The sequence below is a fragment of the Oncorhynchus keta genome, chromosome 21 (assembly GCF_023373465.1).
Source record: "Oncorhynchus keta strain PuntledgeMale-10-30-2019 chromosome 21, Oket_V2, whole genome shotgun sequence".
Lineage (NCBI taxonomy): Eukaryota > Metazoa > Chordata > Actinopteri > Salmoniformes > Salmonidae > Oncorhynchus > Oncorhynchus keta.
In genome coordinates this window covers 41,195,319-41,267,407 of record NC_068441.1, presented here as the reverse complement: position 1 = coordinate 41,267,407, position 72,089 = coordinate 41,195,319, and the positions used below count along the sequence as shown (strand labels likewise).

At 42.8% G+C, this 72,089-nt stretch overlaps 1 protein-coding gene across 1 annotated transcript; it reads left to right on the top strand.

The window, feature by feature from the left end:
- Positions 1–16,595: 16,595 nt before the first annotated feature.
- LOC118400568 (V-set and transmembrane domain-containing protein 2-like protein) lies at positions 16,596–61,201 on the top strand. The gene is made up of 4 exons (XM_035797549.2): positions 16,596–16,944; positions 56,690–56,856; positions 59,352–59,393; positions 59,546–61,201. Exons 1-4 carry the CDS (start codon positions 16,827–16,829, stop codon positions 59,858–59,860), a joined length of 642 nt encoding a protein of 213 aa, XP_035653442.1. The 5' UTR covers positions 16,596–16,826; the 3' UTR covers positions 59,861–61,201.
- Positions 61,202–72,089: the final 10,888 nt, after the last annotated feature.

The following is a 72,089-nucleotide window of genomic DNA, read 5'->3' as shown; positions in this document are numbered from 1 at the left end:
TCTTGGCCTCTTTGTTGCTATGTCTTAAATTCTCCTCCATTGCATTCCTACTATCTTGAAAATTGTAATGAAGACTTTCATTAGCTTCCTCAGAATGTCTTGATGTTGCATACGCACAAGCACACACATTATCCTCTTTGGCTGACAAAACTTCCAATTTACCTCAGAAAAATAAATACATTTCTAAATACCATGGAGTGTACACTGTCTACTGTATTTTAATATTAAAACGTTGTTTTGTATTAAATGTCACAGAAGACCTACATATCAAGGGCATATTTTATAACTCCTGGTTGTGTATTGTTCTATGGGTAGAGTTTCTGCTACAATATAAATTAACCTGTAGCCTTTCCCGCATAATGGGATCAGCAACCTGCTACTTTCATACTGAAGAGAAAGCGCTTTGTCGCACAGAACCTCTGGAAGAACAATTAAATGCTCTCAGACATGCCAAGTTCCATGTTCCTGTCAGGGGCCGCAGCCAGATGTGGACAAACTGTCCCGTGTGGTGCTACAGCTGCCAACTCTATAACAGAGAGGAGCTGCATGGGATCACATATATAACAGAGTGGATCTGCATGGGATCACACAGCCAGCCAAGGAAAAGGAACTGTGTCCAATTATAAATCCCCCTCCCCCTATGTGTACAAAATGTGTCTATCGAAGCGCTACAGAATCAGAGAGTAGGACTCTGGAGGAGAAGGGCTTTGAGTGGGTGGACAGCAAAGACTCTCCGTGCTATTGGCGTCTCACGTCTCTGTGTCACCTGTTTCTGCACTCAGCCATGGTTGTGTTCATTTTCCCTGCCCACATACAGCTGACAGAAGACACTGGATTGATTACCTTTGCCACAGCCAGGCTTCATCGTTTGCTGTTTTACTGTACATAACGGAAATACAAGATAGAGAAAATCCTATAAAGCAATGGTCTTCAGTCTTCAGCATGGTAAAATAGAGAGACATTGGTCTGCCAGCACAACAAAACATATAGGTCATAATTAAATTAAATAACTACTCATAGCCTAATAAAGCATTAGAGTTGGCAGCCATGTGTGCCTGAAAAGAGAGATTGACCTTCATATAGCATTTTTCACTTTCATTATCATTGTCACGTCACCTAATTAGCAATCAGTCAAGTTTGGCCCGGGGAAAAGTTTGGCCTCTGTAAACAGGGTTGACCCTTTTTTATGATTGTTTTTTAGAAAGCTGGGCCATACTTACGGTTCTCATTTCCTCTCCAGTGATGCATTTTTACAGCTTGGCACATCACAACAGGCCCTTGTTTTTCAAAAGACACATGAATCCCCTAGGGGGTTGGCTAGGGGTGTTGGAGAGGATGCCAGTTCATTGGGCCAGGCTGGCACTGTCGAACATGAAACAGTGTAATAAAAACCCATCTGTTGGAAGACTGAAGCTGAGCCAACGGAACAGAGCCTGTGTGCTTGAGGATTTGGCTGACAGCACTTTAAAGACTCCTCTCTTAACTCCTCTCTTAACCTATCTTCTTTCCAAGGGTGGCCAACTTTCTATTATTTTGAAGGGATTTTAGGTGAGGGGTGATATTTATTTGTGTGTGTGCGCATGCGTGCGTATCAGAGTTGGGGTCAAGTTAATTTAGGAAATAAACTGAAATTCCGATTCCAGAATTGAAAATATTGCATTAACTTTCAATGAATTCTCAAAACTGAAAAGGAGAAGCTATTTATTTCAAACCTTTTTGAATTTGTTGTTCTAATCACTTCCTGAATTGAGTGACATTAATTAGAACTAACTCTGGTGTGTGTGTGTGTGTGTGTGTGTGTGTGTGTGTGTGTGTGTGTGTGTGTGTGTGTGTGTGTGTGTGTGTGTGTGTGTGTGTGTGCGTGCGTGCGTGCGTGCGTGTGTGTGTGTCAACCGCGAAACTGCATAAATTGTTTTTTTCTTCGTCAAGCTACACACAATACCCCATAATGACAAAGCAAAAACAGTTTTTTGAATTTTCAGCAAATGTATTAACATAAACAAATGGAAATATCACATTTACATAAGTGTTCATTGTCTTTGCTGTGTGCTTAGGGTCGTTGTCCTGTTCGAAGGTGAACCTTGGCCCCAGTCTGAGGGCGTGAGCACTCTGGAGCAGGTTTTCATCAAGGATCTCTCTGTACTTTGCTCTGTTCATCTTTGCCTCGATCCTGACTAGTCTTCCAGTCCCTGACACTGAAAAACATGTTTCACAGTAGAGATGGTGCCAAGTGTCCAGAAGTGACACTTGTCATTCAGGCTGAAGAGTTCAATCTTGGTTTCATCAGACCAGATAATCTAGTTTCTCTGAAAGTGTTTAGGTGCTTTTGGCAAACTCCAAACTGTCGTGCCTTTTATTGAGGAATGGCCTCCGTCTGCCCACTCTACCATAAAGGTCTGATTGGTGGAGTGCTGCAAAGATGGTTGTCCTTCTGGATGGTTCTCCCATCTCCAACGAAGAACTCTGGTGTTCTGTCAGAGTGACCATCGGGTTCTTGGTCACCTCCCTGACCAAGGCCCTTCTCTCCCAATTGCTCAGTTTGTCCAGGCGGCTAGCTTCAGGAAGAGTGTTAGTGGTTCCAAACTTCTTCTATTTAAGAATGATGGAGGCCACTGTGTTATTGGGGACCTTCAATGCTGCAATGCAATGTTTTGGTACCCTTCCCCAGATCTGTGCCTCGACAGAATGCTGTCTTGGAGATCTACGGACAATTCCTTCGACCTCATGGCTTGGTTTTTGTTCTGACATGCACTTACCACAGGTGGACTCCAATTAAGTTGTAGAAACATCTCAAGGATGATCAATGGAAACACGATGCACCTGAGCTCACCTGAGCTCTCATAGTTTTCACTTTGTCATTGTGGGGTATTTTGTGTAGATTGCTGAGATTTTTTTTTTATGTAATCAATTTTAGAATAAGGCTGTAACGTAACAAAATGTGGAAAAAGTCAAGGGGTCTGAGTATTTTCCAAAGGCACTGTATATACCATCTTTCTCTTATCCCCTCATTTCTTCCCTCATTATTCCACATTGGGCTTACACCTCATTTTGTGAGGGTCTGCTTCTCAAAGCTATTTGAATAACATCAATCTCTTGAATTTCTATGTGCATACTTGTGAAGGTATTGAATGTTGTTACACATATCTGTGTGCGTTTCACTTTGCATTGTTGGAATGAGGCCTATTCTGGATGAAAGGGACGATGGGGTGAATTAACAGGGGGATGAACAGGAGGATTAACCGGGGGTTGAACAGTGGTGTGAACAGGGGAAAGTATGTGGTAAAATATACATTCCCTTGGTTGAACCACATTATTGTGAATTTGAAGTGTTGAGTATTGCAGAGAAATTCATGTTAAAGACTGAGGCAGTCCTGGAAGATTAAATGGCATGTATAAGATGGAGGATGAGCTGATGTTTTCCTCTCATTATAAAATAGCCCCCCTCCCTCCCCGATGCTGCACACAATGTGAAGCAGATCTTTTTTGTCAACTGCCACGTTTGCCAGGAAGTGTCACTGAAGCAGTTGACTAGAGGGAGGTTGAAGAAAAGACAGAAGCAGAAGAGAGAAAGAGAGAAGGGTGAGAGACCCTGATTAAAAGTGGTTGTAGATTAAAAAGCAGTTTGCTGCAATCAGCCCCCACTGTGTGGAAATGCCACAGGCTGCTAAAAGTGGGGATGCGAATGAAATTGCATCACCTCCTGTGCAAAATGCTTACTCTAATAATGGTGTGTTAACACCGCATGTGCTAATAGAGCAAATAGACCTTTAAGTGCTGGTCGAGTTCCCCATAGACTACCCTACAAAGACAATCCACAGAGAAGAGATTTTAAATGGGTGCTTACAAAGCTTAATTGATTGCCAAGTGTAGATTAGGTGCTGTAATCAAGCACAGCAGTGTAGAAACAACTTCTTTCCTTGTGGTGCAGCCTACCATGGACCTTCATAGACCGCTACCACTGAAATGCACCTCCAGTATTAGTGCATCTGTCTTCTGCTTGTCAAATTTTGTGAGAGTCTGTGTCTGTTGACAGTTATCCATCCCTCCCACTGCCAAATGGATAGGGATATACTGCCCAAGGGATGATCTGAGGCAAGGTTTCAATAGAGCCTAAAGTGTTTGACTATTCATATATGGACAAACAAGACCATGCATGTCTCCCCAATGCAGTTGATGTGATGGAATGCCAAATGTGATTGCATAATGTTCCCCAAACAGCCAGAGACATCATGCCTGATGCGTGTCATGTGTGGTGCATTCATCACAGCCAATGGCCTCTCTCCATACCTGCATCCATATTCATTTCATTACTCTGTCAAGCCACGTTAGCCCCTGGGAGGAAGGCAGTGAATGTTAGAGCAAGTTAATGTTCAGAACCTCCAGCTGCTGGGTGGCTTCTTGACATCTCCTCTCTCCGGTGTAGCCGGGTTGGAATTGCTCTGGAAATGAACAGCGAAAGATTTACTGGAGCAGGAAGCCGTAGTCAGTGAACCAGGAAATGGTGGAGAGATTTTAGAATCATATACATTTTCCTGGACGGTCAGCCGGATGACAGGTGGAGAGAGAGGAAAGGGCTGGCCAGAGAAACACCTGACTGAAAATTGATGGGACTGTTGGGGTGTGAAAAAAACATGTATTTCTTCTGTTGAGAACTTGTGTTACAATATAACACGAGAAATGAGTTGTTACAAGTGCTATTTTAGTGCCGTCAAAACAATGTACTGACACTTTCCTAGGTTCTAAAAGACAAAAGCAGGCCTCAACCCATTTACACCTGTTTCTATTCCACTGCGTTGTACAGTCTCTCGCTGACCCCGAGAGAAACTATCCTCAAAGTGTAAATCCCTTAATGTCCTTACCTATGCAAATCTACATTTCCCTCTCCCTACATCATGACTCAAAAATGTTGTAAATAAATAACCATGTTATATACATGCTAAAAAGTCTCAGTCATCAGAGAAATAGAAGCCCATGAACTTAAACACCTCCGGAGCTAAATCCCTGCAGATCGTGTAAAGGATAGCATCAGCTTCCCAAAACAGCCTGAAAACACTGGGAACGATTGAGCATGCAAATGGCTTTGCCCACATTTAAGCTGTTACCATGTGCAGTAAAGCTTTGGTTATTTGGTTTCCCCAAGACTCTGAAGCTTGAAGCACACTTTAATATTCATGAAGGTGTTGAGATCTCTAGGCGAGAAGGAGCTAAAATATATTTTGTTCTAGCGGCATTAAAATGGAAGATGAGGTAAACAAGAGTGGTGAAAAAAGTAACTACAATCAAAAGATGGCATTTTCAAGATAAATTTCCAATTCCCTTTTTGGAATACCAACAGATGTCATAGAACTGCAAAGCCTCCCAGAAAACCCTTACTACTTACAATAATTTGCAAAGAGTCGAGCATATTGCCAGGCAATTTTTTGCCTACACATACTGACAAACTGTCTTTGAGAAAGCGGTCAATTTATTGTGACCAATGCCTCAACTTGATTGAATGCTAGAATTCTTACTTGTTAAATTAATTTTTTGGAATGATAAATTAATGATATACCCATTGATTCTTGAATAATATAAAATAAATAACTCATGAACATAGTTGCACTGTCGTACCCCATCAGAACCAAAAATATAAGCTTGTTTTACTTCAATGTTTTGTAAACAATGTACAGTTGAAGTCAGAAGTTTACATACGCCTTAGCCAAATCCATTTAAACTCAGTTTTTCACAATTCCTGACATTTAAACATTTAATTCCCTGTCTTTAGGTCAGGTAGGATCACCACTTCAATTTAAGAATGTGAAATGTCAGAATAATAGTAGGGAGAAGGATTTATTTCTGCTTTTATTTATTTCATCACAATCCCAGTGGGTCAGCAGTTCACATACACTCAATTAGTATTTGGTAGCAATGCCTTTAAATTGTTTAACTTGGGTCAAATGTTTCGGGTAGCCTTCCACAAGCTTCCCACAATAAGTTGGGTGAATTTTGGCCCATTCCTCCTAACAGAGTTGGTGTAACTGAGTCAGGTTTGTAGGCCTCCTTGCTCGCACACGCTTTTTCAGTTCTTCCCAAACATTTTCTATAGGATTGAGGTCAGAGCTTTGTGATGGCCACTCCAATACCTTGACTTTGTTGTCCTTATTAAGCCATTTTGCCACTACTTTGGAAGTATGCTTGGGGTCATTGGCCATTTGGAAGACCCATTTGCGACCAAGCTTTAACTGATGTCTTGAGATGCTGCTTCAATATATCTTCATAATTTTCCTCCCTCATGAAGCCATCTATTTTGTGAAGTGCACCAATCCCTCCTGCAGCAAAGCACCCGCACAACGGTTGGGATTGTGTTCTTTGGCTTGCAAGCCTCCCCCTTTTTCCTCCAAACATAACAATGGTCATTATGGCCAAACAGTTCTATTTTGATTCATCAGAACAGAGGACATGTCTCCAAAGAGTATGATCTTTGTCCCCATGTGCAGTTGCAAACCGTAGTCTGGCATTTTTATGGCCAGACTACGTGCTTCCATCATGTGGACTGGGATATGTTTCGTATTGCGTCAGATAACAACATTGACGAATACGCTGATTCGGTGTGCGAGTTCATTAGAACGTGCGTTGAAGATGTCGTTCCCATAGCAATGATTAAAACATTACCTAACCAGAAACCGTGGATTGATGGCAGCATTCGTGTGAAACTGAAAGCGCGAACCACTGCTTTTAATCAGGGCAAGGTGACTGGTAACATGACCGAATACAAACAGTGCAGCTATTCCCTCCGCAAGGCTATCAAACAAGCTAAGCGTCAGTATAGAGACAAAGTACAATCTCAATTCAACGGCTCAGTCACAAGAGGTATGTTGCAGGGTCTACAGTCAATCACGGACTACAAGAATAAAACCAGCCCAGTCACGGACCAGGATGTCTTGCTCCCAGGCAGACTAAATAACTTTTTTGCCCGCCTTGAGAACAATACAGTGCCACTGACACGGCCTGCAACGAAAACATGCGGACTCTCCTTCACTGCAGCCGAGGTGAGTAAAACAGTTAAACGTGTTAACCCTCGCAAGGCTGCAGGCCCAGACGGCATCCCCAGCCGCGCCCTCAGAGCATGCGCAGACCAGCTGGCCGGTGTGTTTACGGACATATTCAATCAATCCCTATACCAGTCTGCTGTTCCCACATGCTTCAAGAGGGCCACCATTGTTCCTGTTCCCAAGAAAGCTAAGGTAACTGAGCTAAACGACTACCGCCCCGTAGCACTCACTTCCGTCATCATGAAGTGCTTTGAGAGACTAGTCAAGGACCACATCACCTCCACCCTACCTGACACCCGAGACCCACTCCAATTTGCTTACCGCCCAAATAGGTCCACAGACGATGCAATCTCAACCACAATGCACACTGCCCTAACCCATCTGGACAAGAGGAATACCTATGTGAGAATGCTGTTCATCGACTACAGCTCGGCATTCAACACCATAGTGCATTCAACACCATAGTACCCTCCAAGCTCGTCATCAAGCTCGAGACCCTGGGTCTCGACCCCGCCCTGTGCAACTGGGTACTGGACTTCCTGACGGGCCGCCCCCAGGTGGTGAGGGTAGGCAACAACATCTCCACCCCGCTGATCCTCAACACTGGGGCCCCACAAGGGTGCATTCTGAGCCCTCTCCTGTACTCCCTGTTCACCCATGACTGCGTGGCCACGCACGACTCCAACTCAATCATCAAGTTTGCGGACGACACAACAGTGGTAGGCTTGATTACCAACAACGATGAGACGGCCTACAGGGAGGAGGTGAGGGCCCTCGGAGTGTGGTGTAAGGAAAATAACCTCACACTCAACGTCAACAAAACTAAGGAGATGATTGTGGACTTCAGGAAACAGCAGAGGGAACACCCCCCTATCCACATCGATGGAACAGTAGTGGAGAGGGTAGTAAGTGTTAAGTTCCTCGGCATACACATCACAGACAAACTGAATTGGTCCACTCACACAGACAGCATCGTGAAGAAGGCGCAGCAGCGCCTCTTCAACCTCAGGAGGCTGAAGAAATTTGGCTTGTCACCAAAAGCACTCACAAACTTCTACAGATGCACAATCGAGAGCATCCTGGCGGGCTGTATCACCGCCTGGTACGGCAACTGCTCCGCCCACAACCGTAAGGCTCTCCAGAGGGTAGTGAGGTCTGCACAACGCATCACTGGGGGCAAACTACCTGCCCTCCAGGACACCTACACCACCCGATGTTACAGGAAGGCCATAAAGATCATCAAGGATAACAACCACCCGAGCCACTGCCTGTTCACCCCGTTATCACCCAGAAGGCGAGGTCAGTACAGGTGCATCAAAGCTGGGACCGAGAGACTGAAAAACAGCTTCTATCTCAAGGCCATCAGACTGTTAAACAGCCACCACTAACATTGAGTGGCTGCTGCCAACACACTGACACTGACACTGACTCAACTCCAGCCACTTTAATAATGGGAATTGATGGGAAATGATGTAAAATATATCACTAGCCACTTTAAACAATTCTACCTTATATAATGTTACATACCCTACATTATTCATCTCATATGCATACGTATATACTGTACTCTATATCATCTACTGCATCCTTATGTAATACATGTATCACTAGCCACTTTAAACAATGCTACCTTATATAATGTTACATACCCTACATTATTCATCTCATATGCATACGTATATACTGTACTCTATATCATCTACTGCATCCTTATGTAATACATGTATCACTAGCCACTTTAACTATGCCACTTTGTTTACATACTCATCTTATATGTATATACTGTACTCGATACCATCTACTGTATCTTGCCTATGCGCGCTCTGTACCATCACTCATTCATATATCTTTATGTACATATTCTTTATCCCCTTACACTGTGTATAAGACAGTAGTTTTGGAATTGTTAGTTAGATTACTTGTTGGTTATTACTGCATTGTCGGAACTAGAAGCACAAGCATTTTGCTACACTCGCATTAACATCTGCTAACCATGTGTATGTGACTAATAAAATTTGATTTGATTTGAACTAGAAGCACAAGAATTTCGCTACACTCGCATTAACATCTGCTAACCATGTGTATGTGACAAATAACATTTGATTTGATTTGATGGCGGTTTTTGAGCAGTGGCTTCTTCCTAGATGAGCGGCCTTTCAGGTTATTTTTATTTATTTCACCTTTATTTAACCAGGTAGGCTAGTTGAGAAAATGTTCTCATTTGCAACTGCGACCTGGCCAAGATAAAGCATAGCAATTTGACACATACAACAACACAGAGTAAATACACACATGGAATAATGGAATAAACAAAACATAGTCAATAACACAGTAGAACAATAGAAAACAAAAAGTCTATATACAGTGAGTGCAAATGAGGTAAGATAAGGGAGTTAAGGCAATAAATAGGCCATGGTAGCGAAGTAATTACAATATAGCAATTAAAAACTGGAACGGAAGATGTGCAGAAGATGAATGTGCAAGTAGAGATACTGGGGTGCAAAGGAGCAAGATAAATAAATAAATACTGTATGGGGATGAGGTAGGTAGATATATGAGCTGTTTACAGATGGGCAATGTACAGGTGCAGTGATCTGTGAGCTGCTCTGACAGCTGGTGCTTAAAGCTAGTGAGGGAGATATGAGTCTCTAGCTTCAGAATTTTTTGCAGTTCGTTACAGTCATTGGCAGCAGAGAATTGGATGGAAAGATGACCAAAGGAGGAATTGGCTTTGGGGGTGACCAGTGAGATATACCTGCTGGAGCACGTGCTACGAGTGGGTGCTGCTATGGTGACCAGTGAGCTGAGATAAGGCGGGGCATTACCTAGCAGAGACTTGTAGATAACCTGTAGCCAGTGGGTTTGGCGACGAGTATGAAGAGAGGGCCAACCAACAAGAGCGTACAGGTCGCAATGGTGGGTAGTGTACGGGGCTTTGGTGACAAAACGGATGGCACTGTGATAGACTGCATCCAGTTTGTTGAGTAGAGTGTTGGAGGCTATTTTTTAGATGACATCACCGAAGTCAAGGATCGGTAGGATGGTCAGTTTTACGAGGGTATGTTTGGCAGCATGAGTGAAGGATGCTTTGTTGCGATATAGGAAGCCAATTCTAGATTCAATTTTGGATTGGAGATGTTTAATGTGAGTCTGGAAGGAGAGTTTACAGTCTAACCAGACACCTAGGTATTTGTAGTTGTCCACGTATTCTAAGTCAGAGCCGTCCAGAGTAGTGATGCTGGACGGGCGAGCAGGTGCCGGCAGGGATCGGTTGAAAAGCATTCACACGCGCACAACAAACTCAGTCCAAGTGAATAATGTCCATGCTGTTGGAGGGTCGTCAATATGGCTGTCGCCAAATGGCCGTACCATCTGCCGTTGGTACGTTTGTTTGTTCGTTTGTCATTAGTCGTTCGGCAGTCGGTCCTTGTTGTCCATTGTCATCAGGCGTCTATGGCACACAGCCCATGGTCTGGTCCAAGCAGATAATAGAGGGGGAGAGGATAACATGCATGAGCAGGGAACCCTTCTGAACAGAACTATTCAACCAAACTCACACGTTTGGTCCCCCTCTGGCTGTAGGCCATTGGTGGCTTGGTGTGACGTGGTGGTGGCGCCAGCAGCTGTACGGCAGTGGTGTTCTCCCTCCAGCAACAGGCCAAAGCTGGAACCTGAAAGCTCCTTTTTCATTTGTTTGGTAGCTTGATAATCACCTGGCTGACTTGACCCATGTGACTCATACTGTGGCAACAGGGAGAGCTATGACCACACTGGTCTGGAAAGGAGGTTGTTTGTTAATGCAATATTTGCTTAGAAATTAAGCAACGGGTTTGATTGGTTTTTTCAAATGTGTTTTTTTCCTCGGGAGTTGAGGCCTCTCGTTGTAATGGAAGTGGTCAGCACTGGGGGATGTGAGTGGCTGTGGGTGTTTGCTGTGCGTGTGGGTGTTTGATCGAGAAAGACACAGAGGAGAGCCAACCAGTAAAAGCACATCCCCCTTCATTAACAATGGATTTTGCTAACAACATCAAAGAGCCATTCCAGACTCTGAAGTCAGGAGGACTTCGAGAGTTAGGTGTTAGCCAGGCAATCAGGTCCAGGTTTGCAGACCTGGGCCAACTCAGTCTCCAAGGAGACCTACCAATGGGGAGGATTCTACAATAAATATGTTTGTAAATATAAAGAGGGAGAGGCACAACAAACCATAGAAAACCCTTGCATTAGCATTTGACCAAAACAGAGGCAAGGTGACACTTGGTCATTGTTTCAATTAAATACTCCAGCTTTATTGTTAAACCATTAACTAAGTTTACTATAATCATAGTTATGAAACACACACACACACACACACACACACACACACACACACACACACACACACACACACACACACACACACACACACACACACACACACACACACACACACACACACACACACACACACACACACACACACACACACACACACACACACACACACACACACACACACACACACACACACACTCCATCTCTGGATGGGCTGTCTCAAGCATTTAGCGCCGGGAGGTGTGGAGTTCAGGGCTGCCAGGCAGGTGATGTCCTTCTCAGCGACTCAAGCCTGCATACATTAGCTTCACTTTCCCCCAAAGCTCCTCGGCTGCAGCCTGGAGCTGACAACTCTAGGGAGAGAGCAGAGGAGTGGAGCTCCTGGGGAGAAGAAAAGACATGGAGTTTGAGATGCTTTTGCACCTGACACAAAGTCAAAAAGGGAGAGTTTCTACGAGATCCTAAAGGTTAACTGCTTTTTAAGGTCTTGAAAAGATTCAGTCCTTCTGTATGACTTATTGAGAGAGAAAAACACATTTTCAGTTTTGATAGAACATAGACAGATGTATGTTTAATACTCAAATAGATGATATTCAAACCGAAAAACTTCATTTGATAAAGCTAAATGTTAGAAATAAATAAATAGAAATAAAGACCTCTCACTCTCGACGCCAGTAATATCTTCATATTGCTCTCTAAAGTTCAATCTCATATAAAATTGGAAGTTCAATATAGAAAATTGGATTGGTAAAATGACGAATCATCTTCATGTGCCAATAATATTACCAACTGCAGCATTTTCCGGAACTCCACAACTATGTTCCTAGCAGTCTGCCCCTGAGTAGAACATTGTGGAGCTTTGTCAACAGGAGAAATAGTCCCCCTTACTGCTAATGGTAATTAAGTATCCTCTTAAGCAAAACAAATCAGTGCGAGGTCTGAATATTAAGTGAGGCTAGATTACACTCTCTTGAAGACCCAGACACATAGCTGGCTATTAGTCTCATTATTAGTTATTAACTGTTCATTTGATCAACTGTGGTATACTTTGAAAACAAGCAGGTTTGTTTGTTGAATTTGTTGAACTTTTAAAAAGAGAATGTTGAATCCTTACACAGCACCTGGAAATAACCAGCAGAGGAGATATAGGAGGATGGGCTCATTGTAATGGCTGGAAATTGAATATTTGGAACGGTTTGAAACACATCAAACATTTGGAAACCACATGTTTTACTCCGTTCCATCAGTGGTGGAAAAAGTACCCAATTGTCATACCTGAGTAAAAGTAAACATACCCTTAATAGAAAATGACTCAAGTAAAAGTGAAAGTCGGCAGGTAAAAAACTACTTGAGTAAAAGTCTAAAAGTATTTGGTTTTAAATATACTTAAGTATCAAAAGTAAATGTAATTGCTAAAATGTACTTAAGTATCAAAAGTAAAAGTACAAATATAAATAATTTCAAATTCCTTATATTAAGCAAAGCAGACGGACACATTTTCTAGTTTTTATTTATTTACAGATAGCCAGGGGCACGCTCCAACTCTCAGACATAATTTACAAATGAAGCATGTGTTTAGTGAGTCCTCCAGATCAGTGGCAGTAGCAATGATCAGGGATGTTCTCTTGATAAGTGTATACATTAGACCCATTTCCTGTCCTGCGAGGCATTCAAAGTGTAATGAGTATTTTAGGGTGTCAGGGAAAATGTATTGAGTAAAAAGTACATAATTTTCTTTAGAAATGTAGTGACGTAAAATTAAAAGTAGTCAAAAATATTAATACTAAAGTAAAGTACAGATACCCCCAAAAAAGATTTAAGTAGTACTTTAAAGTATTTTTAATTGAGTACTTTACACCACTGCGTTCCATACGTTCCTTTCCAGCCATTACAATGAGCATGTCTTCTTATAGCTCCTCCCACCAGCCTCCTCTGATACCCAGATACATTTTCATTTTCACATATTGTATCCAAGCCTCCGTCAATATCTAATCTTGTCCAATGAGAGAGTTTTTTTCTGTTTTCGTGCCTGCCTATTGACCACAACCCTTTTGATCACTGAAACGCTTTGAACTAGACCTCCTCAGTGAATTCCTATACTGATACGCTTTGAACTAGACCTCCTCAGTGAATTCCTATACTGAAACGCTTTGAACTAGACCTCCTCAGTGAATTCCTACACTGATACGCTTTGAACTAGACCTCCTCAGGGAATTCCTATACTGAAACGCTTTGAACTAGACCTCCTCAGTGAATTCCTATACTGATACGCTTTGAACTAGACCTCCTCAGTGAATTCCTACACTGAAATGCTTTGAACAAGACCTCCTCAGTGAATTCCTACACTGATACGCTTTGAACTAGACCTCCTCAGTGAATTCCTATACTGAAACGCTTTGAACTAGACCTCCTCAGTGAATTCCTATACTGATACGCTTTGAACTAGACCTCCTCAGTGAATTCCTACACTGAAATGCTTTGAACAAGACCTCCTCAGTGAATTCCTACACTGATACGCTTTGAACTAGACCTCCTCAGTGAATTCCTATACTGATACGCTTTGAACTAGACCTCCTCAGTGAATTCGTATACTGAAATGCTTTGAACTAGACCTCCTCAGTGAATTCCTATACTGAAATGCTTTGAACTTGACCTCCTCAGTGAATTCCTACACTGAAATGCTTTGAACTAGACCTCCTCAGTGAATTCCTATACTGATACGCTTTGAACTAGACCTCCTCAGTGAATTCCTATACTGATATGCTTTGAACTAGACCTCCTCAGTGAATTCCTATACTGAAATGCTTTGAACTAGACCTTCTCAGTGAATTCCTATACTGAAACGTTTTGAACTAGACCTCCTCAGTGAATTCCTATACTGATATGCTTTGAACTAGACCTCCTCAGTGAATTCCTATACTGAAACGCTTTGAACTAGACATCCTCAGTGAATTCCTACACTGATACGCTTTGAACTAGACCTCCTCAGTGAATTCCTATACTGAAATGCTTTGAACTAGACCTCCTCAGTGAATTCCTATACTGAAATGCTTTGAACTAGACCTCCTCAGTGAATTCCTATACTGATATGCTTTGAACTAGACCTCCTCAGTGAATTCCTATACTGAAATGCTTTGAACTAGACCTTCTCAGTGAATTCCTATACTGAAACGTTTTGAACTAGACCTCCTCAGTGAATTCCTATACTGATATGCTTTGAACTAGACCTCCTCAGTGAATTCCTATACTGAAACGCTTTGAACTAGACATCCTCAGTGAATTCCTACACTGATACGCCTTGAACTAGACCTCCTCAGTGAATTCCTATACTGAAACGCTTTGAACTAGACCTCAGTGAATTCCTATACTGAAACGCTTTGAACTAGACCTCCTCAGTGAATTCCTATACTGAAACGCTTTGAACTAGACCTCCTCAGTGAATTCCTAAACTGAAATGCTTTGAACTAGACCTCCTCAGTGACTTCCTATACTGAAATGCTTTGAACTAGACCTCCTCAGTGAATTCCTATACTGAAACGCTTTGAACTAGACCTCCTCAGTGAATTCCTAAACTGAAACTGGATAAAACTCAAGGAACATTTCTCTTCGCAATATGCTTTAAAGCTTTCACAGATAGCACATGTCATGCCAGATGGAATAAAGAGACTGGGCCACTTGTGAGGAGACTATGTTATCCAAGGTCACTCCTGCTGCAGTGAGAGTTGGGCCATTCAATACATTCCAATTGTAATGTAAGCAGGCCTACACTCAAAGCTCAATCTTGCATTGTGTGTGACTGTAGGAATTGTGTTTGCTTGAGCAGTTCTGTCAGCCATACTGTAGATTACTAAACCTTTCACACACATCCAAGGCTATACAGTAGCCTATAGTAACCAGCAAACACTTGCATTTTCTACACCAGAAAGGATTTACTGCTTGATTCACATGTATAGAGGATGGCTTCACCAGATGTAGCTCATTCAGTATGATAGAGGCTCGTGTAATTTTATTAATGCACTGTGTGGATGTTCAACCACACTATGAGTAGTAGCCAGCCAGCTTGACCATTAAAATTCCAGGGCATTAATTTAATCTTGATGTCCATTAAGAGCCTGTGAGCTCTCTGCGTGCCAATACGAGACCCATAGGAGGACATGCAGTGCTAGGCTAACAGCTGTAGCACAGAGACCTAGGTTAATAATGCTGTAATGCCCTGTGGTAATTATGATGGCAGCAGGTTAGTTGACATAATCCTCCAGTGGTTCAGAAAAGGACAGTAACATATGGAAACAAACCACTTACAGCATGGCTGAGAATAAAACCATCACATATAAGGACATATACAGTGAGTGTACAAAACATCAGGAACACCTTCCTACTATTGAGTTGCACCCCCCCTACACACGCCCACCCTTTGCACTCAGAATAGCATCAATTCGTGTCGGGCATGAACTCTATAAGGTGTCGAAAGTGTTCCACAGGGATACCGGCCCATGTTGACTCCAATGCTTCCCACAGTTGTGTCAAGTTGGCTGGATGTATTTTAGGTGTTGGCCCATTCTTGATACACACAAGAAACTGTTGAGCGTGAAAAACCCAGCAGCGTTGCAGTTCTTCATACAAACCAGCTAACATCTTCAAAGGGACTTAAATCTTTTGTCTTGCCCATTCACCCTCTGAATGACACATACACAATCCATGTTTCAGTTGTCTAAAGGCTTAAAAATCTTTCCTTAACCCATCTCCTCCCCTTCATCTACACTGCATAGCTTTCACCTGGATTCACCTGGTCAGTCTGTCATGGAAAGAGCTGGTGTTCATATTGTTTTGTACACTCCAGTGTATATCTTACCATAGCGGAATGATTTTCAAATGCTTTTGATTTCTCAATGATTTTGACAGATTTGAAGATATGTTGTGGTGCTTCTTAAATAAACTGATGGATAAATAGATTGCTATATGCAATCTTATCTATACGCAATGTAGTACAGATCATAACGATCAACTAGAATTGCGAAATGCAATTGCCCATCTTGAGAGTTGCCTAGCTACTAAATTCAGAAGACTTATAGACAGGTAAAAATACAATACAGGATTTGACTATTGAACATATATTTTGTATAATGAGTATGAGCCTGATACCTAAATATGACTTGTCATAAAAGTTTAGAACAGTATCATTATTCTAGATCCCTCCGCCTAATTTACTTTCTCAGCAAGCCGCTGCACTTACCTCCAAAGCCTTTCTCCGTCCGCCTCAACTGGAGATGCTTGCTGGCGGAAGCACAGAGAACCAACAGTGCTTATACATTTGGGCAGGCTACTGTCAGTCTACACCTTGCGCAGTAAAGCGCACTTTTTTGTCTGGGGGTTATTTTGCATTTCGGAGGGGACTGTCATCCAGGACGGATTGGATAAAAGTTAGTAAACGTGCTCTGCCTAATGTGAGATTTTCGTCCGCCACTTGAAACAAGAACAACAACAATGGGATCATTTCGAGTGATAATAGGGATTTTACATTATATGGGACTCTATAGTCAACTTAACGCTGCTTCCAAACCGGCTGTGCCCGCAGAGGTGGACAATCATATATCTGGAAATGGTAGGTTTACTGTCGCGGTAATTATGTATCCCATACATTATTCACGACTAGAGTGATTGGGCAGGGTTGACTGATGCCGAGATGATAGCTGCGGCTATTGTTTCGAATACGAACTTATGACAAGATCATTTTGTCCCTACAATAATGAATATCTGTAGAATATTTAAAAAACACAGTTCATGAATGAAATACAACATCAGCAAATATTCACTTTATTTTTTATTTTTATGAAATTGGCTTTTAAGATAACTTCCCTACACTGTTAAGCCTATCTCTGTGAACATTGCTTGGTTATTATAATAAAATGAATGATGTGTTCACTAATGCAATAATAATTTGTATGTCAAGTTTTAGTACTGAAAAGGTGAAAGAGTTGACATCAACCTGGAACAACTGTTACATGTATCCTACAGTACAATGCAATTTTATGAACTCAATGGCCATTTTGTGAGGGGCAGTTCAAGCTAGATCATATCTGACAATGCTTTACTTGGCTCAACTGTTTTGAGCAATTGCTGTTGGCTTTTGTAAATGGTATTACCAGTTGTGTAGCAGTGCATCTTGGGCCAATTTACTGACAGAACAATACAGGTAAGAGGAAAATCGATGTTCATGTCCCAAAGCTATGAATCAACCATGTCATTTTATGTTTGTTGGAGGATATACAGTACATTGATTGTCTAGAGACACTGGATGCCAACATTTGCTTAGTTTGTCTGCTGTGAAATCGAGGATGGCAAGGGTGTACATTGGTGGCAGGAGAATATTTCTGGAAGGGAGTTGTAGATTTGTGGCAGGTGGTATGATACCCAGATATGTTAGGTGGTTCAGAACCAGCTTGTTAGGTGGTTCAGACCCAGATATGGCAGGTGGTTCAGAACCAGCTTGTTAGGTGGTTCAGACCCAGATATGGCAGGTGGTTGAGACCCAGATATGGCAGGTGGTTCAGACCCAGATATGGCAGGTGGTTCAGACCCAGATATGGCAGGTGGTTCAGACCCAGATATGGCAGGTGGGCCAGACCCAGAATGGCAGGTGGTTCAGACCCAGAAATGGCAGGTGGTTCAGACCCAGAAATGGCAGGTGGTTCAGACCCAGATATGGCAGGTGGTTCAGACCCAGATATGGCAGGTCGTTCAGACCCAGAAATGGCAGGTGGTTCAGACCCAGAAATGGCAGGTGGTTCAGACCCAGATATGGCAGGTGGTTCAGACCCAGAAATGGCAGGTGGTTCAGACCCAGAAATGGCAGGTGGTTCAGACCCAGAAATGGCAGGTGGTTCAGACCCAGAAATGGCAGGTGGTTCAGACCCAGATATGGCAGGTGGTTCAGACCCAGAATGGCAGGTGGTTCAGACCCAGAAATGGCAGGTGGTTCAGACCCAGAAATGGCAGGTGGTTCAGACCCAGAAATGGCAGGTGGTTCAGACCCAGATATGGCAGGTGGTTCAGACCCAGAATGGCAGGTGGTCCAGACCCAGATATGGCAGGTGGTTCAGACCCAGAAATGGCAGGTGGTCCAGACCCAGAAATGGCAGGTGGTTCAGACCCAGAAATGGCAGGTGGTCCAGACCCAGATATGGCAGGTGGTTCAGACCCAGATATGGCAGGTGGTTCAGACCCAGAAATGGCAGGTGGTTCAGACCCAGAAATGGCAGGTGGTTCAGACCCAGATATGGCAGGTGGTCAAGACCCAGAAATGGCAGGTGGTCCAGACCCAGATATGGCAGGTGGTTCAGACCCAGAAATGGCAGGTGGTCCAGACCCAGAAATGGCAGGTGGTTCAGACCCAGAAATGGCAGGTGGTCCAGACCCAGAAATGGCAGGTGGTTCAGACCCAGAAATGGCAGGTGGTTCAGACCCAGATATGGCAGGTGGTTCAGACCCAGAAATGGCAGGTGGTTCAGACCCAGAAATGGCAGGTGGTTCAGACCCAGAAATGGCAGGTGGTTCAGACCCATATATGGCAGGTGGTTCAGACCCAGAAATGGCAGGTGGTTCAGACCCAGATATGGCAGGTGGTTCAGACCCAGAATGGCAGGTGGTTCAGACCCAGAAATGGCAGGTGGTTCAGACCCAGAAATGGCAGGTGGTTCAGACCCAGAAATGGCAGGTGGTTCAGACCCAGATATGGCAGGTGGTTCAGACCCAGAATGGCAGGTGGTCCAGACCCAGATATGGCAGGTGGTTCAGACCCAGAAATGGCAGGTGGTCCAGACCCAGAAATGGCAGGTGGTTCAGACCCAGAAATGGCAGGTGGTCCAGACCCAGAATGGCAGGTGGTTCAGACCCAGAAATGGCAGGTGGTTCAGACCCAGATATGGCAGGTGGTTCAGACCCAGAAATGGCAGGTGGTTCAGACCCAGAAATGGCAGGTGGTTCAGACCCAGAAATGGCAGGTGGTTCAGACCCAGAAATGGCAGGTGGTTCAGACCCAGAAATGGCAGGTGGTTCAGACCCAGATATGGCAGGTGGTTCAGACCCAGAAATGGCAGGTGGTTCAGACCCAGATATGGCAGGTGGTTCAGACCCAGAATGGCAGGTGGTTCAGACCCAGAAATGGCAGGTGGTTCAGACCCAGAAATGGCAGGTGGTTCAGACCCAGAAATGGCAGGTGGTTCAGACCCAGATATGGCAGGTGGTTCAGACCCAGAATGGCAGGTGGTCCAGACCCAGATATGGCAGGTGGTTCAGACCCAGAAATGGCAGGTGGTCCAGACCCAGAAATGGCAGGTGGTTCAGACCCAGAAATGGCAGGTGGTCCAGACCCAGAAATGGCAGGTGGTTCAGACCCAGAAATGGCAGGTGGTTCAGACCCAGATATGGCAGGTAGTTCAGACCCAGAAATGGCAGGTGGTTCAGACCCAGAAATGGCAGGTGGTTCAGACCCAGATATGGCAGGTGGTTCAGACCCAGAATGGCAGGTGGTTCAGACCCAGAAATGGCAGGTGGTTCAGACCCAGAAATGGCAGGTGGTTCAGACCCAGAAATGGCAGGTGGTTCAGACCCAGATATGGCAGGTGGTTCAGACCCAGATATGGCAGGTGGTTCAGACCCAGATATGGCAGGTGGTTCAGACCCAGATATGGCAGGTGGTTCAGACCCAGATATGGCAGGTGGTTCAGACCCAGAATGGCAGGTGGTTCAGACCCAGAATGGCAGGTGGTTCAGACCCAGAAATGGCAGGTGGTTCAGACCCAGATATGGCAGGTGGTCCAGACCCAGAATGGCAGGTGGTTCAGACCCAGATATGGCAGGTGTGAACACACTTGGTATGATATGTTGAGGATTACTCTGTGACCACTCCACAAATTTCTTGTTAACAAACTATAGTTTTGGCAAGTTGGTTAGGACATCTACTTTGTGCATGACACAAGTAATTTTTCCAACAATTGTTTACAGACTTATTATTCACTGTATCACAATTCCAGTGGGTCAGAAGTTTAGTGTGCCTTTAAACAGCTTGGAAAATTATGTCATGGCTTCAGAAGCTTCTGATAGGCTAATTGACATCTTTTGAGTCAATTGGAGGTGTACCTGTGGATGTATTTCCAGGCCTACCTTCAAACTCAGTGCCTCTTTGCTTGACATCATGGGAAAATCAAAAGAAATCAGCCAAGACATCAGAGAAAAATGGTAGACCTCCACAAGTCTGGTTCATCATTGGGAGCAATTTCCAAATGCCTGAAGGTACCACATTCATCTGTACAAACAATAGCATGCAAGTATAAACACCATGGGACCACGCAGCTGTCATCCCACTCAGGAAGGAGACGTGTTCTGTCTCCTAGAGATTAACCCAAGTTAATCAATTTAAAGGCAATGTTACCAAATACTAATTGAGTGTATGTAAACTTCTGACCCACTGGGAATGTGATGAAAGAAATAAAAGCTGAAATAAATCCTTTTCTCTACTATTATTCCGACATTTCACATTCTTAAAATAAAGTGGTGATCCTAACAGGGAATTTTTTACTAGGATTAAAAGTCAGGAATTGTGAAAAACTGAGTTTAAATGTATTTGGCTAAGGTGTATGTAAACTTCCGACTTCAACTTTATATAATGGAGTTATGGGCCATGTTTTTGTTTTTGAAATTTCTATCCCAATGTCACACAATTGGCCCCATTATTTATAGAAAGCAATAGTTTTAAATCTTTATAAATCAATCTTGATCTATGTTATTTTTTCAAAATGTTCATGGGCCACTACCCTGAAACCCTGAAGTTAGGTTAGAATAGAATACAAGTATATTGTCCATCCTGGAGGGATATTTTCCCTAAGCATCACCTTCCATTAAAAGGATCACATACACATACATTGTCACATAACAAACATTTAATCCAGTCAGTCCATCACACTGCGTACTCTAAAAACATAGAGAGACACGTATACATTAAATCACAACTGACCGCTGCTCCTATTGCACTGTTAAAATAGAGAAAAAGTAGGGAAGAAACAAATGAATAAACAAATCTATATTATCAAGATTGATGGACTTTCCTGATCTGTTGATGCATTCCTCTATCAGCAGTATTACCAACATGCTTAAACATACACTATATATACAAAAGTATGTGGACACTCCTTCAAATTTGCACACAGCCATGCGATCTCCATAGACAAACATTGGTAGTTTGGCCTTAAGATGAATGGACTTACTGAAGAGCTCAGTGACTTTCAACGTGGTACCGTCATGGGATGCCACCTTTCCAACAAGTAAGTTAGTCAAATGCTAGAGTTTCTCTAGTCAACTGTAAGTGCTGTTATTGTGTCGTGGAAACGTCTAGGAGCAACACCGGCTCAGCCGCAAAGTAGTAGGCTACAGAAGCTAACAGAACGGGACTGCAGAGTGCTGAAGCTTGTAAGCGCGTAAATTTGTCTGTACTTGGTTGCAACACTCGCTACCGAATTACAAACTGCCTCTGGAAGCAACATCAAGAACTGTTTATTGGAAGCTTCATGAAATGGGTTTCCATGGCCGAGTAGTGGCACATAACCCTAAGATCACCATGCGCAATGCCAAGTGTCCGTTGGAGTGGTGTAAAGCTTGCCATTGGACTCTAGAGCAGTGGAAACGCATTCTCTGGAGTGATGAGTCACTCATAAACATCTGGCAGTCCAACGGACAAATCCGGGTTTGGCGGGTGCAAGGAGAACGCTACCTGAACCCATGCATAGTGCCAACTGTAAAGTTTGGTGTAGGAGGAATAATAGTCTGGGTCAGTTTGGGGAAGGCCCTTTCCTACCCCTGCACACAAAACAAGGTCCATACAGAAATGCTTTGTCGAGATTGGTGTGGAAGATATTGACTGGCCTACACAGAGCCCTGACCTCAACCCAATCAAACACCTTTGGGATGAATTTGAACGCAGACTGCGAGCCAGGCCTTTATCGCCCAACATCAGTGCCCAACCTCACTAATGCTCTTGTGGCTGAATGGTAGCAAGTCCCCGCAGCAATGTTCCAACATCTAGTGGAAAGCCTTCCCAGAAGAGTGGAGGCTGTTACAGCCCATGATTTTGGAATGAGATGTTCAAGGAGCAGGTGTCTCTATACTTCTGTTCATGTAGTATAAAATGGAGTTCTGTAGAAGCTTACTAATTGTGGCACAGCATTTTTGCCATTTCCCTGTCACAAAGAGGTTTATCCAGGAGGTTGTCTCTATCTGCAGGCTGCTATAAGATTTAATTTGATCGTGTGCGATAAACACTTTATCATTGTGCATCCCCAGCTGGTCCCAGGAGCTCTCTCTCCTTAGCATGTTAGCTTTAGCCAAATCAATAAGAATGAGTGTGACGTATACTGGTGCTGGATGGATTGACTATCTTGGACGGGTAGAAAAATCAATTAGCACGCATCACTCCCCGAGGGAGTTAATTAAAATGGAGTTTAACTGTGATGTTCTCTCCACAGTCTACATCTTACCATCCACAAAAGAGAATGGCTCAGGGGGGATTTCATAAAAGGGCATAGCTATAACTCAGATTGTACTCAAATCAAATCAAATTTTATTGGTCTCATGGTTAGCACATGTTATTGCGAGCGTAACGGAATAGTTGTGCTTCTAGTTCCGACAGTGCAGTAATATCTAACAGTAATCCAACAATTCAACAACTACCTAATACACACAAATCTAAGGAAAGGGATGGAATAAGAATATATGCATATAAATACATGGATGAGCGATGACCGAGCGACATAGGCAAGATGCAATAGATTGTATAAAATACAGTATATACATATGAGATAAGTAATGCAAGATATGTAAACATTATTAAAGTGGCATTATTAAAGTGACAAGTGATCAATTTATTAAAGTGGCCAATGATTTCAAGTCTGTATGTAGGCAGCAGCCTCTCTGTGTTAGTGATGGCTGTTTAACAGTCTGATGGCCTTGAGATAGAAGCTGTTTTTCAGTCTCTCTGTCCCAGCTTTGATGCACCTGTACAGGCCTCGCCTTCTGGATGGTAGCAGGGTGAACAGGCAGTGGCTCGGGTGGTTGTTTCCCTTGAAGATCTTTTTGTCCTTCATGTGACATTGGGTTCTGTAGGTGTCCTGGAGGGCAGGTAGTTTGCCCCCGGTGATGTGTTGTGCAGACCCCACCACCCTCTGGAGAGTCTTGCGGTTGTGGGCCGTGCAGTTGCCATACCAGGCAGTGATACAGCCTGACAGGATGCTCTCAATTGTGCATCTGTAAAAGTTTGTGAGGGTTTTAGGTGACAAGTCAAATATCTTCAGCCTCCTGAGGCGCTGTTGTGTGGGTAGACCATTTCAGTTTGTCTGTGATGTGTACGCCGAGGAACTTAAAACTTTCCACCTTCTCCACTGCTGTCCCGTTGATGTGGAAAGGGGGGTCCTATCTTCAGCACCTGGGGGCGGCCCGTCAGGAAGCCTAGGACCCAATTGCACAGGGCGGGGTTAAGACCCAGGGCATCAAGTTTAATGATGAGCTTGGAGGGTACTATGGTGTTGAATGCTGAGCTGTAGTCAATGAACAGCATTCTTACATAGGTATTCCTCTTGTCCAGATTGGATAGGGCAGTATGCAGTATGATGGCGATTGCATCGTCTGTGGACCTATTGGGACGGTATAGAAATTGAAGTGGGTCTAGGGTGGCAGGTAAGGTGGAGGTGATATGATTCTTGACTAGTCTCTCAAAGCACTTCATAATGACAGAAGTGAGTGCTATGGAGCTATAGTCATTTAGTTCGATTACCTTTGCCTTCTTTGGTACAGGACCAATGTGGCCATCTTTGAAGCATGTGGGGACAACAGACTTGGATAAGGAGAGGTTGAATATGTCCATAAACACACCAGCCAGCTTGTCTGCGCATGCTCTAAGGATGCGGTTAGGGATGCCGTCTGGGCCGACAGCCCTGCGACGGTTAACACGTTTAAATGTCTTACTCACGTCGGCAACGGAGAAGGAGAGGCAGGGCCCACAGTCCACAGTCCTTAGTGTTGGTTGCTATCCTCAAAGCAGGCAAAGAAGGTGTTTAGTTTGTCTAGAAGCAAGACGTCGGTGTCTGTGATGTGGCTGGTTTTCTTTTTGTAGTCAGTGATTGCCTGCAGACCCTGCCACATACGTCTCCTGTCTGAGCCATTGAATTGTGACTCCACTTTGTCCCTATACCAACATTTTGCATGTTTGATTGCCTTGCGAGGGAATAACTACACTGTTTGTATTCGGCCATTTTTTATTTATTTTTTTATTTCACCTTTATTTAACCAGGTAGGCTAGTTGAGAACAAGTTCTCATTTGCAACTGCGACCTGGCCAAGATAAAGCATAGCAGTGTGAACAGTCAACACAGAGTTGTGTTACATGGAGTAAACAATTAGCAAGTCAATAACACAGTAGAAAAAAATGGGCAGTCTATATACAATGTGTGCAAAAGGCATGAGGAGGTAGGCGAATAATACAATTTTTGCAGATTAACACTGGAGTGATAAATGATCAGATGGGCATGTACAGGTAGAGATATTGGTGTGCAAAAGAGCAGAAAAGTAAATAAATAAAAACAGTATAAAAACAGTATGGGAATGAGGTAGGTGAAAAAGGGTGAGCTATTTACCTATAGACTATGTGCAGCTGCAGCGATCGGTTAGCTGCTCGGATAGCTGATGTTTGAAGTTGGTGAGGGAGATAAAAGTCTCCAACTTCAGCGATTTTTGCAATTCGTTCCAGTCACAGGCAGCAGAGTACTGGAACGAAAGGCGGCCAAATGAGGTGTTGGCTTTAGGGATGATCAGTGAGATACACCTGCTGGAGCGCGTGCTACGGATGGGTGTTGCCATCGTGACCAGTGAACTAAGATAAGGCGGAGCTTTACCTAGCATGGACTTGTAGATGACCTGGAGCCAGTGGGTCTGGCGACGAATATGTAGTGAGGGCCAGCCGACTAGAGCATACAAGTCGCAGTGGTGGGTGGTATAAGGTGCTTTAGTGACAAAACGGATGGCACTGTGATAGACTGCATCCAGTTTGCTGAGTAGAGTGTTGGAAGCCATTTTGTAGATGACATCGCCGAAGTCGAGGATCGGTAGGATAGTCAGTTTTACTAGGGTAAGCTTGGCAGCGTGAGTGAAGGAGGCTTTGTTGCGGAATAGAAAGCCGACTCTGGATTTGATTTTTGATTGGAGATGTTTGATGTGAGTCTGGAAGGAGAGTTTGCAGTCTAGCCAGACACCTGGGTACTTATAGATGTCCACATATTCAAGGTCGGAACCATCCAGGGTGGTGATGCTAGTCGGGCATGCGGGTGCAGGCAGCGATCGGTTGAAAAGCATGCATTTGGTTTTACTCGCGTTTAAGAGCAGTTGGAGGCCACGGAAGGAGTGCTGTATGGCATTGAAGCTCGTTTGGAGGTTTGATAGCACAGTGTCCAATGACGGGCCGAAAGTATATAGAATGGTGTCGTCTGCGTAGAGGTGGATCAGGGAATCGCCCGCAGCAAGAGCAACATCATTGATATATACAGAGAAAAGAGTCGGCCCGAGAATTGAACCCTGTGGCACCCCCATAGAGACTGCCAGAGGACCGGACAGCATGCCCTCCGACTTGACACACTGAACTCTGTCTGCAAAGTAATTGGTGAACCAGGCAAGGCAGTCATCCGAAAAACCGAGGCTGTTGAGTCTGCCGATAAGAATTTGGTGATTAACAGAGTCGAAAGCCTTGGCGAGGTCGATGAAGACGGCTGCACAGTACTGTCTTTTATCGATGGCGGTTATGATATCATTTAGTACCTTGAGTGTGGCTGAGGTGCACCCGTGACCGGCTCGGAAACCAGATTGCACAGCGGAGAAGGTACGGTGGGATTCGAGATGGTCAGTGACATGTTTGTTGACTTGGCTTTCGAAGACCTTAGATAGGCAGGGCAGGATGGATATAGGTCTATAGCAGTTTGGGTCCAGGGTGTCTCCCCCCTTTGAAGAGGGGGATGACTGCAGCAGCTTTCAATCCTTGGGGATCTCAGACGATATGAAAGAGAGGTTGAACAGGCTGGTAATAGGGGTTGCGACAATGGCGGCAGATAGTTTCAGAAATAGCGGGTCCAGATTGTCAAGCCCAGCTGATTTGTACGGGTCCAGGTTTTGCAGCTCTTTCAGAACATCTGCTATCTGGATTTGGGTAAAGGAGAACCTGGAGAGGCTTGGGTGAGGAACTACGGGGGGGCGGAGCTGTTGGCCGAGGTTGGAGTAGCCAGGCGGAAGGCATGGCCAGCCGTTGAGAAGTGCTTATTGAAGTTTTCGATAATCATGGATTTATCGGTGGAGACCGTGTTTCCTAGCCTCAGTGCAGTGGGCAGCTGGGAGGAGGTGCTCTTGTTCTCCATGGACTTCACAGTGTCCCAGAACTTTTTGGAGTTGGAGCTACAGGATGCAAACTTCTGCCTGAAGAAGCTGGCCTTAGCTTTCCTGACTGACTGCGTGTATTGGTTCCTGACTTCCCTGAACAGTTGCATATCACGGGGCTATTCGATGCTATTGCAGTCCGCCACAGGATGTTTTTGTGCTGGTCGAGGGCAGTCAGGTCTGGAGTGAACCAAGGGCTGTATCTGTTCTTGGTTCTGCATTTTTTGAACGGAGCATGCTTATCTAAAATGGTGAGGAAGTTACTTTTAAAGAATGACCAGGCATCCTCAACTGACGGGATGAGGTCAATGTCCTTCCAGGATACACGGGCCAGGTCGATTGAAAGGCCTGCTCACAGAAGTGTTTTAGGGAGCGTTTGACAGTGATGAGGGGTGGTCGTTTGACTGCGGCTCCGTGGCGGATACAGGCGATGAGGCAGTGATCGCTGAGATCCTGGTTGAAGACAGCGGAGGTATATTTGGAGGGCCAGTTGGTCAGGATGACGTCTATGAGGGTGCCCTTGTTTACAGAGTTAGGGTTGTACCTGGTGGGTTCCTTGATGATTTGAGTGAGATTGAGGGCATCTAGCTTAGATTGTAGGACTGCCGGGGCCATATTCCCAGACCTCTTTCCATGATTAAATGCAGTGGCTCTCGCTTTCAGTTTTGCGTGAATGATGTTCTCCGTTTGGAGACCTGGAAAAATAGCCTTTTGTTTCCCTCCTGGATGAGATTGTCTCTCTCAACAGAAAATAGAGCTGCATCCATTTGGGGTTAAGTAATCCCCATGGGAGGTTTTCTATCAGCCCAAACACTGGTGGGTTGATATATTCCCCAGATGCTTGAGAGTTGTGCCTTCATGTAGATTACAGAAGCCCATGCAGTGTTCCAGAAAGCACTTGTTAGACTTGGCCCAGGCTCAGCCCCAGATAAGAACATTAGTCTGTGGCGCCGTTGCCCCTGCATGGTCCCCTGCTCAGCCCATGTACAGATATGTAGGTCTAACACCTTTGCAGCTAGGTGGAACATTGTCTGGCATTGGAAGGCAAGGTGAAGTTGTCAGGTCTAACAACACCTGGTTTCTTTGACACGTGTCTAGGTCTGCTTTGACCCTGTCAATCTCACAGGTTCAGGTCTTGGAAGGTTGTATAGAGACAAACAAGGTAGAAAACAATATAGAGTGCGTCTCCATGTGCACCTGGAAGCAGTTTCCCCTATTTGCATGAAGCAGTGGCGCACCGCCGCTGCTAAATCGTGGCAGCCACTGCAAAAATGTAGATGTATAATGTAGAGGTATCTCAAAAACCATCTGTAGGCCTATACAACCTGACCAGAGCTACTTACAGTCGTGAGTCCATACATTTCCTTACTGGGCCCCCATGTGAATCAAACTCACAGCCCTGGTGTTGCAAGCGCCATGCTCTACCAACTGAGCCACACGGGACCACCATGGTTTCACCATGTAATTGGTATTTACACTAAATTTACAGTCTGGGCATACTTTATGAATTCATAATGCAGTTTTCTTTGGCATTAATTGAATATGACTCTGGCTGTGAGGGAGGGGCCAACAGATTGGACACTCCCACTGTCACAGCAGAGGGTGATGTCAGAGACCTGGTGGGTGAGTGGAGAGGAATGACAGGAAGTGAGAGCTTCGCTTTGTATTTAAGACTGAACTTTAAAGCATCAATCCACAATAATTCTACACACAAATAGTTCTCTAAGACTATATGACTGTATGATATAGATTTTCTCTTAGGAAAATGTGATGCCAGGCATTTGACCAGCAGCATTTCAATTTACCGGACATTTGAGACGTTGCGTAACCTGATAAGGGCTCAGAATGACAGAAATCACATTTAGATTATGGTAATTCCTATTAACAGAACATGCAAGTCGAGGATGCAACAATGTGCGGTCCTTCTTGCCGAATTCTGATGCGTACTTTGAACATTTTAGAATAAAATGTACTTTTCCTCAGCCAATAAGAAGAGTAACAAACAGCAAAATAATTTGCCTATGTCAATCTACTATTCCTCATAGTAGAAAAGTTTACCTATTCTATTGGTCAGCTTGTCGAGAAAGAAGTGGCCTATCCCTAACCGACTCTGGGACAACTATGGGACGATAGATCCCACATTCATACAACCATTAGGCCTAGGCTGCCAAAAAATAAGTTAAGAAGTAATGAGTCTGATGCAACAGATCAGAACGTTTAGCTTAAAATGTTGATCAACTATTATTTCTTAACATTATATGTGCAGCAATGCGTACAAGGCAATAGGCTTCGTGTGAATGTCCGTTCCCCTATTGTAATTAGCGGGATACACCTTTGTCAAAAGAGCACAGCACATGCCAGCAGTTAAATGTGACAGAGATTTAAATATCCATTATAACATTTTGAAAAGAGGGAGGGGAGATCTAATATGCAACAACTAGCATGGGTTGCTTATATTACTAGGATTGTGCCTTTGGCTACTGGACAATGAATTAACGTTTATATAAAATCATTAATTTGATACGATTTTGGCTAGACTTTGAAACAGCAAGCCTCATAATATGTAGTAAAACGTTCAGGTTTCAAACAATGAAGTATATGTTTTCATAATGCAGACTGCCTCCAGCTCATTGCAAAGTGTTGTGTGGCACAGTGATGAAGCCTTCTTTCCATTGCCTAACCCTTTGCTGTTTGAGATGCTGTTGCAGAGGCCTTCGTACTGTCTGACAGACGTTTTGCTCAACGGCTCTGTGTCTTTATGCTGGACACGAGATAAATAAGATCCATAACGAATATCCTGTACACACTCACCAATTTAATTTCACTGAATTGTATTATACGTCCAAAAGCGGGCTATTACCGGCTAATGGAAACCCTGGTTTTATAGATGACTTTCTGTGGAAGAAATAGACTGTTTTTAGAACATGAATTAGAAGTTGTGAAATATTTACTATTGAAGTGTTAGTCTGATACCAGGAAGAAGTCTACGTTGCCAGTGTCACATTTTCTGATATTTAATCAGAATGTAGGAATTTCGAAATACAAAAACATACTGTACATTTCAATATGGTAGTTGGTCATCCAAGAAGTGGTGGAAAAAGTACCCAATTGTCATACTTGAGTAAAAGAAAAGATACCTTCATAGAAAATGACTCAAGTAAAAGGGAAAGTCACCCATAAAAATACTACTTGAGTAAAAGTCTAAAAGTATTTGGTTTTAAATATACGTAAGTATCAAAAGTGAAAGTATAAATCATTTCAAATTGCTTATAATAAGAAAATCAGATGGCACAATTTTCTTGTTTTTATTTATTTAAGGATAGCCAGGGGCACACTACAACATGCAGACATAATTTACAAGCGAAGCATTTGTGTTTAGTGAGTCCTCCAGATCAGAGGCAGTAAGGATGACAAGGGATGTAGTCTTGATAAGTGAGTGAACCACTTTTCTGTCCTGCTAAGTATGGAAAATATAATGAGTACTTTTGGGTTTCAGGGAAAATATATGGAGTAAAAAGTACATCATTTTTTGAGGAATGTAGTGAAGTAAAAGTAAAAGTGTTCAAAAATACAAATAGTAAAGTACAGATACCTAAAAAAAACTACTCTAGTAGTACTTTAAGGTATTTTTACTCCAGTACTTTACACTACTACATCCAAGTATTGTAGGACCAATACACATATTCTGAAATAGGCAGGTGCTTCTCTACCTTCTCTACCAATTGAATGTGGTGTAGCAACATTATGGTTCCTGAGGAGTTGTATGGGCTAGACATGGCAGTGGAATAATGGTGGGGAAAATCAAAAGAAATGCTCTGAGCCTTTGATCTGTTGAGAGGAGTCTTAGTCAAATCAAGATCACAGGCGGTATAACATTTTGAAGAATAGGTCCACATAACGTGACAGTTAGCAGGGAGCCTGGGGGATTGAGCTTTGTGCAAGGTCTTATCTATTCTCATTCACACCGTGGCTGTAGAAAGCTTCACCTTGAGGTTCAAAACTCAAGAGGTTCGCTGTGCAAAACTGGTGAATCTCTCGCTCAAATAGGGGTTTTGAAGACTCCATCATTCCAAAGCCTTCACGTGCATCTAGTGAAGAGATAGTTGTATAAACTAAAGGAGTTCCATGAGATGGAATTCTTCATATTTGACTCTCTGATACCTGTGCATGATATTTACTGGAGGAACATGGGACTTGGCATCCAAGTTGTGAATAATTCCGGAATATCAAACCCTAATTTGAGTTCAACAACCATGTGAGCTTAGGCAATGGAAAGGATATAGAGACAGACATCACTTAGATGCTAAGTCCATTACTAGCAGTATAACCATTCTGCACTGCACAACCATTAAGCTCATCAAAAGGTGTGCCAGAAAAACCCTCTCAGGGGCAGAGTGTTGAGATAAAGTCCAACAACGTTGTACCCCAGGGTCTTCTGATGGAGAAAAGTGATGTGGAGCTGCAGTTAGCTCCCAGCCACTCTTGTCAACACAGGCAGCTACATCTGTGTACGACACACGCAGCACACACATACACTGCAAGGAGGGAGAAAATAGCCTCTGAGCCACCTGTCCCCAAGGCTATGAAAAATTCACTCCCGAGGCCCGAGTATCGGCAACTACAGACAGCTCCTCGGTTGATTACCGGCTCATTCTTATTTCATTATTTTACCTTCCAGCTTGAATGGAGGCTGAAGGTCTTGCAACAAGCCATTATTTCCCCAAGGAGGTTCTGCCAGCTCGACCCGACAGTGACCTTAAGCTGCCTTGGCATTTATTGGCTTCTCAGCGAATTCCCAGACTAGATTTTTATTGATCATTATTATGACTTTTTCTCATATTTTGGTTATTTTATTATTATTTTTTATTTTTTTACCTTTTATTTAACCAGGCAAGTCAGTTAAGAACATATTCTTATTTTCAATGACGGCCTGGGAACAGTGGGTTAACTGCCTGTTCAGGGGCAGAACGACAGATTTGTACCTTGTCAGCTCTGTATTCCAGTGAAACCTTGAATGTCCGACAGCAACTGTATTCCAGTGAATGTATTGTATTCCAGTGAAACCTTGAATATCCGACAGCAACTGTATTCCAGTGAAATCCCTCAACACATTAGAGAAGGGTGATATTGAGATTTTTCTACTATCCAAAGGTTTATTGATAATAACAAGTTGATAATATACTTTAGGGGAGTTTTTCTCTTGGTCTTTAACAACAACAAATACATTTAAATACATTATCTACTTGAAGTGTTTATAGACAATATAGTGTACACTGTGAATACAAAACATGAGGAACACCTGACCAGGTGAATCCAGGTGAAAGCTATGATCCCTTACTGATGTCATCTGTTAACAATTCAATCAGTATAGATGAAGGGGAGGAGACTGGTTAAAGAAGGATTTTTAAGCCTTGAGACATTGAGACATGGATTGTGTACGTGTGCCATTCAGAGGGTGATTGAGCAAGACATAAGATTTAAGTGCTTTTCACATTCAACAGTTTCCCGTGTTTATCAAGAATAGTCCACCACCCAAAGGACATCCAGCCAAGTTCACACAACTGTGGGAAGTATTGGAGTCAATATAGGCCAACATCCCTGTGGAACACTTCCAACACCTTGTACAGTCCATGCCCCGATGAATTTTGGCTGTTCTGAGGACAGAATGGTGTGCAACTCAATATTATAAAGGTGTTCCTAATGTTTTGTAAGCTCAGTGTATGTTAATTTTACCTCACAATATTACACTACACTACACTGAATATGATAAATTACCCATCTACAAGAAGCAACAGCTTGTTACAGCAACTATTCCCTTCTGACTACCGTAACTCATTAATCACTTTAATGCACATCTTTCATTTCCAAAGGGTGCTACTCAAGGGATATATGCATTCGCCTGGGTGCAGGGTTACGTAGGGTTTCTTTGTGCTGGAAAACTGGGATAGACACTGAGTGTACAAAACATTAGGAACACCTGCTTTTTCCATTTAATGGACTGATCAGGTGAATCCAGGTGAAAGCTATGATCCCTTATTGATGTCACATGTTAAATCCACTTCAATCAGTGTAGATGAAGGGGAGGACACGGGTTAAAGAAGGATTTTTACGCCTTGAGAAAATTGAAACATGGATTGTGTACGTGTGCCATTCAGAGAGTGAATGGGCAAGACAAAATATTGAAGTGCCTTTGAAAGGGGTAATGGTAATAGGTGCCAGGCACACCAGTGTGTCAAGAACTGCAACGCGGCTGGGTTTTTCACGCTCAACAGTTTCCTGTGTGTAGCATGAATGGTCCACCACCCAAATGGGCCAGCATCCCTCTGCAACGTTTTCGACACCTTGTAGAGTTCATCCCCCGACGAATTGAGGTTGTTCTGAGGGCAAAGGAGGGTGCAACTTAATTTTAGGAAGGTATTCTGAACGTTTTGTGCACTCAGTGTATATCTCTTTTCTTATAGCTTCATGTATCTATTTTCTGTCTCTCAGCCTCTGGATGTGACACAAAGCGATGAGTCAATGACCCTTTGATTTTACAGTCTTTCACCTCAGGTTGGTACATTTCAATATCATTTTTTTTTCACTTAATGGCGAGATTGATTCCCCCACTGTTTCCAGGCACTGCTCTTACATCAAATACTTTACGCCGAGTATCACTCACATCCTCTCAGTGTATTTAAGTGTGGGATGATGGTGCTCCTAAATCCCTCTCTGCAGGTATAAGACTGATGACTATGTAATAATAAGTAATGACTTATTACACAGGTAGTTATCATAATATGGTAACTACCTCTGTAATAAGTAATTACTTATTATGTCATATTACTACAGGATCTGCATGCAAATTAAGCTTCAGAGATTCTTCAAGTTTATAAAACGACTGTTTAAAAGTGCTTTTTTCCATGATATGGCAGTTCAGTTATAAAGTTGCAAGCACAGTAACTACACACAAAGGTGAAGAGATTGGAGCGGTACAGTGACTCAGTCCCTACACTCTTTTGGCTGCGGAGGACTATTTAGGCTTTTAGACAGAAAGCAAGTGTGAGAAAGGAAGCAGAACAGGGAGTGGTGAATGGATAGAGAGAATGAGTGGACAACACGGTGCTACCCCCCCCCCCAACCCCACTGTTGTCTGTCTTTAGCCTGATTAGGCATCTGATTCTCAGTTCCAGACTCCCACTCGACCAAACAACACGCACACACAAACACACACTCTCTCTTTGCTGTGGTGAGACACTTATTAGCCATGGGCTTTTGCCCATGCTAATTAGACTCCTGTGATTCGGCCTAACTCATTCAATTCCCCTTGGAGAGTCTGACAGAGAAAGAGAGAGAGACAAGAATGAAAGAGAATGAAAGAGAATGAAAGAGAATGAAAGAAAAAAAGATTGACAGATCACTATCTGGATTTATCCATCTCATTTCATGTTGGACTCACTGGGAGGAGGAAGCGAATATATGGAGTAGGGTCTCTTGAGATTGCGCTATATACGTATATATTAATTTGTTTATATATTTATTTACCTACGGCACTTTCCATTTTATTTCATTATTTCTCCCCTTTTCATTTTTAATGAGGCTTCAGTCGACAGCAGCCGGCAGTCTCTGTGTGACACAACCACATTTCTATCATAGCACTCCAAGCAATACAGTGAACAACTACATGTGTGCGTAGGGCGTTTAAAAATGCATGTGCTGCATCTTCAAACGAGCATCGTCTGCCATTGCCGGGGGAGGATTATGACACCACTGCCTTTATTAGTTTCATGCTCGGATCTGCACCATCTATCAAATTTAAAGTTGTTGGCTAGCAAGGCTGAGTATTACAATTTTCAAGTTAACTGAAAAAGAATGGGTCAAGTTAGACAATGCTCTCCCTCCTTGGATTATTTTTCTGGTGGTACAAAATACCACAAAGGTGGTGTTTTTAAAAATCTCAAATTCATGAGTGCAGACTTTCCTTCAACAGTATTGAAATTCAAATGTTTCCGCATGTTTTCTGTGCTCGTTCTCAGCGGCGAGTTGCCATTGAAGCAGACTGGATGTATGAGCCATGTTGTTTTAACGTCCAGCTAAGTTTAGCGGATTGATTTTCCCACCACACTAATTTGATTTAAGTCATGAACATGTCAGATATTTGCTGAGCAGGCCTATCAGAACCTAATATTGGCACAAAGCACCTTGGGATATAGCCTGTTTGTCAACAAGTCATGTTTCATAGGCAGCTGGAAGAGAAGCCTGCATACTGAGCTGCAAGGCAATTTGACAACTGTCAGGTCGATAAGGCAGGGAGACTGGGAGAGAGAAAGAGGCAGAGCTCCTTGTCCGAGCATGATTTGCTCGTGGTGATGATTTGAGCATGTGTTGTGGATAGAGTGTGTGTGCTCAGCATAAAGAAGTGTTGATGTGGGTGGGTGGGTGGGTGAGTGGGTGAGTGTTAAGGTGTGTGTGAGTGAGTGAGTTTGTGGATATACAGTGCATTCGGAAAGTATTCAGAGCCCTTGACTTTTTTCACATTTTGTTACGTCACAGCCTTATTCTACAATGGATTCAATTATTTGTCCCCTCATCAATCTACACACTACCCCATAATGTCAAAGCATTAATTTTAGCAAATTCATTAAAAAATGACACTCGAAATTTAGCTCATGCTTCCATTGATCATCCTTGAGATGTTTCTTCAACTTGATTGGTGTCCACCTGTAAATTAAATTGATTGGACATGATTTAGAAAGGCACACACCTGTCTATATAAGGTCCCACAGTTGACAGTGCATGTCAGAGGAAAAACCAAGCCACGAGGTCAAAGGAATTATCTGTAGAGCGCTGAGACAGGATTGTGTCGAGGCACAGATCTGGGGAAGGATACCAAAACATTTCTGTAGACTTGAAGCTCCCCAAGAACACAGTGGCCTCCATCATTCTTAAATGGAAGAATTTTGGAACCATCAAGACTCATCCTAGAGCTGGCCACCCGGCCAAACTGAGCAATCGGGGGGAGAAGGGCGCAGCAGTTGGGGCTCCCGAGTGGCACAGCACTTCATCTCAGTGCTAGAGGCGTCACTACAGACCCTGGTTCAATTCCAGGCTGTATCACAACCTACCATGATTGGGAGTCCCAAGGGCGGCCCACAATTGACCCAACGGCTTCCGGGTTTGGCCGGCATAGCCGTCGTTGTAAATAAGAATTTGTTCTTAACTTACTTACTACACCAATCAGGCCTTTATGGTAGATTGACCAGACAGAAGCCACTTCTCAATAAAAGGCTCATTACAGACTCATTGGAGTTTGCCAAAAGGCACCTAAAGGACTCTCAGACCATGAGAAGCAATATTCTCTGGTCTGATGAAACCGATTGAACTCTTTGGCCTGAGTGCCAAGTGTCACGTCTGGAGAAAACCTGGCACTATCCCTATGGTGAAGCATGGAGGTGGCAGCATAATGCTGTGGGGATGTTTTTCAGCGGCAGGGACTGGTAGACTAGTCAGGATAGAGTGAAAGATGAACGGAGCTAAGTACAGAGAAATCCTTGATGAAAACCTGTTCCAGAGCGCTCAGGACCTCAGACTGGGGCGAAGGTTCACCTTCCAACAGGACAACAACCCTAAGCACACAGCCAAGACAATGCAGAAGTGACGTCTCTGAATGTCCTTGAGTGTCCCAGCCAGAGCGCAGACTTGAACCCGATTGAACAACTCTGGAGAGATCTGAAAATAACTGTGCAGCGACACTCCCCATCCAGCCTGACAGAGCTTGAGAGGATCTGCAGAGAAGAATGGGAGTAACTCCACACATACAGGTGTGCCAAGCTTGTAGCGTCATGCCCAAGAAGAGGGTGTAATCGCTGCCAACGGTGCTTCAACTAAGTACTAAGTAAATGGTCTGATTACTTATGTAAATGCGATCTTTATTTGTTTTATATACATTTGCAAAAATGACTATAAACCTGTTTTTGCTTTTTCCTTATGGGGTATTGTGTGTTGATAGATGAGGGGGAAAATGATTTATTCCATTTTAGAATAAGGCTGTAACGTAACAAAATGTTGAAAAAGTCAAGGGGTCTGAATACTTTCTGAATGCACTGTATGTATTTATGTGTGGTTGTGTAGGCAATGCTATTTTGATTGAAAAATATTAGGTTAGATATTAGCTACAATCAAGAGCCTTACACCATAATCAAACTATAATAACATGTGTTCATCCCATCCAAGTACTAACCTGGCCCAACCCTGCTTATTTTTTAGATTGGACCCATCTACATTCTGTTTTACATTGCTATGAAATACAATAACCATATTGATCACGACAAAACCAATAATGACCAGAAGAGCTTATTTCAAAACAGGGCTTAAAGCACATGTAACTCCTTCCTAACTTCCTCTGCTCTGACCCCACACAGTAGCAGTGTTAGTTAAAGCCACCTAACTCCCATTAGTAGGAATGAGTGGATTGTGGCAGGCTAATGCTAAGTAATCTAACACCAGAGCACCTATAGTATCTGGCATCATGGTTAGCGTTAGCCTCTCTGGCAAATATCTGATCTCTGATCAGTTGAAGAAAGTACTTAATAACCTCTAACACTTCTCTCAGTCAGCCTTCGTTGCCAGTATTATAAACTCACTAATAGCCTCTACCACTTATCTCAGTCAGCCTTCGTGGCCAGTATTATAAACTCACTAATAGCCTCTACATTTACATTTACATTTACATTTAAGTCATTTAGCAGACGCTCTTATCCAGAGCGACTTACAAATTGGTGCATACACCTTATGACATCCAGTGGAACAGCCACTTGCATCTAAATCTTTTTTTTTTGGGGGAGAAGGGGGGTGAGAAGGATTACTTACCCTTACTTACCCTATCCTAGGTATTCCTTGAAGAGGTGGGGTTTCAGGTGTCTCCGGAAGGTGGTGATTGACTCCGCTGTCCTGGCGTCGTGAGAGTTTGTTCCACCATTGGGGGCCAGAGCAGCGAACAGTTTTGACTGGGCTGAGCGGGAACTGTACTTCCTCAGTGGTACGGAGGCGAGCAGGCCAGAGGTGGATGAACGCAGTGCCCTTGTTTGGGTGTAGGGCCTGATCAGAGCCTGGAGGTACTGAGGTGCCGTTCCCCGTCACAGCTCCGTAGGCAAGCACCATGGTCTTGTAGCGGATGCGAGCTTCAACTGGAAGCCAGTGGAGAGAGCGGAGGAGCGGGGTGACGTGAGAGAACTTGGGAAGGTTGAACACCAGACGGGCTGCGGCGTTCTGGATGAGTTGTAGGGTTTAATGGCACAGGCAGGGAGCCCAGCCAACAGCGAGTTGCAGTAATCAAGACGGGAGATGACAAGTGCCTGGATTAGGACCTGCGCCGCTTCCTGTGTGAGGCAGGGTCGTACTCTGCGGATGTTGTAGAGCATGAACCTACAGGAACGGGACACCGCCTTGATGTTAGTTGAGACCGCCTTGATGTTAGTTGAGAACGTCAGGGTGTTGTCCAGGATCACGCCAAGGTTCTTAGCGCTCTGGGAGGAGGACACAATGGAGTTGTCAACCGTGATGGCGAGATCATGGAACGGGCAGTCCTTCCCCGGGAGGAAGAGGAGCTCCGTCTTGCTGAGGTTCAGCTTGAGGTGGTGATCCGTCATCCACACTGATATGTCTGCCAGACATGCAGAGATGCGATTCGCCACCTGGTCATCAGAAGGGGGAAAGGAGAAGATTAATTGTGTGTCGTCTGCATAGCAATGATAGGAGAGACCATGTGAGGTTATGACAGAGCCAAGTGACTTGGTGTATAGCGAGAATAAGAGAGGGCCTAGAACAGAGCCCTGGGGGACACCAGTGGTGAGAGCGCGTGGTGAGGAGACAGATTCTCGCCACGCCACCTGGTAGGAGTGACCTGTCAGGTAGGACGCAATCCAAAAGCGTGGGCCGCGCCGGAGATGCCCAACTCGGAGAGGGTGGAGAGGAGGATCTGATGGTTCAATTTAACTTGGAAGGACTTGCAGATCAATAAATGTTGTGGATCTTAATGTTTTCAGTATCGAAGGCAGCCGATAGGTCTAGAAGGATGAGAGCAGAGGAGAGAGAGTTAGCTTTAGCAGTGCGGAGCGCCTCCGTGATACAGAGAAGAGCAGTCTCAGTTGAATGACTAGTCTTGAAACCTGACTGATTTGGATCAAGAAGGTCATTCTGAGAGAGATAGCGGTAGAGCTGGCCCTAAGGACGGCACGCTCAAGAGTTTTGGAGAGAAAAGAGAGAAGGGATACTGGTCTGTAGTTGTTGACATCGGAGGGATCGAGTGTAGGTTTTTTCAGAAGGGGTGCAACTCTCGCTCTCTTGAAGACGGGAGGGACGTAGCCAGCGGTCAGGGATGAGTTGATGAGCGAGGTGAGGTAAGGGAGAAGGTCTCCGGAAATGGTCTGGAGAAGAGAGGAGGGGATAGGGTCAAGCGGGCAGGTTGTTGGGCGGCCTATTTTCAGGCCGTCACAAATAAACTTCAGACGCGAGATTTCATCTGGAGAGAGAGGGAGAAAGAGGTCAGAGCATAGGGTAGGGCAGTGTGAGCAGAACTAGCGGTGTCGTTTGACTTAGCAAACGAGGATCGGATGTCGGAAAGCTCTGACCTTCTTTTCAAAATGGTTGGCTTGCTGGGGCTCTCTCGTGCCGTCCCTGGGGTGCGAAGTCATCTGCAGAGAGGGAGGAGGGGGGGATTCAGGAGGGAGGAGAAGGTGGCAAAGAGCTTCCTAGGGTTAGAGGCAGATGCTTGGAATTTAGAATGGTAGAAAGTGGCTTTAGCAGCAGAGACAGAGGAGGAAAATGTAGAGAGGAGGGAGTGAAAGGATGCCAGGTCCGCAGGAGGCGGCCACCCCCATTTTCCTCCATTTCCGCTCGGCTGCCCGGGAGCTGATGTACCTGTTCTGTGAGCTCGCAAGGAGTCGTCGAGCCACGGAGCGGGAGGGGAGGACCGAGCCGGCCTGGAGGATAGGGGGAATAGGGAGTCAAAGGATGCAGTAAGGGAGGAGAGGAGGGTTGAGGAGGCAGAATCAGGAGATAGGTTGGAGAAAGTTTGAGCAGAGGGAAGAGATGATAGGATGGAAGAGGAGAGAGAGGGGGGAGAGAGAGCGAAGGTTGGGACGGCGCGATACCATCCGAGTAGGGGCAGTGTGGGAAGTGTTGGATGAGAGCGAGAGGGAAAAGGATACAAGGTAGTGGTCGGAGACTTGGAGGGGAGTTGCAATGAGGTTAGTGGAAGAACAGCATCTAGTAAAGATGAGGTCAAGCGTATTGCCTGCCTTGTGAGTAGGGGGAAGGTGAGAGGGTGAGGTCAAAAGAGGAGAGGAGTGGAAAGAAGGAGGCAGAGAGGAATGAGTCAAAGGTAGACGTGGGGAGGTTAAAGTCGCCCAGAACTGTGAGAGGTGAGCCGTCCTCAGGAAAGGAGCTTATCAAGGCATCAAGCTCATTGATGAACTCTCCGAGGGAACCTGGAGGGCGATAAATGATAAGGATGTTAAGCTTGAAAGGGCTGGTAACTGTGACAGCATGGAATTCAAAGGAGGCGATAGACAGATGGGTAAGGGGAGAAAGAGAGAAAGACCACTTGGGAGAGATGAGGATCCCGGTGCCACCACCCCGCTGACCAGAAGCTCTCGGGGTGTGCGAGAACACGTGGGCGGACGAGGAGAGAGCAGTAGGAGTAGCAGTGTTATCTGTGGTGATCCATGTTTCCGTCAGTGCCAAGAAGTCAAGGGACTGGAGGGAGGCATAGGCTGAGATGAACTCTGCCTTGTTGGCCGCAGATCGGCAGTTCCAGAGGCTACCGGAGACCTGGAACTCCACGTGGGTCGTACGCGCTGGGACCACCAGATTAGGTGGTCGCGGCCACGCGGTGTGGAGCGTTTGTATGGTCTGTGCAGAGAGGAGAGAACAGGGATAGACAGACACATAGTTGACAGGCTACAGAAAAGGCTACGCTAATGCAAGGAGATTGGAATGACAAGTGGACTACACGTCTCGAATGTTCAGAAAGTTAAGCTTACGTAGCAAGAGTCTTATTGACTAAAATGATTAAAATGATACAGTACTGCTAAAGTAGGCTAGCTGGCAGTGGCTGCGTTGTTGACACTACACTAATCAAGTCGTTCCGTTGAGTGTAATAGTTTCTACAGTGCTGCTAATCGGGGCTAGCTGGCTAGCTAGCAGTGTTGTTTACGTTACGTTGCGTTAAAAGAACGACAATAGCTGGCTAGCTAACCTAGGAAATCGCTCTAGACTACACAATTATCTTTGAAACAAAGACGGCTATGTAGCTAGCTACGATCAAACAAATCAAACCGTTGTACTGTAATGAAATGAAATGAAAATGTGATACTAACTGTGGAGCGAAGCGGAATGCGACCGGGTTGTTGTTGGCTAGCTGTTAGCTGTTAGCTGTTGGCTAGCTAGCAGAGTCTCCTACGTTAAGGACGACAAATAGCTGGCTAGCGAACCTCAGTGAATTAAGATAATCACTCCAAGGCTACACACACTAAACTACACAATTATCTTGGAAACAAAGACAGCTATGTAGCTAGCTAACACTAGACTAATCAAGTCGTACAGTTGAGTGAATAGCACTACAGTGATGCTAATCTGTGTGCGTTAGCTAGCGCTTGCTAGCTCCTGGGCGAATAGCAGTGAAGGCTACGTTAGGGCGACGAAATACGATAATTATGCAATTATCTCTGATACAAGGACGGCTATGTAGCTAGCTAAGAAGAATTGCTAAGATTAGACAAATCAACCGTTGTACTATAATGAAATGTAATGAAAAAGTTATACAACCTGCAGAGCGAAGTGCGAATGCGACCGCTCGCTCCAACCCGGAACCGGGTCTCCTGGTTTCCTGCACACTTATCTCAGTCAGCCTTAGTGGCCAGTATTATAAACTCACTAATAGCCTCTACCACTTATCTCAGTCAGTCTTAGTGGCCAGTATCTGATCTCTGATCAGTTGAAGACAGCACTAATAACCCCTACCACTTTTCTCAGTCAGCCTTCGTTGCCAGTATTATAAACTCACTAATAGCCTCTACCACTTATCTCAGTCAGCCTTCGTGGCCAGTATTATAAACTCACTAATAGCCTCTACCACTTATCTCAGTCAGCCTTAGTGGCCAGTAATTATAAACTCACTAATAGCCTCTACCACTTATCTCAGTCAACCTTAGTGGCCAGTATTATAAACTCACTAATAGCCTCTACCACTTATCTCAGTCAGCCTTAGTGGCCAGTATTATAAACTCACTAATAGCCTCTACCACTTATCTCAGTCAGCCTTAGTGGCCAGTATTATAAACTCACTAATAGCCTCTACCACTTATCTCAGTCAGCCTTAGAGGCCAGTATTATAAACTCACTAATAGCCTCTACCACTTATCTCAGTCAGCCATTAGTAGGAATGAGTGGATTATGGCAGGCTAATGCTAATTAATGTAACACCAGAGCACCTATAGTATCTGGCCTCATGGTTAGCTTTAGCCTTCTCAGTCAGCCTTAGTGGCCAATATATTGAACTCACTAATAATCTCCTCTGGTCTCCTGGTTTCCTGCACAATAGTAAAGAAACAAGGACCAGGTTTGGGAAACCCTGCTGTAGGACAAAACAATGACAAAAACGTGTTTATAGATACACATATGGGCCATGCATTAATAGCAAAGTGTTTGGCATCATCTGTTGCTATTGGGTAGTGTTTGTACATACTGTACAGTCATGGCCAAAAGTTTTGAGAATGACACAAATATTAATTTTCACAAAGTCTGCTGCATCAGTTTGTATGAGGGCAATTTGCATATACTCCAGAATGTTATGAAGAGTGATCAGATGAATTGCAATTAATTGCAAAGTCCCTCTTTGCCATGCAAATGAACTAAATCCCCCCCCCCCCAAAACATTTCCACTGCATTTCAGCCCTGCAACAAAAGGAGCAGCTGACATTGTGTCAGTGATTCACTCGTTAACACAGGTGTGAGTGTTGGCGAGGACAAGGCTGGAGATCACTCTGTCATATGCTGATTGAGTTTGAATAAGGAGGGTGGTGCTTGGAATCATTGTTCTTCCTCTATCAACAGTGATTACCTGAAAGGAAACACTTGCCATCATCATTGCTTTGCACAAAAATGGCTTCACATGCAAGAACTTCAAGGAGAGCGGTTCAATTGTTGTGAAGAAGGCTTCACAAAGTCTAGCAAGCGCCAGGACCATCTCCTAAAGTTGATTCAGCTGCGGGATCAGGGCAGGTGTGAGTGCATCTGCACGTACAGTGAGGCAAAGACTTTTGGAGGATGGCCTGGTGTCAAGAAGGGCAGCAAAGAAGCCACTTCTCTCCAGGAAAAACATCAGGGACAGACTAATATTCTGCCATCCAGGACCTCTACACCAGGCGGTGTCAGAGGAAGGCCCTAAAAATGGCCAAAGACCCCAGCCACCCCAGCCATAGACTGTTCTCTCTGCTACTGCATGACAAGCGGTACCGGAGTGCCAAGTCCAGGACAAGAAGGCATCTCAACAGTTTTTACCCCCAAGCCATAAGACTCCTGAACAGGTAACCAAATGGCTACCCAGACTATTTGCATTGTGTGCCCCCCCAACCCCTCTTTTTACACTGCTGCTACTCTGTTAATCATATATGCATAGTCATTTTAACTATACATTCATGTACATACTACCTCAATTGGCCTGACCAACCAGTGCTCCCGCACATTGGCTAACCCGGGCTATCTATCTGCATTGTGTCCCACCACCCACCACCCGCCAACCCCTCTTTTATGCTACTGCTACTCTCTGTTCATCATATATAGTCACTTTAAACATTCATAGTCACTTTAAACATATCTACATGTACATACTACCTCAATCAGCCTGACTAACAGGTGTCTATATAGCCTTGCTACTCTTATTTTCAAATGTCTTTTTACTGTTGTTTATTTCTTTACTTACCTACACACACACATACCTTTTTTATTGGTTAGAGCCTGTAAGTAAACCTTGATTTTGATTTGGATTGGACTGCTGAGGACTGGGGTAAAGTCATTTTCTCTGATGAATCCGCCTTTTCCGATCGTTTGGGGCATCTGGTAAAAAGCTTGTCCGGAGAAGACAAGGTGAGGGCTACCATCAGACCTGTGTCATGCCAACAGTAAAGCATCCTGAAACCATTCATGTGTGGGGTTGCTTCTCAGCTAAGGGAGAGGACTCACTCACAGTTTTGCCTAAGAACATAGCCACGAATAAAGAATGGTATCAACACATCCTCCGAGAGCAACTTCTCTCAACCATCCAGGAACAGTTTGGTGACGAACAATGCCTTTTCCAGCATGATGGAGCACCTTGCCATAAGGCAAAAGTGATAACTAAGTGGCTTAGGGAACAAAACATCGATATTTTGGGTAAATGGCCAGGAAACTCCCCAGACCTTAATCCCATTGAGAACTTGTGGTCAATCCTCAAGAGGTGGGTGGACAAACAAAAACCCACAAATTCCAAGCATTGATTATGCAAGAATAGGCTGCCATCAGTCAGGATGTGGCCCAGAAGTTAAGTGACAGCATGCCAGGGCGGATTGCAGAGGTCTTGAAAAAGAAGGGTCAACACTGCAAATATTGACTCTGCATCAACTTCATGCAATTGTCAATAAAAACCTTTGACACTTATGAAATGCTTGTAATTATACTTCAGTATTCCATAGTAACATCTGATGAAAATATCTAAAGACACTAAAGCAGCAAACTTTGTGGAAATGAATATTTGTGTAATTCTCAAAACTTTTGGCCACAACTGAACATAATGGTATAGAATGAAACTAACCCCAAGCCAACTATGACTGACAGTGTACATCAAGCTACATGTTCTGTTAGTATTTAGGCTCAGTTTCACAACCAGACCTGTGTCAAAATAGTATTTATTGCCTTCCAAACACTTTAGGTGCCCTTGATTTAGCTTCCCTGGTACAATTACACCAATGGAATAGTCCCAAGTGTACAAACCCTGCCCACCCAAGCGCACATATAGTAACTGAGACCATCATTGTAAATAACTGACTTGCCTAGTTAAAGGTTAAATAAAAAATAAATAAAATAAAGCAAATACTACTTTGAGCCAGGTCTGTTCCCAGCCACTGTGACATATCTGTGTCTGTCTATCATCGCTGTGTGTTTCTGTGTCTGTCTGCCTGTCTATCATCACCATGTGTCTCTGTGTCTGTCTGCCTGTCTATCATCACCATGTGTCTCTGTGTCTGTCTGCCTGTCTATCATCACCATGTGTCTCTGTGTCTGTCTGCCTGTCTATCATCACCATGTGTCTCTGTGTCTGTCTGCCTGTCTATCATCACCATGTGTCTCTGTGTCTGTCTGCCTGTCTATCATCACCATGTGTCTCTGTGTCTGTCTGCCTGTCTATCATCACCATGTGTCTCTGTGTCTGTCTGCCTGTCTATCATCACCATGTGTCTCTGTGTCTATCTGCCTGTCTATCATCGCTGTGTGTTTCTGTGTCTGTCTGCCTGTCTATCATCGCTGTGTGTTTCTGTGTCTGTCTGCCTGTCTATCATCGCTGTGTGTTTCTGTGTCATTCTGCCTGTCTTTCATCACCATGTCTCTGTGTCTGTCTGCCTGTCTATCATCGCCATGTCTCTGTGTCTGTCTGCCTGTCTATCATCGCCATGTCTCTGTGTCTGTCTGCCTGTCTATCATGCCATGTCTCTGTGTCTGTCTGCCTGTCTATCAACGCCATGTCTCTGTGTCTGTCTGCCTGTCTATCATCGCCATGTCTCTGTGTCTGTCTACCTGTCTATCATCGCCATGTCTCTGTGTCTGTCTGCCTGTCTATCATCGCCATGTCTCTGTGTCTGTCTGCCTGTCTATCATGCCATGTCTCTGTGTCTGTCTGCCTGTCTATCATCGCCATGTCTCTGTGTCTGTCTGCCTGTCTATCATCGCCGTGTGTTTCTGTCTGTCTTTCTATCTGGATACTATTGATCTATAATCTTTCTTTCTATCATTACCATGTGTCTCTGTGTGTCTGTCTTTCTATCTTGATACTATAGATCTATAGTCTTTCTTTCTTTCTTACTCTGTATTTACATTTTGAATTATATTGATATGAAACCCAGGTATTTTCACATTTCTAAAACAGGCATAAACAAGCACAAACAACACAGAGAAACAGCTAATTCGCTGACTTAAAACAACACCACATGACAACACTCTCAATCACTGTATGATTAAGAAAAACATAGACTCTAATTAAGAACTTAACCGTGTTGTTGTTTTTGCAAAGGAATACACTGTTTTCCTTGCATGTAGTCATTGCGTAGAGAATCACTCTTCCGTGTAATTTTTCTCTCAGATGTACTCTGTCCCTGTCTCCCTTCCTTTCTCTGCACAGAGGATACAGTTCTTGTTTTCATCTTTGATCTTTGAAATGGCTATCATTCTCTGTGCTTGGATGAATCTATCTGCCAGCTTCCTGAATCCAGGATTGTTTGTGGGGTTGGGGGTGTTGTGGAGAGGGAGCATGTTGTGGGATTAGCGAGTACAGTCATAGGGGCCGGTGGGAAGAGGAGGGGGTTGTGAGTGGAGTGGGTGTAAATTGGCAAGGCCATGGCTGCATACATCCATCCTCTCTCACAGTATCAAAGGACATCATCGATGGCATTCCTACCTAGAGACTTCCTTCCCACTCTGCGCAGATACACACCTACACAAACACAAACGCAGAAGTGTACAAACACAAACACACACACACCAACAAACCCTCCAAACACACACACCAACAAACCCTCCGAACACACACACACATTGCAGTCCCACACATACACACATATACAGCTGTGTAGTGCAGGGGCGAAAACCTAAACGTGCACCCAGTGGGGAGGGGCAGGACGGAGTTTGGGAAACCCAGCTCTAGTGTGCCACTGGTAGTGTGAGATCATCACTGTATGCCAAAACAGGAGAGCAGAACAAGGGGCTGTACACTCAGAGAGAGAGATTAACACACATATATATATATAATTTATATACACTGCTCAAAAAAATAAAGGGAACATTTAAACAACACAATGTAACTCCTAGTCAATCACACTTCTGTGAAATCAAACTGTCCACTTAGGAAGCAACACTGATTGACAATAAATGTCACATGCTGTTGTGTAAATGGAATAGACAACAGGTGGAAATTATAGGCAATTAGCAAGACACCCCCAATAAAGGAGTGGTTCTGCAGGTGGTGACCACAGACCACTTCTCAGTTCCTATGCTTCCTGGCTGATGTTTTGGTCACTTTTGAATGCTGGTGGTGCTTTCACTCTAGTGGTAGCATGAGACGGAGTCTACAACCCACACAAGTGGCTCAGGTAGTGCAGCTCATCCAGGATGGCACATCAATGTGAGCTGTGGCAAGAAGGTTTGCTGTGTCTGTCAGCGTAGTGTCCAGAGCATGGAGGCGCTACCAGGAGACAGGCCAGTAATCATTTTGCACGCCCAATTTTTCAGTTTTTGATTTGTTAAAAAAGTTTGAAATATCCAATAAATGTCGTTCCACTTCATGATTGTGTCCCACTTGTTGTTGATTCTTCACAAAAAAATACAGTTTTATATCTTCATGTTTGAAGCCTGAAATGTGGCAAAAGGTCGCAAAGTTCAAGGGGGCCGAATACTTTCGCAAGGCACTGTATATATATATATATAATATCAACCTCTCTCTCTCTATGAAGCGAGGGCCAGCCAACGAGAGCATACAGGTCGCAGTGGTGGGTAGTATATGGGGCTTTGGTGACAAAACAGATGGCACTGCGATGGACTGCATCCAAATTTTGTAAATGACATCGCCAATGACATGGCCAAAGTCAAGGATCGGTAGGATAGACAGTTCTACGAGGGTATGTTTGGCAGCGTGAGTGAAGGATGCTTTGTTGTGAAATAGGAAGCCAATTCTAGATTTAATTTTGGATTGGAGATGTTTAATGTGAGCCTGGAAGGAGAGGTTACAGTCTAACCAGACACCTAGGTATTTGCAGTTGTCCACATATTCTAAGTCAGAACTGTCCGGAGTAGTGATGCTGGAGGTGCGGGCAGCGATCGATTGAAGAGCATGCATTTAGTTTTACTTGCATTTAAGAGCAGTTGGAGGCCATGGAAGGAGAGTTGTATGGCATTGAAGCTTGTCTGGAGGTTGGTTAACACAGTGTCCAAAGAGGGTTCAGAAGTATACAGAATGGTGTCGTCTGTGTAGAGGTCGATCAGCAGCAAGAGCGACATCATTGATGTATACAGAGAAAAGAGTCTGCCCGAGAATTTAACCATGTAGCAGCCCCATAGAGCATGCCAGAGGTCCAGACAACGGACAACAGGCCCTCTGATTTGACACACTGAACTCTGTCTAGGAAGTAGTTGGTGAACCAGGCGAGGCAGTCATTTGAGAAACCAAGGCTGTTGAGTCTGTCTATAATAATGCAGTGATTGACAGAGTCGAATGCTTTGGCCAGGTCGATGAATACGGCTGCACAGTACTGTCTTTACTGTCTTTTATCGATGGCGGTTATGATATTGTTTAGGACCTTGAGCGTGGCTGAGGTTCAGCCATGACCAGTTTGGAGACCAGATTGCATAGCGGAAAAGGTACGGTGGTACTCGAAATGGTCGGTGATCTGTTTGTTAACTTGGCATTCATGGGAGAATGTAGGTCATGCAAAATAATGTTATCAGGTATTTGCTGAATGATCCCCCTAGTAACCATACAGGGGTAAAGGAGATCTGGGAGGGGGCTTGTAGCCAGATGGAAATGGCCAGCCGTAGAATTTTTTTTATTGAAATTCTCAATTATCATGGATTTATAGGTGGTGACAGTGAGGGGAACCAAGAGAGAGAACGATGAGGGTCTTTTAGAGAGGATGACAGCAACGCGTGTGAGTTTTGAAACTTTAGGGTAGGGAGAGAGGAAGAGAGAGAGAGAAAGAGGGAGAGGGAGAGAAATGATCAGGAACAAGAAAAGGATACACAGAATGAGAGGGTGAAATATAGGAAGAGAGAGAGAGAGAGGGAGGGAGGGGAAATAGAGTGAAAAAGCTTGAGTCTGCAGAATGAGTCTTTTTAGTACGTCTCTTTTGGGCTGTGGGAATTGAAAGTACGGGATCTTATAAGACCATCCTACTGTGGTGCGGAATCCCATATCTAAGCCTCACACAGTGCTCCATGTATAGCGCTGTCCTTGAGATGACCTTGCTTTAGGGTTTTATCTGTTAGGCTATACCGTCAGAGTCCAGTTTTTCAAAAGTGATCTGATCGGGTTTCGGTAATCGGATAGGATGAAATGCATAGAAATATATCAATAGAACGGGCGTCCCAATTCAAGTCAATGGTACGTCCTTTCAATTCATTATATTTCTATGCATTTAATTCTATCCGATTTCTGAAATCTGATCAAAACTACATTCATTGCTTTTCTTTCTCTGCTCATATGAAAATGATCACGAACCCAAGATGTAGTTTGTTGTTTAAAAATATGTTATACACTGTGTCTGTCTTTGTTATGATGATTATTGTTAATCTTCTCTTTCGATCAACCACCATCCTTCACCTGTATATTCATGTTAATGTTTAGCTTACAGCCAGTTAGTGAAATGGATATGCTAAGCCTACAACTGTCTGTATTGTGTAACAAACGCTCTTGTCAGTAGACTGCCACAATCACTGTTCCTATCTTGGGTTTAGGCTACACATGAATTTGGATGTCCCGCTAAACAACTTTTCAAAAGGAAGGTACCTGCCTGCACACTGCTCATGATTCAGAAGACGAGAATGATAGTGTCACTCTGTTCTGGGTTATACACCCTTTGGAGTATGTCCACTGTGTGTAGGCACCCCTTATTCATGTGTGAGCCGTTTTCACACAGTTTTATACAGTCGTTGTGTACAATGCCCTCAATAAGTGTTGTTGGGTGTATCTCATCTTTCCCACTCTCCTCACCCTCTGTCCCTTTCCCTCTCTCTCTCCTCACAAATGAGGCCACTGCCTGGCCGTGAGCAGCGGAGCATCCAGGGCACGACTCGTGGGAGTTCAGTCAGTCAGTCACCCCCCCTTTCTCTTTCCTTCTTTCTTTAACTCCCTCCCTCCCAGCTGTGTCACAGATCCACAGGCCTGATGGAATATCAATTACACATTTGGGCCTTTCTCTCTCTCCGCAGCCTAAAGATTCTAGTGTTTTTGATCAGCAGAGGCTCTCAGAAAGATTATTATTGATGAGAATGAGGATGAGAAATACAGCTGTCCTGATTCACCACCCCTCTAATCACCTTTAAATATACAGTTTGTCATTTTAAAGGGGAAGTGCACTCCAAAATCTGAGTTTGTCTGATGTTTATACACCTATAAGTTAACTATAGTGGACCATACTGGAGCCAAACTTTCATTCTTATTGCCATGTTATTAGATGGTGCCAAGCTCTCCCATTCATTTGGGGATTAAGGCCTATATATGGCCTATATATATTTGTTGTAATGCATGTCAAGATCTACCTGTCTGAAACTCCGAACCTGACCACTCACTTACTATGGCCTTCTAATCATCCATAGCTTCCAGTTGGCTCATTCAAATTCGCTCCACTCCCCTGCAACTCTTCCCCCGATTGTTGCTGTTTATGACACGGTACTTACTCTCAGTTAACGGACATGATCAAATAAGTGCACCTTAATAAGAGCACGTGGGGTGGAATGTGTGTCCTAAATTTGATCAGGTTATGTAATGGCTACACAAAAAGACTCTATTCAGTAACATCAGACTTTAAAATGCAAATGCATATCAGGGAAGGATACAGTTTACATAGAGGAGACCCTGAGTAAGGAATTGTGTTTTGTTAGAGATTGGTTCTGACAACAAATTGTTGCTACATTTAGGAAAAACAGAATCGATTTTGTTTGGAACAAAACGTAGATTGCTTTGGGCTCACAAGATGAAGATAAACTGTGCAGGCAAGGAGATTGAATCTAAATGAATTGTAACTTATATTGGTGTGTCCATAGATCAATCCCATTCTGAAGACCTGATTGCTGCTAAAATTCTTTCTAAATGGCGAACAAATGGACATTTTTATATCGTAACACTAGATATTTTAACATCAAGTTAAGAAACTGATTGTCTCAACCTTGATTCAGTGTCATGTTGATTATGCCTGCTCTTGATTATGCCTGTATAAAATACAGCTGGCAAACAAGCATGTCCTAATTGTCTTAATTACGGAACAGAAATTATATGCACCAAAAAATAACCATCATTACAGCTTCATAATACTAGCATCTGTAGTGATCTAATTGCATGGGTAATGCAATTCTTTTGAATGACTAGCGTCAATTAGCAAACTTTGATAATGCCAATTAGCAAACAACTTAGCTAACACCAATTAGCAAACTTAATTATCACCAATTAGCTAACTTAGCTAACAGCAGCAGGCTAACAGAATTTCACATTTCAAACTTCAAACTTCACTTCTCTTTCTTAAACGCGTGAGTGTTTGGTTTGAGGTCAAGGCCAAGATCTCAGTTGCATACTCCTCGAGCCCTCTCTCCTCATCTCCTTCTTGTCACCAATATTACCGAAGGTGACTCCCCTTCTTGTTCAGGTGGCGCTCGGCGGTCGTCGTCGCCGGTCTACTAGCTATCGCCGATCCGTTGTTCTGTGTTCCTTTAGTTCTTGTTTGGTTGTTAGGCTTGTTCGTCTGTTTTGTTGTTTGAGTGTATTTTTGTTTGCATTTGGGTTTCACGCTGTCTGTTTATTTTTCTGTTCATTTGTTTTTCCACTTTTGTTCCTGTCTCTGTGTAGTGTTCACCAGATAGGCTGTATTAGGTTTTCACGTTCCGTTTGTTGTTTTTGTATTTATAAGTTATTTCATGTATCGTCATTTGTTTCATTAATGACATCAGTAACCACCACGCTGCATTTCGGTCCGACTCTCTTTCGACAAACGAAGAACGCCGTTACACTTCTCAAATGCCATCGGATTAGAAAGCCAGAGGTCCCGCCCCTCTGACCTTATTTTTTCACCTAAATTTAACCAGGTAGGCTAGTTGAGAACAAGTTCTCATTTACAAATGCGACCTGGCCAAGATAAAGCATAGCAGTGTGAACAGACAACAACACAGAGTTACACATGGAGTAAACAATAAACAAGTCAATAACTCAGTATAAAAAAAGTCTATATACATTGTGTGCAAAAGGCATGAGGAGGTAGGCGAATAATTACAATTTAGCAGATTAACACTGGAGTGATAAATGGTCAGATGGGCATGTGCAGGTAGAGATACTGGTGTGCAAAAGAGCAGAAAAGTAAATAAATAAAAACAGTATGGGGATGAGGTAGGTAAATTGGGTGGGCTATTTACAGATGGACTATGTACAGCTGCAGCCATCAGTTAGCTGCTCAGATAGCAGATGTTTAAAGTTGGTGAGGGAAATAAAAGTCTCCAACTTCAGCGATTTTTGCAATTCGTTCCAGTCACAGGCAACAGAGAACTGGAAGGAAAGGCTGCCAAATGAGGTGTTGGCTTTAGGGATGATCAGTGAGATACACCTGCTGGAGCGCGTGCTACGGGTGGGTGTTGCCATCGTGACCAGTGAACTGAGTTAAGGCGGAGCTTTACCTAGCATGGACTTGTAGATGACCTGGAGCCAGTGGGTCTGGCGACGAATATGTAGCGAGGGCCAGCCGACTAGAGCATACAGGTCGCAGTGGTGGGTGGTATAAGGTGCTTTAGTAACAAACGGATGGCACTGTGATAAACTGCATCTAGTTTGCTGAGTAGAGTATTGGAAGCTATTTTGTAGATGACATCGCCGAAGTCGAGGATTGATAGGATAGTCAGTTTTACGAGGGTAAGTTTGGCGGCGTGAGTGAAGGAGGCTTTGCTGCAAAATAGAAATCTGACTCTAGATTTGATTTTAGATTGGAGATGTTTGATATGAGTCTGGAAAGAGAGTTTACAGTCTAGCCAGACACCTAGGTACTTATAGATGTCCACATATTCTAGGTCGGAACCATCCAGGGTGGTGATGCTAGTCGGGCGTGCAGGTGCAGGCAGCGAACAGTTGAAAAGCATGCATTTGGTTTTACTAGCGTTTAAGAGCAGTTGGAGGCCACGGAAGGAGTCTTGTATGGCATTGAAGCTTGTTTGGAGGTTAGATAGCACAGTGTCCAAGGAAGGGCCAGAAGTATACAGAATGGTGTCGTCTGCGTAGAGGTGGATCAGGGAATCGCCCGCAGCAAGAGCAACATCATTGATATATACAGAGAAAAGAGTCGGCCAGAGAATTGAACCCTGTGGCACCCCAATAGAGATATGTGGAGCAATGTCCCCCCAAGCTGTGCGCGTGCACAGATGAAATATCAGCCTACACAGAGAAGCACGAGATTGGACTTTCTGGTTTTCCTCTTTAGTTAACACTATAAATGTTTCCCTCTACTGTGGGAATTGTGATTGAATCAACTTTCAATGCAACATACCGAAACAATACCGAAACAAAAACGAACTATGCAAGAGAATTTCTGGTAGGCAGAGCGCATTGGAGTAAGATTCTATTGCATTGACAGGCATGACAGGCCCATAATCTACGGAGACCGGTGCACCATAACCAATCAGAGCTGCAGTATCTCTATATGCAAATAGACCATTGCCATATATGGATCTGTGCCATTCACTATGAACTGGACAATGTTTATAGCATGAGTGGTCTTGTTTTGAAATCAAAGTGAGAGCTGCATGTGGCCATGTTTGCACATTTGTTCATATTCTTTGCAAGTAAGTGAGTTGTTAGCCCAGTTATAGCTAATTTCTAGTCAACAATGGGGGAGTGGTTGCTTCCTACAAGAGCACAAAACGTGGTCTTTTTTAGCCATCTTTGAAAAATACGTCAGGTAAAGAGTTTATTTTCTGTCTTAAAGGGTCAGTGTTGTATTTTGTGACAGGCTTGAATAAGCTAAGTAGCCAATAGGCAGAGGGTAGCATAATTTGCCTGTTTCTCTGTAATAATTGTATGGGAATACTAATTAACTTTATTTTGTAAAGTGGTTTCTTGCATCAAACAAAACAACATTTTCAGTCACCTCCTTGTCTGACGGACAAGTGGATAAACAGGTTAATGTCAATCACTACATGTTTTTTTTCAAAAGTCTCATGGAATGTAGGCCTAATTTGAACACCACACATTGGCTGCTGCTGTGGCGCTCTCACACTTATCTGTTTTATGGTCCCAGATGGACATGGAATTCAGAACACATTGCTTTCCTCTCAGGATTAAAACATTTGGCTGTTGAAGTACAGCAGTGGTTATGTACGTTTTAGCTTACAGACCTTTTACTTTTGTCCTCCTTTTGTGTCCTTTGCAAAATGTTATTTGCTTAGAGCTACTCTGCAAGGTCTCTTTACTGAAAAACAACATTTGTGCAAGAGTATAAGGTGAACAAATAGGAGAGACCCACTTATACAGGACAAAGCACTCACTTCCACAATACTTCACCACTGTAAGTACATAGTCATATAAAATCAATATGGCGAAAGAGAGAGAGAGAGCAAAATAGAGACATTTACAGTCTAAAATGTGAGAGTCAATGGGGTGTGATGAGATTACCACCACATGACCTCAGGCTCAACTTCTACACATTGTAGATGAGGAACTGAATGTACTGAACATGCATATAGTTTCACCACACATTGTTAACCACTTTCATTAGTACGGTATGATAATAGATCAACATGATGGATGTGGCACAAAATGAACCGGTTGCCCTGCATGGTGTTGCATAGACCAGGGGACGCTTAGGTCCAGCCCTGGAGAGCTACTAGGTGTGCAAGCTTTTGTTTCAGCCCAACACTAACTCAATTAATTCACCTAATCATGGTCCACATCGAAGATCACAATTAATTGATTATTTGAAACCGGTGTGTTATGCTGGGCTGGAGTAAAAGCCTGCACACCCTGGATGAGATTTGGAGACCCCTGGAAAATACCTTGAATTGATAGAGGCCTGATACGGTGATACTGTGTGGAAGGATGCTATATGACAGGTATGTTTCCTTATGTGTTCTAACACAAGGGGTAGCTGTATGACAGTTAGGAAAACAATAGGCTTTCAAGCAGAAGGATTGTGCGATGTAACACTTCGATCATGCTATATCTTTTAGATAAGACACATCTCAAATCAAGGTTTATTTGTCACGTGCGCCGAATACAACAGGTGTAGCTCTTACAGTGAGATGCTTACTTACAGGCTCTAACCAATAGTGCAAAAAAGGTATTAGGTGAACAATAGGTAAGTAAAGAAATAAAAACAACAGTAAAAAGACAGAGCGAAGCTATAGAAGTAGCGAGGCTACCTACAGACACTGGTTAGTCAGGCTGATTGAGGTAGTATGTACATGTAGATATGGTTAAAGTGACTATGCATATATGATGAACAGAGAGTAGCAGTAGCATAAAAGAGGGGTTGGCCGGTGGGGGGTGGGACACAATGCAGTTAGCCCGGTTAGCCAATGTGCGGGAGCACTGGTTGGTCGGGCCAATTGAGGTAGTATGTACATGAATGTATAGTTAAAATGACTATGCATATATGACTAACAGAGAGTAGCAGCAATGTAAAAAGAGGGGTTGGGGGGGGGCACACAATGCAAATAGTCTGGGTAGCCATTTGATTACCAATGAGTCTTATGGCTTGGGGGTAAAAACTTTTTGTCCTAGACTTGGCACTCTGGTACCGCTGGCCATGCGGCAGTAGAGATAACAGTCTATGAGTGGGGTGGCGGGGGCCTTTGACTATTTTTAGGACCTTCCTCTGACACCACCTCTCACAATCTACGGAAGTAGTTATGTATTATGATACATTTTGTACTCATGCTTCTCATTACCTGAAAGACAACATCCATAAGAAGCATGATTCAAAAATATAATTAGATTATCCAGTAAAGTAACATTTGTCTGATACATTTCCAATGTCTATACAAATTAACTAAGACACACAAAACATATCTCCCTTTCTTGAAGACACATCTCCCAACCACATGCAAAAACAATCCTCCCTAAAATCCCCAAGGTGCCCTTCAACTTAATTATCTTCATCCTCCTGTTGTTTCTTGCTGAAGTTTTATCCTCGTAATAGTCGGCAGATGGTGCATCTTAAACAACAGCACATCGCTTAAACAAAATACCATTGACTACTTTATCTTTCATAGAGTTGTCTATAAGACTGAAGCTCTCGGTGGAGGAAGTCTCTGTGGTGGTGAAGTTATAAAGGAGGATTAGTCTCTTGAATTAGCAATGTGTTTTAAACAGAACTGGCAAGAGGATTTAACCTAATAGCTAGATGTGTGAGAATAGATAAGGGATATGGGGGAGTGATGTTTTCGTTTGAGAAATGTCCCAGGCTACTTTGGCCCCCTGGAGGATTAGGAACGGAAAACAAAAACAGCCCACACATGACGTTGTCTGAGTCAACAGAGCTGGGTCCTATTCATTAGGCACCAAATGGAAGAAAAGGGACTGAAATATGAAGGGACTACCCGGACTTGTCCAATAAGAAACAGTCTTTTTCATTTTCTGTAGCAAAATGTTTGGCAACATTTAACGTTCAGAGGCCGTCTCAGGAGAAAGATTTGGATTTTTAACGTTTGATCTATAACCGTTATTTCCAGTGGTACGCCATCACCTGTTTGTAAACTTTGGGGGTGGCTTTTCTTCACTGGGAAGGAAACACAGATTGTACAGATGTTAGAATAATTTGTTTCATTGATTGCTTGATTGGTCGGTCACGTTTTTGAGTCACTTTTCAGGTGCATAAATAAATAAATCTTCTCTCTCTTTTCATTCCCTCTCTCTTCACTCAGCTGTCTTCACGGAGGTTCCTCATGACATCACGACGCAGAGTGGTCAGGACGTGGAGATGGCCTGTTCGTTCCGGGGGGCAGGCCCCTCCTACTCCCTGGAGATCCAGTGGTGGTACATGAAGAACCACAGAGACTGGCCAGAGAAACCCACCTGGACCACCAATCAGGTGAGCCGCTGAGAGAAATGTCATGGTCGCAGGGAGAATTTTATTTAAGGGAGAGGATTTATTGGCCCGGGGGTGACGTCTATGAGTTATTGAATCCGAGTAAATGTCTGTGATTCTGCTCGACATAGAGTAGCAGTGCTTGTGTTTGCTCAGGACTTGATGAGCACAATGAAACAATGTAGACCTAGCCACTAAGAAATTAGTAACTGTCAACCCTGGTTTGTCTGTTGAAAGGTTACAAATTAAGCCCTAAATCCTAATTTGAGATATGTTTGTCGGCATGTGTATAACCTCCTCCCTTACAGGTCAATGCATTATTCACTTGACTTATGTGCTTGTTTCTTAAAAGAGGAGCCCTGTATCTGATTATCATCATCATGCAAAAAACATTCATTAAGCCCACATAGACTTTGTTAACGCACTATTACCATACAAAGAGATAATGTACATGACTGTGGACAGAACTGAATTGACTGAATCCACATTAGCCTACAATACAGCAGGCAGAGGAAAAAATTAGCTGCAGCCCTTGGCACAGGAAAGAATAGATAATTGCTGATTAGCATTTTTCTAGCACTGTGGGAGCAGGTTGACTTCTCTAACTTAGGGAAACTTAGAGCTCCTGCTGTGGTACTAGACACTATAATTGGCACAAAGGAAGAAATAGATTTTCCACATCTCTGTTCGATGCATAATGCATACCTATGCCCCAAAATAATTCCTTCCCCTCCCCAACTTTCCCAGATATTATATTCACTTGATGCTCCGAAATAGCTAGCTATCAGACACAACAGCAACCAAGATACAAGACTACCCAGTGACATAAAAACAACCTAGATACAAGACTACCCAGTGACATAAAAACAACCAAGATACAAGACTACCCAGTGACATAAAAACAACCAAGATATAAGACTACCCAGTGACATAAAAACAACCAAGATATAAGACTACCCATTGACATAAAAACAACCGAGATACAAGACTACCCAGTGACATAAAAACAACCAAGATATAAGACTACCCAGTGACATAAAAACAACCGAGATACAAGACTACCCAGTGACATAAAAACAACCAAGATATAAGACTACCCAGTGACATAAAAACAACCAAGATATAAGACTACCCATTGACATAAAAACAGCCAAGATATTAGGCTACCCAGTGACATAAAAACAACCAAGATATAAGACTACCCAGTGACATAACAACCAAGATATAAGGGTACCCAGTGACATAACAACCAAGATATTAGGCTACCCAGTGACATAAAAACATCCAAGATATAAGACTACCCAGTGACATAAAAACATCCAAGATATAAGACTACCCAGTGACATAAAAACATCCAAGATATTAGACTACCCAGTGACATAAAAACATCCAAGATATAAGACTACCCAGTGACATAAAAACATCCAAGATATTAGACTACCCAGTGACATAAAAACATCCAAGATATAAGACTACCCAGTGACATAAAAACATCCAAGATATAAGACTACCCAGTGACATAAAAACATCCAAGATATAAGACTACCCAGTGACATAAAAACAACCAAGATATTAGGCTAACCAGTGACATAACAACCAAGATATTAGGCTACCCAGTGACATAACAACCAAGATATTAGGCTACCCAGTGACATAACAACCAATATATTAGGCTACCCAGTGACATAACAACCAAGATATTAGGCTACCCAGTGACATAACAACCAAGATATTAGGCTACCCAGTGACATAACAACCAAGATATTAGGCTACCCAGTGACATAACAACCAAGATATTAGGCGAACTGGTGACATAACAACCAAGATATTAGGCTACCCAGTGACAACAACCAAGATATTAGGCGAACTGGTGACATAACAACCAAGATATTAGGCTACCCAGTGACATAACAACCAAGATATTAGGCGAACTGGTGACATAACAACCAAGATATTAGGCGAACTGGTGACATAACAACCAAGATATTAGGCTACCCGGTGACATAACAACCAAGATATTAGGCTACCCAGTGACATAACAACCAAGATATTAGGCTACCCAGTGACATAACAACCAAGATATTAGGCTACCCAGTGACATAACAACCAAGATATTAGGCTACCCAGTGACATAACAACCAAGATATTAGGCTACCCAGTGACATAACAACCAAGATATTAGGCTACCCAGTGACATAACAACCAAGATATTAGGCTACCCAGTGACATAACAACCAATATATTAGGCTACCCAGTGACATAACAACCAAGATATTAGGCTACCCAGTGACATAACAACCAAGATATTAGGCTACCCAGTGACATAACAACCAAGATATTAGGCGAACTGGTGAACTGTAACACATTTTCATTTGTTGATGATCTGACGTGTAACATATTTCAAGTGATATTTGATTCTTATCTATACTGATACTGTATGTCACTTGCTATTGTTATTTCAGCCATGTGCCTGACTTCTTTCCATTAATTCCTTATAGGTGGTTCCCATGGAGATGTCTAAAGATGCCGCCAAAATAAGTGTGAGTAGACACATCAGTGTACAGTACTGCACTGGAAACTAAATTGACTGTAAGCTAAACATGATTAACTCATTGTCAACGTACCTACTATTGATACCGAGGAATAGGATTAATATGCTTAAGATTTACAAATACATTATCTTCTGCCACAGGTGGTAAAAGTGGCCGGGAGCAACATCTCCCACAAGCTTCGTCTCTCCAACATCAAGCGGTCGGACGAGGGCACATACGAGTGCCGTGTCATCGACTTCAGCGGCAGCGTGGCGCAACACCACCGCGTCCGGGCCTACCTGCAGGTGGAGGCTGAACGAAGCCTGGGCCACATCTCGGCAGACATCCTGCCTCAGGAGCCTCGGCACAGGGGACAGGGAAGCCAGGCGGGCCTACACCAAACAGAGGGCCGGGAACTGAAGAGGCGTTCGGCCGATGACAGCACCGCGGACTGCACTGAGAGCTGTGTGCTCTAGAGGTTATTGTGTCCAGATGGGAAGAACAGGAGTGCATGTTCCCGATTATCATAAGAAGGATGATTGTTTTAACACCCACAGAGAGGCCTGGACAAAAACAGGACTCTTTCTGCTTAATTTATACGTTCATTTATGAATCGATTTGTTTGGCCTGTTTGTTTGTCTTACATTTATTTATGATTGTTTGGATTAGGATTGTCAGAGACCACCAGAGGGCATGATCGTACGTTATCTTGGTTCTCAATGTAATGTTATTTCTCGCCTGCTTTCGTTAAAGCCCCAGTGCAGTCAAAAACGTGTTTTCCTGTGTTTTATATATATTTCCACACCATGAGGTTTGATTAATACTGTGAAATTGTCAAAATGATGATTGTGCCCTTTTAGTGTAATAGCTGTTTGAAAAGATTGACTGAAATTTCTGCCTGTTTCGGTGGGATGGAGTTTGGCCTGCCTGTGACATCATAATGGACCAATAAGAAAGAGAGTTCCAGACCTCTCTGGCAGATAGTTTCCCCTCCCCACTCGGACCACTCCCAGACAGTCCTATCAACATTCTTGGTTTAGAAATTGCTCTTTGCTAAGAACCTATTTTTGTTTATTTTTTACAATTTTATTTGGAAACTATCACAATAAGTTACTTAATTGTTACCCAAAAATGATTTGACATTGAGATAAATATGTCTGTATTTGACCTTTAAATGCTTTGTCCATGATTTCTGGCTCTGGGATTGTGATGGGTGAAGATGAGGATATTGTTGGCTGGAGAGGAGATGGAGGTAAGGCCTGTGTCTCAAAAGTCTGAATTTCCTTCCTTCCCTTGTCTCCTTTCCTTCTTAAGCACTGATATGAAATGACTGGAAAGGGACAAGGCAATATAGTAGGAACCAATCCAGATCTTTCCCTATCTGTAGTTATAAAGTAAAGGAGACAAGGAGAGAAAAACACACCCCATGATAGATTGATTGGATAGGGAGATTTTGCTCTCAGTGATGTATACATTGAAATGCCTCGTTCCTCAGTGGTGTTTTATGGAAATGTATGCCAAAAAAAGCTACAGTATTTACATACAAACTACACTTTTTATTTTATCAAGGTCCGTGAAAGTACTTTTGAGAGTTGTTTTTTGGTTTGTACTTACACCCTTTCGATAAAGCAAAATGGAACTATTTAAACTACTTCTAGAATGTCTAATGGAAATCCAAACATACATGTATGCCTTCATTACTTGGAATAAATGGTATAATATTGTCTTCACAATACACACACACACACACACACACACACACACACACACACACACACACACACACACACACACACACACACACACACACACACACACACACACACACACACACACACACACTTTTCCTATCAACACCACACAATTTATTCAGTGCTAAGTAACCAAATGAATCATATGGCACATAGTGGGTTGGCTTTCTGGACCCAGATTAAGCCTGTGCTGGACGAAAATGCACTTTCAATGGAAATTCCCCATTGAGAATGATTTTTAGTCCTGGACTAGACTTAATGTGTCAGAGAAACCTCCCCAGAGTATGTTAATCCTTGCTTTTTTGTCATTCTATTTCCAACTAGTGTTGGGCTTTTTTGTCATTCTATTTCCAACTAGTGTTGGGCTTTTTTGTGCAACTATTTCATCAGTAGAGTTAAAATGACAGTTAAGGTATGTTTTTTTCAACTCTTTTCATGTTCGTCTTCTTGACAGTGTTTGTTCTTCAATCTAAATGCTGCTGTTTGATATCTATTCTGTTAAATACATTAATTTGATGGGAAACCTTTGGTCTTTAGATGATTTCTTTTATTGTTTCAGTTAAAGTACTGTTATGTCTGCGTGATCTCCTGTCAGAGGAAAAAAAGTAATTCACAGAAATCAAAACATTTGAACTTGATGGTTGATGAAACAGTTGATTCTCAATAGGTGGAGTGCGCTGTTTGAACTGTGCGAAGGAAAGAGAGGTCTTAAATGCACAACAGGACCCTGGATGCTTGTATTATTCTTCATCTGCTTTGCTGTGATCAGGAATACACAAGCAAACACCTTTTGAAGCATCTGTCAGATATAGTTGTCATGAATTACATGTAAGGAGAATAGAAGCTTCATTATTGCAGTGTTTTGAGATTTTAGGACAGACTATGTACCACCTGTTAGTATTTACAAGATAAACAGACAGGTACATATTTAACAAAACCCTGAATAATCCATGAATGATATATTAACTGTACAATCCTGAAAATGACATTTTAGACAATTAGCACCCACTCAGCGACTTACAATTAGTGCATCCAAATATACGAGATGTGGATCAATTGATTGTTTTTTTACGCTTCTCTTAAAAGTAGCTTTGGAGTACAATGCAGTTGTCACTGTACACTGAAGGACAGAGTTCTATGTTTTAAAAAAAGTTAAACCATTCATTACATATCATTGGAAGGTAAGGTGATGGTTATATACTCTGAACATTTAAAAGGAAAGATGGGATGTGGAATGCAACATCATCAATGTTATGCTGCCATTGTGAAATATTTTAGGAAATATATGGAACTATTCCTGTCATATTTATTAATATATATACTTGGTCCCTTCAATTGGTCTATGTTGGTTTGAGGACACAACAACAGAATATAAAGTGTTACACATCCCCCTTTTTCACTCTTCCTATCGTCTTATCCTCTAGTTGCAGTGCACTACTGCCACACACAGTCCTAACAATGAATTACAATGACCAGTGTTCTTCAGCCTGCTTCATTGCACTTCCTTGTTTAAACAATAGAGGTCCGTGTTACACATCCTATCACCTGCTAACCATATTGACCATAACAAAAACAGGACCCTAAACCTGCCATTACACGTATCTGAGACTACTTGTCCCTTTGAAAAGTACGTTCTCAGTAACGACTCTGGTGCAGTTTTCAGTGGAGGGGTTTTACAATCACGGACCACAGTAACAAAAGGTTGCACCATGAACCATGCAGTCAACTCTCTGTCTTCCTAACTTAGAAAAGTATGGTTATGTTCATGAGGTTCTGCTGATGCCAAAATATCCACTGTGAAGTTACAGTTAAAGCTCGTAGATGAGGGGGAACCATATTGTCTTCGCGTATGCATTTGACGTAATTCCCGCATTGATGTGAGGCAGTTCAGGTCTTTTAAGATGGTTGGAAACATGCTTCATTTCAGCAGAGCTAGTTCACTGTAGTGCTCTTAAAGAGGCAATCTGCAGTTACCACATCAATTACATGTAGCCATTGATTCTTGAAGAATCATGAGCTTAGTTCAACCATTATACCCCATCAGAACCCAAAATATAAGCTTGTTTATTACAATGTAAAGCCAATGTAAAGAAGCACCATATAGCGTCAAAACATGGTTAAAACTATAATCTTATTACCAGGGATGGTCAGTCCTTGCATCAATAGCTCTGTATATGAATTTGAGAGTGGTTATATTTCTCCAGCTCCATCCCTCAGTTTTTTACTGAAACGGAAGGGGAGAATGCTTTCTTATTGTTTCAACTGCTGATTGTCACTTTAAGCTTGTCTGGAAATGCTGTAGGAATTCCAGCCCAGATGAACACGCTGAAGTGATCAATGCATCAACATGACACAACAGCTGCAATGTTGAGAATATGCCAAGGCCAGGTTAGAGTTGTCTGAGGTCATTGGTAAAACTACCTTCAGAATAATAATATGTTTGTGTTTGCACATTTGCTTTACAACTTATACTTGTACTTGTTTAGCTTGTTTTCAAACAATCAAATTATTTAACAGGAAATCAGAAAGTAAGAGATAAATAATTCAGAATTTCTTGGTAGAGTGGTTTTGTAAACCTGTCACCATCTCTTGGTAGCAGTAGATTTTATGGTATCTGACATTTTATAAATACCACGTAATGTTTTGTCAAAGTTAACAATAAAATGAACAATCAGTGCATAGAATCTTCCTTGTGGCTAACTTGGCTGTGCACCACAAAATGGAGGTCCACTCGTAAAAACCATAGAGCTGAACCTAACCAGAACCAGACCGTTACATCAACATTTTGGAATTTGTTTGTGCATTTCCCCCATGGATTTGATTTCCCTCAGCTTTTTGCATGGTACTATATGTAAACTGATGGGTTACTAGCTCCTCACTGAGGTCAACTGAGCTTTACAGCCAAGACTGGAGACCTGTTTCTTCTGACTGCACCTTGGTCCCCTCACCAACACTTCCCATCATAGCCTGCTTATGCCTTCTAACCTGCTCTTAATGTTTCTTTAGCTGAAGTCCTGTAGGAGATTGGTGGTGTAGAATCAATGGAAGTGAATGGATTATACCCAGTGCAAAGGTTTAGTGGTAGTATTTAACAGGTAGTATCACCAAACCTTCCCAACATTGCATATTCCCGGGATAAAATTCCCTGAATTGTTTTTAGAGATGTCTGGGAGAACATAATTTCAGAAGCATGGGGATATTTTTTATGATATTGTGTGTGGGTTGAGAGATACCACAGTGCCACCACAAACTGAAACCCAAATGTATTTGATGGATACATTTTTCGTAAGGGAAAATCAAGTCGAAAATGTCAAAGTGGAAATACGAACATCAGAAGCCTTTTTAAACCACAAATACACATTTTAGCAGGAAAGGTCTCCTGCAACAGGGTGATCAAAATAAGGTTTCTACATACAGTTGAAGTCGTAAGTTTACATACACTTAGGTTGGAGTCATTAAAACTTGTTTTACAACCACTCCACAATTTTCTTGTTAACAAACTATAGTTTTGGCAAGTCAGTTAGGACATCTACATTGTGCATGACACAAGTAATTTTTACAACAATTGTTAACAAACAGATAATTTCACTTATAATTCACTGTATCACAATTCCATTGGGTCAGAAATGTACATACACTAAGTTGACTGTGCCTTTAATTAAAAATTCTTATGGCTGCAGGGGCAGTATTGAGTAGCTTGGATGAATAAGGTGCCCAGAGTAAACGGCCTGCTCCTGAGTCCCAGTTGCTAATATATGCATATTATTAGTACATCTTGATATAAAACACTCTGATGTTTCTAAAACTGTTTGAATTATGTCTGTGAGTATAACAGAACTCATATGGCAGGCAAAAACCTGAGAAAAATCCAAATAGGAAGTGGGAAATCTGAGGTGTGTAGTTTTTGAACTCAGCCCTATCGAATACACAGTGGGATATGGTTCAAGTTGCACTTCCCAGGGCTTCCACTACATGTCAACTGTCTTTAGAAACTTGAATGAGGCTTCTACTGTGATGTGAGGCTGGATGAGAGCTCTTTGAGTCAGTGGTCTGGCAGAGAGCCAGGTCCTTTCATGGCTTTTCTACAGACAATGGAATTCTCAGGTTGGAACGTTATTGAAGATTTATGATAAAAACACTCTAAAGATTGATTCTATACTTAGTTTGAAATGTTTCTACGACCTGTAATATAACATTTTGACATTTTCGTCAGACGTTCGGCTGGACCTGCACGAGCGTTTGGATTTGTGTAGTAAACGCGCGAACAAAAGTAGCTACTTGGACATAAATAATGGACATTATCAAACATTTATTGTGGAACTAGGATTCCTGGGAGTGCATTCTGATGAAGATCATCAAAGGTAAGGGAATATTTATAATGTTATTTCTGATTTCTGTTGACTCCAACATGGCGGATAATTTTTCTTTTTCTGAGCGCCGTTCTCAGATTATTGCATGGTTTACTTTTTCCGTACAGCTTTTTTGAAATCTGACACAGCGGTTGCATTAAGGAGAGGTATATCTATAATTCCATTTGTAACACTTGTATTTTCATTAACATTTATGATGAGTATTTCTGTCAAATTGATGGGGCTATGCAATATCACAGGATGGTTTTGGAACTAGTGAACTTTATCAAACAAAAAATACATGCATTGTGTAACATGAATTCATATGAGTGTCATCTGATGAAGATCATCAAAGGTTATTGATTCATTTTATCTCTATTTGTGCTTTTTGTGACTCCTATCTTTGGCTGGAAAAATGGCTGGGTTTATCTGTGACTTGGTGGTGACCTAACATAATCGTTTGTGGTGCTCTCGCTGTAAAGCCTATTTGAAATCGGACACTGTGGTGGTATTAACAACAAGATTACCTTTAAAACGGTATAAGATACATCTATGTTTGAGGAAATTTAATTTTGAGATTTCTGTTGTTTTTAATTTGGCACCCTGCACTTTCACTGGCTGTTGTCATATCGATCCCGTTAACGGGATTGCAGCCCTAAGAAGTTTTAAACAGCTTGGAAAATTACAGAAAATTATATAATGGCTTTAGAAGCTTCTGACATCATTTGAGTCAATTGGAGGTGTACCTGTGGATGTATTTCAAGGCCTACCTTCAAACTCAGTGCCTCTTTACTTGACCTCATTGGAAAATCAAAAGAAATCAGCCAAGACCTCAGAAAAAAATTGTATACCACCACAAGTCTGGTACATCCTTGGGAGCAATTTCCAAATGCCTGAAGGTACCACGTTCATCTGTACAAACAATAGTATGCAAGTATACACACCATGGGACCACGCAGCCATCATACCGCTCAGGAAGGAGACGCGTTCTGCCTCCTAGAGATGAACATACTGGACTGCAAATCAATCCCAGAACAACAGCAAATGACCTTGTGAAGATGCTGGAGGAAACATCTACAAAAGTATCTGTATCCACAGTTAAACGAGTCCTATATCGACATAACCTGAAAGGCTGCTCAGCAAGGAAGAAGCCACTGCTCCAAAACCACCATAAAAAAGCCAGACTATGGTTTGCAACTGCACATGGGGACAAAGATTGTACTTTTTGGAGAAATGTCCTCTGGTCTGATAAAACAAAAATATAACTGTTTGGCCAAAATGACTAACGTTATTTTTGGAGGAAAAGAGGGACGATTGCAAGCCGAAGAACACCATCCCAATCATGAAGCACGGGGGTGGCAGCATCATATTGTGGGGGTGCTTTGCTGCAGGAAAAACTGAGTTTAAAATTATTTGGCTAAAGGTATATGTAAACTTCCGACTTCAACTGTATGTACTTAATGGCACACCTATTCTTTATGGCAACATCATCCAATGACAGACATTATCCAGCTAGCACATAATGTTCTGAGAACCATATGTTTCTAAGAGCTTTTTGAGAGAGTGGTTATCATATGGTTATTTTGCATACAACCTTTCCAAAACTTTCTGGAAATCGTACAAAATAGTAGCTTGGCATTGGAACATTCTCAGCACATTTCACAAATTTTACAAAAACAACTTTATATTCTTGGTATTTCCTAAAAGTTAAAACATGGTTACATTTCATTTCAATGTTGGTAATGTTTTAGGAACGTTCTCCATTCTAGTTTGACTTTGGTAATAATAATAATAATAATAATAATAATAATAATTTTCTGGTAATAGTTCAGAGAACGTTAAGAATTTCAGTACTTCAGCATAACATTTCCAACAGGTTTCATTATGATTCTATTTAAAGTCATGTTCTCAAATTGTTCTGAGAATGTAAACATTTTCCATAAAAACTACAAGAACTTGATTAATTCTCAGAGAATGTTTTAAGAATATTATTTAAAAACATATACATTCCATTCTCAGCGTCTACAAAATCTATCTTGTTGAGTGTGTTCAGGTGTGTTGGCCACACCCACTAATTGGCAACACCTGATTTTAATGAGTTCTTGTTTCCTTTGAAATGGAGTCTGTGTGAATAGACTGAAATTAACAGGTTTGTTTGCGCAAAAATACCTGGCACATTTGCTCCATCCTGGTGGCTCAGTGGACTCAGTGGATGATTAATGGCTAAGGAAAGGAATTTCCATGTGTCCCACCTTTATTTAACCAGGTAGGCTAGTTGAGAACAAGTTCTCATTTACAACTGCTAACTGGCCAAGATAAAGCAAAGCAGTGCGACACAGACAACAACACAGAGTTAGTTACACATGGAATAAACAAACATACAGTCAATAATACATAGATAAAGTCTATATACAGTGTGTGCAAATGAGGTAGGATAAGGGGGGTGAGGCAATAAATAGTGGTGAAATTATTACAGTATGGCAAATGAAACACTGGGGTGATAGATGTGCTCCAGTTTCAACTGTTCTGCCTTGTTATTATTCGACCATGCTGGTCATTTATGAACATTTGAACATCTTGGCCATGTTCTGTTATAATCTTCACCCAGCAACGCCAGAAGAAGACTGGCCACCCCACATAACCTGGTTCCTCTCTAGGTTTCTTCCTAGGTTTTGGCCTTTCTAGGGAGTTTTTCCTAGCCACCGTGATTCTACACTTGCATTGCTTGCTGTTTGGGGTTTTAGGCTGGGTTTCTGTACAGCACTTTGAGATATCAGCTGATGTACGAAGGGCTATATAAATAAAATTTGATTGATTGATTGATGTGCAGAAGATGAGTGTGCAAGTAGTGATACTGGGGTGCAAAGGAGCAAAATAAATAACAATATGGTGATGAGGTAGTTGGATGGACTATTTACAGATTGGCTATGTACAGGTGCTTAAAACTAGTGAGGGAGATATGAGTCTCCAGATTCAGTGATTTTTGCAGTTTGTTCCAGTCATTGGCAGCAGAGAACTGGAAGGAAAGGTGGCCGAAGGAGGAATTGGCTTTGGGGATGACCAGTCAAATATACCTGCTGGAGTGCGTGCTACGGGTGGGTGCTGCTATGGTGACCAGTGAGCTGAGATAAGGCGGGGCATTACCTAGCAACGACTTAAAGATGACCAGGAGCCAGTGGGTTTAGCGACAGATATGAAGCGAGGGCCAGCCAACGAGAGCATACAGGTCGCAGTGGTGGGTAGTATATGGGGCTTTCGTGACAAAACGGATGGCATTGTGATAGACTGCATCCAATTTGCTGAGTAGAGTGCTGGACGCTATTTTGTAAATGACATTGCCTAAGTCAAGGATCGGTAGGATAGTCCGTTTTACTAGGGTATGTTTGGCAGCATGAGGGAAGGATGTTTTTTTTGTGAAATAGGTTCTAGATTTAATTATGGATTGGAGATGCTAAATGTGAGTCTGGAAGGAGAGTTGACAGTCTAACCAGACAGCTAGGTATTTGTAGTTGTCCACATGTTCTAAGTCAGAACCGTCCGGAGTAGTGATGCTGGACGAGTGGGTAAGTGTGGGCAGAGATTGGTTGAAGAGCATGCATTTAGTTTTGCTTGCATTTAAGAGCAGTTGGAGGCCACGGAAGGAGAGTTGTATGACATTGAAGCTCGTCTGGAGGTTGGTTAACACAGTGTCCAAAGAAGAGCCAGAAGTATACGGAATGGTGTTGTCAGCGTAGAGGTGGATCAGAGAATCACCAGCAGCAAGAGCGACATCATTGCTGTATACAGAGAAAAGAGTTGGCCCAAGGATTGAATCCTGTGGCACCCCCATAGAGACTGCCAGAGGTCCGGACAACAGGCCCTCTATTTTGACACACTGTAGAATTAGTTGGTGAACCAGGCGAGGCAGTCATTTGAGAAACCAAGGCTGTTGGTGATTAACAGAGTCGAAAGCCTTGGCCAGGTCGATGAATACAGCTGCACAGTATTGTCTCTTATCGATGGAGGTTATGATATTGTTTAGGACCTTGAGCGTGGCTGAGGTGCAGCCATGACCAGCTCTGAAACCAGATTGCATTGCGGAGAAGGTACGGTGGGATTTGACATAGTCGGTGATCTGATTGTTAACTTGGCTTTCAAAGACCTTAGAAAGGCAGGGTAGAATAGATATAGTTCTGTAGCAGTTTGGGTCTGGCGTGTCTCCCCCTTTGAACAGGGGAATGATGGCGGCAACCAATCTTTGGGAATCTCAGACGATACGAAAGAGAGGTTGAACAAGCCAGTAATAGGGTTTGCAACAATTTTGTCAGATAATTTTAGGAAGGGAGGGTCCAGATTGTCTAGCCCTGCTGATTTGTAGGGGTCCAGATTTTGCAGCTCTTTCAGAACATCAGCCACCTGGATTTGGGTGAAGGAGAAAATGGGAGGCTTGGGCAAGTTGTAGTGAGGGGTGCAGGGCTGTTGACCGGGGTAGCCAGGTTTATTGAAATTCTCAATTATCGCAGATTTATCAGTGCTCACAGTGTTTCCTAGTCTCAGTGCAATGGGCAGCTGGGAGGAGGTGCTATTATTCACCATGGACTTTACAGTGTCCCAGAACTTTTTGGAGTTAGTGCTATAGGATGCAAATTTCTGTTTGAAAAAGCTAGCCTTTGCTTTCCTAACTGCCTGTGTATATTGGTTACTAACTTCCCTGAAAAGATGTATATCGCGTGGGCTATTCGATGCTAATGCAGTACGCCACAGATTGTTTTTGTGCTGGTCAAGGGCAGTCAGGTCTGGAGTGAACCAAGGGCCATCTCTTTTCCTGGTTCTAAATTTGTTGAAAGGGGGCATGCTTATTTAACCTCTTCAACCTATGGGGGCGCTGTGTCATTATTGGATAAAAAGACGTGCCCGTTTTAAGCGCAATATTTTGTCACGAAAACATGCTCGACTATGCATGGAATTGACAGCCTTGGAAAGACACAACTCTGACGTCTCCAAAACTGCAAAGATATTATCTGTTGGTGCCCCAGAACTAATGCAACAGGCGAAACCAAGATTAAGTTTCATACAGGAAATGCCCCGGATTCTGAAGGCGCTGTGTTCCAATGTCTCCTTATATGGCTGTGAATGCGCCAGGAATGAGCCTGCGCTTTCTGTATATTCCCCGAGGTGTCTGCAGCATTGTGACGTGTTTGTAGGCATATCATTGGAAGATTGACCATAAGAGACTACATTTACCTGGTGTCCCGCCCGGTGTCCTGTGTGCGTAATCTGTAAGTGCATGCGCGTTCCATTTCTTCAGAATTGAAAGTAAACTGCCACAATGGATTTTATCATCGATAGATATGTGAAAAACACCTTGAGGATTGATTCTAAACATTGTTTGCCATGTTTCTGTCGATATTATGGAGTTGATTTGGAAAAAAGTTTGTGTTTTAATGACTTATTATTATTATTTTTTCCTTACCCAAACGCGATGAAACAAAACGGAGCTATTAGTCGACACAAATATTTTTTTTTGTAAAAACTGAACATTTGCTATCTAATGAGTCTCCTCATTGAATACATCTGAAGTTCTTCAAAGGTAAATGATTATATTTGAATGCTAATGCTAAATGGCTAAATGATTTTCATGAATAGTTAACGTTGTGTTATGCTAATGAGCTTTCTGATAGATTTACACAATCCTGGATACAGGGTTTTTTTCGTAGCTAAACGTGACGCAGAAAACGGAGCGATTTGTCCTAAACAAATAATCTTTCAGGAAAAACTGCACATTTGCTATCTGAGAGTCTCCTCATTGAAAACATCTGAAGTTCTTCAAAGGTAAATGATTTTATTTGAATGCTTTTATGGTTTTTGTGGAAAATGTTGCATGCTGAATGCTAATGCTAAATGGTACGTTAGCCATCAATACTGTTACACAAATGCTTGTTTTGCAATGGTTGAGAAGCATATTTTGAACATTTGAGATGACAGTGTTGTTAACAAAAGGCTAAGCTTGAGAGCAAATAGATTCATTTCATTTCATTTGCGATTTTCATGAATAGTTAACGTTGTGTTATGCTAATGAGCTTGCTGATAGATTTACACAATCCTGGATACAGGGTTTTTTTCGTAGCTAAACGTGATGCAGAAAACGGAGCGATTTGTCGTAAACAAATAATCTTTCAGGAAAAACTGAACATTTGCTATCTGGTTTCAAAGGTAAATGATTTTATTTGAATGCTTTTATGGTTTTTGTGGAAAATGTTGCATGCTGAATGCTAACGCTTTAGATCACATTTTGTTTTGCAATGAGATGACAGTGTTGATAACCAACAAGTAATCTAACAAACAATTCCAAAACAAAGGGCAGGCTATATGAGATGAGTATGTAGACAAAGTAAACAAAGTGGCATAGTTAAAGTGGCTTGTGATACTTGAGAGCAAAAGTGGCTATATATTTACATAATTTCCCATCAATTCCCATTATTAAAGTGGCTGATGTAGCAGCCACTCAATGTTAGTTTCATTTTTCATTTGATGCACCTGTTAACAAAAGGCTAAGCTTGAGAGCAAATAGATTAATTTCATTTCATTTGCGATTTTCATGAATAGTTAACGTTGCATTATGGTAA

Excerpts from the sequence above, each read along its gene's own strand:
- LOC118400568 (XM_035797549.2), top strand. The coding sequence starts at position 16,827 with ATGGGATCATTTCGAGTGATAATAGGGATTTTACATTATATGGGACTC. Across the intron at positions 16,945-56,689 it reads CAATCATATATCTGGAAATG|CTGTCTTCACGGAGGTTCCT; the intron begins GTAGGTTTACTG and ends CTCTTCACTCAG. Across the intron at positions 59,394-59,545 it reads AAGATGCCGCCAAAATAAGT|GTGGTAAAAGTGGCCGGGAG; the intron begins GTGAGTAGACAC and ends CTTCTGCCACAG.